General features: G+C 35.4%; 2 long non-coding RNA genes across 2 annotated transcripts; both read right to left on the bottom strand.

Moving 5' to 3' along the window:
* Nucleotides 1-27,691: 27,691 nt before the first annotated feature.
* LOC141378220 (uncharacterized) lies at nt 27,692-33,555 on the bottom strand. The gene is made up of 3 exons (XR_012392177.1): nt 33,465-33,555; nt 29,140-30,673; nt 27,692-29,086 (listed from the first exon to the last, which is right to left on the bottom strand). It is a non-coding gene; the product is annotated as an uncharacterized lncRNA (long non-coding RNA).
* Nucleotides 33,556-41,897: 8,342 nt separating this feature from the next.
* On the bottom strand, nt 41,898-51,963 carry LOC141378221 (uncharacterized). The gene is made up of 2 exons (XR_012392178.1): nt 51,745-51,963; nt 41,898-45,443 (listed from the first exon to the last, which is right to left on the bottom strand). It is a non-coding gene; the product is annotated as an uncharacterized lncRNA (long non-coding RNA).
* Between the last annotated feature and the right edge of the window lie 20,126 nt (nt 51,964-72,089).

Below are 72,089 nucleotides of genomic sequence, written 5' to 3'. Positions count from 1 at the left end.
AACACAGTTAATTCATTTAAGATCAAATTTAGTTAAAGCTTTTCACACTTTTTACTCTGTAGATTTTTAATTATTTTAATAAAATACAAAATTTTCTTTTTATATAGTTAGAACATGCTCAATTATAGAAGGGATATGTTTATGCACACCTAAATGGCTGTAATCACATAAATAAATTACACTGTGGCCACTAGATGGCAGTAGGAGATCACTAATAGCTTATTCACTGCTCTTTTGTCATTTTTATTAAGAAGAGCTAAAATAGCCATAACTCATGAAGGAATTAAAATATCTTCACCAAACTTGTTACACGTATGCAAGAGGTCAGTCTAAGGCCATAGCATAAAACTCGTAGACAATGGCCACATGATGGCGCTATACATTGTAAAATCACTGTATCTGAGTAACCATTTAACTGATTAACTTACAATTTGACATGTCGTGTCTTTGTCTAAGGTGCCATGACTCGATCTACACATTATATCATAGGGCTGCTTATACTAGTCACTTTGACATAAAAGCGGTCACTCGAAATGTTCATTAAAAATTTGTCAATATGTAAAAATCGAAGTTGCTTCTCTGGAGTGTTTAATTAAACATTTGTTAGCTCAATCTATAAACTTTAACACTCTAATCGTATATTTCCTACTTACAGGCGTCCTAACTGCTATATGACCTTACCCTGCTAAACTGCTTGACCCCCGTTAATTGCTGCTTGCAGCTATATTTATTATTATTATTATTATTATTCTGCCGAAGTCACTATTGCCCAGACCAAACCGTAAGGCCGAGAGAGCTGAAACTTGGCCAGATCGTAGTACCCCGGTACACTACATTCTCACAAAAGATCAGCCAAATCGGACCATAGGTGGCGCTATGGCGCCAAAAACCCACTTTTTGGACATTTTTGCCTGCTATACGTTCACCGTTTGTCGTAGACTCAAAAACTTTACATTTTTCCAATCCTTGGGTTAGCCCCAACAAAAGTGCACAGCTGAACTTTTTGCTCTACGACGCACCGTTTTCGCGCTACATCGCGATTTGTCCGAAACCTACTTTTGCGAACTAGTCCTAGGTTTTTCACTCAATCTAAACCAAACCCGCTCTCAAATGTTCTCTGGACACTGAATATCAATAATTATCAAAAAAAAGTTGACATTTTTATTCTCACTCGAAACAGTACACAACAATGTTTGACGCTAATTGAAGCTAAATGCTAATTTGAGCTATAACTTTTGAACGAAATGAGATATCATCACCAAACTTGCTACACACATGCATAAGCTCAATTTGAGGTGACACTGCAAAACCCGCAGACTTTGGCCACATGGTGGCGCTATAAAGCTAAAAAAACATAAACATTTCTCTAACCTTACAGCCGTTAGTCCAATCAGCTTGAAATTTGGCATGCAGTGTCTTTGACCAAGTTGTCATAACATACTATAAGGACATTGGGATATCTCAAAAAACATGGCCGCCATTGGACAATTAAAATTGAGCAGTCATTTAACAAGGTTAACGATGAGTGATCAAAACGAAACTCGCTGGGCATGTTCGATTCATGGTCCTAGAGGTCTGTAAGAATTTTGAAAGAAATCGGCCGCTAGGGGGCGATTTTACGTATTTTTAGTGTGTAATGGGTTGTGTATCACACAACCTTTTGCGCAACCACACAAAATACATATCATATGATAGGCCTGCTTATACCGAACAGTTTGACACTCAAACCACTGCTCTCACTCACACCGTTTGTTAAATATTCATCAATATAGGAAAAACCTACTTTTGCAAACTAGTCCCTGGTTTTTAGTTCAATCGCGATGAAACCAGTGTTGTTAGAATCTCTGGACTGTGTAGATCAATAATTATCAAAAAAAAGTGGAACTTTTTACTTTGGCTAGCTGTAACAGGCTAATTTACAAAAGGGGCGTGTCCACACGAACCTACATGCCTGTAAACCAATAAGGAAAGCCCAAAACAACACAGAAATTGGTGAGCACATGTGGCATATCAACGAGATGAAACTTGCAAAATTTTGTGAAGATCAAACCATAGGTGGCGCTATAATAGCAAAAATAGTCTTAAAAACATGCCAATTGCCTTAAAAATAAAGTAAATGTGCTTCATTTAAACACTATTACACAAATACACTTAATCTACATATCATATGATAGGTCTGCTCATACTGAACAGTTTGAGACTAAAACCACTGCTGTTACTCACACCATTCATTAAAAAAACATCAATATAAACAAAACCTACTTTTGCGAACTAGTCACAGGTTTTTAACTCGATCGCAACGAAACCAGTGTTGTATGAACCTCTGGACTGAGTAGATCAATAATTATCAAAAAAAAGTTGAACTTTCCATTTTAGATAGCTGTAACAGGCTCATTTATAAAAGGGGCGTGTCTACACGAACCTACATGCCTGTAAACCAATAAGGAAAACCCAAAACATCACAGAAATTGGTGAGCAGATGTGGCATATCAATGTGAATAAACATGCAAAATTTTGTGGAGATTGGGCAATAGGTGGCGCTATAATAGTGGAAATGGTTCTAAAAACATGCTAAAACGGTTTAAAAATGAAGTAAATGTGCTTCATTTACACACTTATCACTGAAATGATTTATAAGTTATTTTTTCTGTCCATCTTGGATGTTTAAAGGTCTCAAAAACACATATTTTCAATATTCTATCATTTTAGCCAATATAACACAGACTTTCAACTGTCACCTACCATTTCTAACCACTAGATGTCACAACAAGACCACTTATTTATTGTTCAAAACATTTGCATACCATTGTTGTTTTACATTTTTTGAGTTTAAAGTCAGGGAAATTGCATTTAGGATCATTCTGAATCATATTTTGACCTGATGTAAACACTGTTATGCATTAAACATCTAATTTGGTCCCAGTTAACCTCTTCATAATAATTCTAATAGGTAAAATTGGTTCTATAATTAAACACCTTGTTTTAAAACATGTGTAAAGAAAATCACAACTGTGGCTTCTAGATGGCAGTAACAGACCACTTGTTGTTTATTTTACTGCTGTATAGCAAAGAATGTAATGTAATGTTATCTAATGCATTCTGAATCCCAAACTGACATGGCATGAACACAGTTAATGCATTTAAGATTAAATTTAGTTAAAGCTTTTCACAAATTTTACTCTGTAGATTTATAATTATTTTAATATAATACAAATTTTTCTTTTTATACAGTTAGAACATGCTCAATTATAGAAGGGATATGTTTATGCAAACCTAAATGGCTGTAATCACATAAATAAATTACACTGTGGCCACTAGATGGCAGTAGGAGATCACTAATAGCTTATTCACTGCTCTTTTGTCATTTTTATTAAGAAGAGCTAAAATAGCCATAACTCATGAAGGAATTAAAATATCTTCACCAAACATGTTACACATATGCAAGAGGTCAGTCTAAGGTCATAGCATAAAACTCGTAGACAATGGCCACATGATGGCGCTATACATTGTAAAATCACTGTATCTGAGTAACCATTTATCTGATTAACTTAAAATTTGACATGTCGTGACTTTGTCTAAGGTGCCATGACTCGATCTACACAATATATCATAGGGCTGCTTATACTGGTCACTTTGACATAAAAGCGGTCACTCAATGTTCATTAAAAATTTGTCAATATGTAAAAATCGAAGTTGCTTCTCTGGAGTGTTTAATCAAACATTTGTTAGCTCAATCTATAAACTCTAACGCTCTAATCGTATATTTCGTTGTCGAATAAACTACTTACAGGCGTCCTAACTGCTATATGACCTTACCCTGCTAAACTGCTTGACCCCCGTTAATTGCTGCTTGCAGCTATATTTAGGGGGTCAAGCGCGAAGCGCTGAAACCCTATTGTATTTGTAAGGATTTTTATTATTATTATTCTGCCGAAGTCACTATTGCCCAGGCCAAACCGTAAGTCCGAGAGAGCTGAAACTTGGTCAGATGGGAGTACTCCAGTACACTACATTCTCACCGAAGATCAGCCAAATCGGCCCATAGGTGGCGCTATTGCGCCAAAACCCAATATTTTGGCCGCCATTTGTACACCGTTTGTCGTAGACTCAAAACAATTACATATTTGGAATCCTTGGGTCAGCACCAACAAAAGTGGAGTGACCCAGATTTTCTCTACGGTGGACCATTTTCCCGCTACATCGCGATTTGTCCGAAACCTACTTTTGCGAACTAGTCCTAGGTTTTTTGCCCAATCTGAACCAAACCGGCTCTGAAATGTTCTCTGGACACTGAATATCAATAATTATCAAAAAAAAGTTGAAATTTTTTTTCTCGCACGAAACAGTACACAACATTGTTCGATGCTAATTGAAGCTAATTGCTAATTGTAGCTATAACTTTTGAAAGGAATGAGATATCCTCACCAAACTTGGTACACATATGTGTAAGCTTAATTTGATGTGAAAGTGCAAAACCCGTGGACTTTGGCCACATGGTGGCGCTATAAAGTTTAAAAAACATAAAAATTACTCTAACCTTACAACCATTACTCCAATCAGCTTGAAATTTGGCATGCAGTGTCTTTGACCAAGTTGTCATAACATACTATAAGGACATTGGCATATCTCAAAAAACATGGCCGCCATTAGCCAATAAAAATTGAGCAGCCATTTAACAAGGTTAACGATGAGTGATCAAAACGAAACTCGCTGGGCATGTTCGACTCATGGTCCTTGAGGTCTGTAAGAATTTTGAAAGAAATCGGCCACTAGGGGGCGATTTTACGTATTTTTAGTGTGTAATGGGTTGTGTATCACACAACCTTTTGCGCAACCACACAAAATACATATCATATGATAGGCCTGCTCATACCTAACAGTTTGACACTCAAACCACTGCTGTCACTTACACCGTTCGTTAAATATTCATCAATATAGGAAAAACCTACTTTTGCGAACTTGTCCCTGGTTTTTCACTCAATCGCGACGAAACCAGTGTTGTTAGAATCTCTGGACTGTGTAGATCAATAATTATCAAAAAAAAGTGGAACTTTTCACTTTGGCTAGCTGTAACAGGCTCATTTACAAAAGGGGCGTGTCCACACGAACCTACATGCCTGTAAACCAATAAGGAAAACTCAAAACATCACAGAAATTGGTGAGCAGATGTGGCATATCAATGTAAACAAACATGCAAAATTTTGTGAAGATCAAACCATAGGTGGCGCTATAATAGCAAAAATAGTCTTTAAATAATGCTAAATCGTTTAAAAATAAAGTAAATGTGCTTCATTTAAACACTATTTCCCAAAAAACACTCAATCTACATATCATATGATAGGTCTGCTCATACTGAACAGTTTGACACTAAAACAACTGCTGTTACTCAAACTGTTCATTAAAAAACTATCAATATAAACAAAACCTACTTTTGCGAACTAGTCCCTGGTTTTTAACTCAATCGCAATGAAACCAGTGTTGTATGAACCTCTGGACTGAGTAGATCAATAATTATCAAAAAAAAGTTGAACTTTCCATTTTAGATAGCTGTAACAGGCTCATTTACAAAAGGGGTGTGTCTACAAGAACCTACATGCCTGTAAACCAATAAGGAAAACCCAAAACATCACAGAAATTGGTGAGCAGATGTGGCATATCAATGTGAATAAACTTGCAAAATTTTGTGGAGATTGGGCAATAGGTGGCGCTATAATAGTGGAAATGGTTCTAAAACATGCTAAAATGGCTTTAAAATGCAGTAAATGTTCTTCATTTACACACTTATCACTGAAATGATTTACAAGTTTTTTTTTTGTCCATCTTGGATGTTTAAAGGTCTCAAAAACACATATTTTCAATATTCTATCATTTTAGCCACTATAACACAGACTTTTAACTGTCACCTACCATTTCTAACCACTAGATGTCACAACAAGACCACTTATTTATTGTTCAAAACATTTGCATACCTTAGTTGTTTTACATTTTTTGAGTTTAAAGTCAGGGAAATTGCATTTAGGATCATTCTGAATCACATTTTGACCTGATGTATACACTGTTATGCATTAAACATCTAATTTGGTCCCAGTTAACCTCTTCATAATAATTCTAATAGGTAAAACTGGTTCCATATGTAAACACCTTGTTTTAAAACATATGTAAAGAAAATCACAACTGTGGCTTCTAGATGGCAGTAACAGACCACTTATTGTTTATTTTACTGCTCTGTAGCAAAGAATGTAATGTAATGTTATGTAATGCATTCTGAATCCCAAACTGACATGGCATGAACACAGTTAATGCATTTAAGATCAAATTTAGTTAAAGCTTTTCACACTTTTTACTCTGTAGATTTTTAATTATTTTAATAAAATACAAATTTTTCATTTTATACAGTTAGAACATGCTCAATTATAGAAGGGATATGTTTATGCACACCTAAATGGCTGTAATCACATAAATAAATTACACTGTGGCCACTAGATGGCAGTAGGAGATCACTAATAGCTTATTCACTGCTCTTTTGTCATTTTTATTAAGAAGAGCTAAAATAGCCATAACTCATGAAGAAATTAAAATATCTTCACCAAACTTGTTACACATATGCAAGAGGTCAGTCTAAGGTCATAGCATAAAACTCGTAGACAATGGCCACATGATGGCGCTATACATTGTAAAATCACTGTATCTGAGTAACCATTTATCTGATTAACTTAAAATTTAACATGCCGTGTCTTTGTCTAAGGTGCCATGACTCGATCTACACATTATGTCACAGGGCTGCTTATACTGGTCACTTTGACATAAAAGCGGTCACTCGAAATGTTCATTAAAAATTTGTCAATATGTAAAAACTGAAGTTGCTTCTCTGGAGTGTTTATTCAAACATTTGTTAGCTCAATCTATAAACTCTACCGCTCTATTCGTATATTTCATTGTCAAATAAACTACTTACAGGCGTCATAACTGCTATATAACCTTACCCTGCTAAACTGCTTGACCCCCGTTAATTGCCGCTTGCGGCTATATTTAGGGGGTCAAGCGCGAAGCGCTGAAACCCTATTGTTTTTGTTAAGATTTTTATTAGGGGGTCAAGCGCGAAGCGCTGAAACCCTATTGTTTTTGTTAAAATTTTTATTATTATTAGGGGGTCAAGCGCGTAGCGCTGAAACCCTATTGTATTTGTTAGGATTTTTATTATTATTATTATTCTGCCGAAGTCACTATTGCCCAGACCAAACCGTAAGGCCGAGAGAGCTGAAACTTGGCCAGATCGTAGTACCCCGGTACACTACGTTCTCACCAAAGATCAGCCAAATCGGACCATAGGTGGCGCTACAGCGCCAAAAACCAACATTTCTGACATTTTTGGCCGCTATACGTTCACCGTTTGTCGTAGACTCAAAAACTTTACATATTTTCAATCCTTGGGTTAGCCCCAACAAAAGTGCACAGCTGCACTTTTTGCTCTACGGCGCACCGTTTTCCCGCTACATCGCGATTTGTCCGAAACCTACTTTTGCGAACTAGTCCTAGGTTTTACACTCAATCTAAACCAAACCAGCTCTCAAATGTTCTCTAGACACTGAATATCAATAATTATCAAAAAAAAGTTGACATTTTTATTCTCACTCGAAACAGTACACAACAATGTTCGACGCTAATTGAAGCTAAATGCTAAATGGAGCTATAACTTTTGAACGGAATGAGATATCATCACCAAACTTGGTACACACATGTTAAAGCTCAATTTGAGGTGACCTTGCAAAAACAGTAGACTTTGCCCACACGGTGGCGCTATAAAGCTTAAAAACCATAAAATGACCCTAACCTTACAACCGTTAGTCCGATCAGCTTGAAATTTGGCATGCAGTGTCTTTGACCAGTTTGCCATGATATATTATAAGGACATTGGCACATCTCCAAAAACGTGGCCGCCATTGGCCAATTAAAATTGTGCAGCCATTTAGCAAGGTTAACGATCAGCGATCGGAACGAAACTCGCTGGGTACGTTCGACTTATGGACCTAGAGGTCTGTAAGAATTTTGAAAGAAATCGGCCACTAGGGGGCGATTTTACGCATTTTTAAGGTGTAATGGGTTGTGTATCACACAACCTTTTGTGCAACCACACAAAATGCATATCATATGATAGGCCTGCTCATACCGAACAGTTTGACACTAAAACCACTGCTGTCAGTCACACCGTTCGTTAAATATTCATCAATATAGGAAAAACCTACTTTTGCGAACTAGTCCCTGGTTTTTAGTTCAATCGCGACGAAACAAGTGTTGTTAGATTCTCTGGACTGTGTAGATCAATAATTATCAAAAAAAAGTTGAACTTTTCACTTTGGCTAGCTTTAACAGGCTCATTTACAAAAGGGGCGTGTCCACACAAACCTACATGCCTGTAAACCAATAAGGAAAACTCAAAATACCACAGAAATTTGTGAACACATGTGCCATATCAATGTGAACAAACATGCAAAATTTTGTGAAGATCAAACCATAGGTGGCGCTACAATAGCAAAAATAGTCTTTAAATAATGCTAAATCGCTTAAAAATAAAGTAAATTTGCTTCATTTACATACTATTTCACAAAAAACACTTAATCTACATATCATATGATAGGTCTGCTCATACTGAATAGTTTGACACTAAAACCACTGCTGTCACTCAAACTGTTCATTAAAAAACCATCAATATGTACAAAACGTACTTTTGCAAACTAGTCCCTGGTTTTTAGCTCAATCGCAACGAAACCAGTGTTGTTAGAATCTCTGGACTGAGTAGATCAATAATTATCAAAAAAATGTTGAACTTTTCACTTCTGATAGCTGTAACAGGCTCATTAACAAAAGGGGCGTGTCTACACGAACCTACATGCCTGTAAACCAATAAGGAAAACTCAAAACATCACAGAAATTGAGCACATGTGCCATATAAATGTGAAGAAACATGCAAAATTTTGTGGAGATCGGGCTATAGGTGGCGCTATAATAGTGGAAATGGTCCTAAAAATATGCTAAAATGGCTTAAAAATGAAGTAAATGTGCTTCATTTACACACTTATCACTGAAATGATTTATAAGTTTTTTTTTGTCCATCTTGGATGTTTAAAGGTCTCAAAAACATATATTTTTAATATTCTATCATTTTAGCCACTATAACACAGACTTTTAACTGTCACATACCATTTCTAACCACTAGATGTCACAACAAGACCACTTATTTATTGTTCATAACATTTGCATGCCTTTGTTGTTTTACATTTTTTTGAGTTTAAAGTCAGGGAAATTGCATTTAGGATAATTCTGAATCATATTTTGACCTGATGTAAACACTGTTATGCATTAAACATCTAATTTGGTCCCAGTTAACCTCTTCATAATAATTCTAATAGGTAAAACTGGTTCAATGATTAAACACCTTGTTTTAAAACATATGTAAAGAAAATCACAACTGTGGCTTCTAGCTGGCAGTAACAGACCACTTATTGTTTATTTTACTGCTCTATAGCAAAGAATGTAATGTAATGTTATGTAATGCATTCTAAATCCCAAACTGACATGGCATGAACACAGTTAATGCATTTAAGACCAAATTTAGTCAAAGCTTGTCACACTTTTTACTCTGTAGATTTTTAATTATTTTAATAAAATACAAAATTTTCTTTTTATACAGTTAGAACATGCTCAGTCATAGAAGGGATATGTTTATGCACACCTAAATGGCTGTAATCACATAAATAAATTACACTGTGGCCACTAGATGGCAGTAGAAGATCACTAATAGCTAATTCACTGCTCTTTTGTCATTTTTATTAAGAAGAGCTAAAATAGCCATAACTCATGAATGAATAAAAATATCTTCACCAAACTTGTTACACATATGCAAGAGGTCAGTCTAAGCACATAGGATGAAACACATAGACATTGGCCACATGCTGGCGCTATACATTATAAAATCACTGTATCTGAGTAACCATTTATCTGATTAACTTAAAATTTGACATGCCGTGACTTTGTCTAAGGTGCCATGACTCGATCTACACATTATATCATAGGGCTCCTTATACTGGTCACTTTGACATAAAAGCGGTCACTCGAAATGTTCATAAGAAATTTGTCAATATGTAAAAACTGATGTTTCATTTCTGGAGTTTTTAATCAAACATTTGTTAGCTCAATCTATAAACTCTAACACTCTAATCGTATATTTCATTGTCAAATAAACTACTTACAGGCGTCCTAACTGCTATATGACCTTACCCTGCTAAACTGCTTGACCCCCGTTAATTGCTGCTTGCAGCTATATTTATTATTAGGGGGTCAAGCGCGAAGCGCTGAAACCCTATTGTTTTTGTTAAGATTTTTATTATTATTATTATTATTATTATTATTATTATTATTCTGCCGAAGTCACTATTGCCCAGACCAAACCGTAAGGCCGAGAGAGCTGAAACTTGGCCAGATGGTAGTACCCCGGTACACTACGTTCTGGCCAAAGATCAGCCAAATCAGACCATAGGTGGCGCTATGGCGCCAAAAACCCACTTTTTGGACATTTTTGGCCGCTATACGTTCACCGTTTCTCGTAGACTCAAAAACTTTACATTTTTTGAATCCCTGGGTTAACCCGAACAAAAGTGTATAGCAGAAATTTTTGCTCTACGACGCTCCGTTTTCCCGCTACATTGCAATTTATCCGAAACCTACTTTTGCGAACTAGTCCTAGGTTTTTCACTTAATCTAAACCAAACCAGCTCTCAAATGTTCTCTAGACACTGAATATCAATAATTATCAAAAAAAAGTTGAAATTTTTATTCTCACTCGAAACAGTACACAACAATGTTCGATGCTAATTGAAGCTAAATGCTAAATGGAGCTATAACTTTTGATCGGAATGAGATATCATCACCAAACTTGGTACACACATGTATAAGCTCAATTTGATGTGACAGTGCGAAAACAGCGGACTTTGGCCACATGGTGGCGCTATAAAGCTTAAAAACCATAAAATGACCCTAACCTTACAACCGTTAGTCCGATCAGCTTGAAATTTGTCATGCAGTGTCTTTGACCAGTTTGCCATAACATATTATAAGGACAAAGGCACATCTCCAAAAACATGGCCGCCATTAGCCAATTAAAATTGTGCAGCCATTTAGCAAGGTTAACGATCAGCGATCGGAACGAAACTCCCTGGGCATGTTCGACTCATGGTCCTAGAGGTCTGTAAGAATTTTGAAAGAAATCGGCCACTAGGGGGCGATTTTACGCAGTTTTAAGGTGTATTGGGTTGTGTATCACACAACCTTTTGCAAAACCACACAAAATACATATCATATGATAGGCCTGCTCCTACCGAACAGTTTGACACTAAAACCACTGCTGTCACTTGCACCGTTTGTTAAATATTCATCAACATATGATAAACCTACTTTTGCGAACTAGTCCCTGGTTTTTCACTCAATTGCAACGAAACCAGTGTTGTTAGAATCTCTGGACTGTGTAGATCAATAATTATCAAAAAAAAGTTGAACTTTTCACTTTGACTAGCTGTAACAGGCTAATTTACAAAAGGGGCGTGTCCACACAAACCTACATGCCTGTAAACCAATAAGGAAAGCGCAAAACATCACAGAAATTGGTGAGCACATGTGGCATATCAACGAGATGAAACTTGCAAAATTTTGTGAAGATTAAGCCATAGGTGGCGCTATAATAGCAAAAATAGTCTTAAAAACATGCCAAATGGCTTAAAAATAAAGTAAATGTGCTTCATTTAAACACTATTTCACAAATACACTTATTCTACATATCATATGATAGGTCTGCTCATACTGAACAGTTTGACACTATAACAATTGCTGTCACTCACACCGATCTTTAAAAACCATCAATATAAACAAAACCTACTTTTGCGAACTAGTCTCTGGTTTTTCACTCAATCGCGACGAAACCAGTGTTGTTGGAATCTCTGGACTATGTAGATCAATAATTATCAAAAAAAAGTTTAACTTTTCACTTTGGCTAGCTGTAACAGGCTAATTTACAAAAGGGGCTTGTCCACACGAACCTACATGCCTGTAAACCAATAAGGAAAGCTCAAAACATCACAGAAATTGGAGAACACATGTGGCATATCAACGAGATGAAACTTGCAAAATTTTGTGAAGATCAAACCATAGGTGGCGCTATAATAGCAAAAATAGTCTTTAAAACATGCTAAATCGCTTAAAAATAAAGTAAATTTGCTTCATTTACACACCATTTCACAAAAAGCACTTAATCTACATATCATATGATAGGTCTGCTCATACTGAACAGTTTGAGACTAAAACCACTGCTGTCACTCAAACTGTTCATTAAAAAACCATCAATATAAACAAAACCTACTTTTGCGAACTAGTCCCTGGTTTTTAACTCAATCGCAACGAAACCAGTGTTGTATGAACCTCTGGACTGAGTAGATCAATAATTATCAAAAAAAAGTTGAACTTTCCATTTTAGATAGCTGTAACAGGCTCATTAACAAAAGGGGCGTGTCTACACGAACCTACATGCCTGTAAACTAATAAGGAAAACCGAAAACATCACAGAAATTGGTGAGCAGATGTGGCATATCAATGTGAATAAACATGCAAAATCTTGTGGAGATTGGGCAATAGGTGGCGCTATAATAGTGGAAATGGTTCTAAAAACATGCTAAAATGGCTTAAAAATGAAGTAAATGTGCTTCATTTACACACTTATCACTGAAATGATTTATAAGTTTTTTTTTGTCCATCTTGGATGTTTAAAGGTCTCAAAAACACATATTTTCAATATTCTATCATTTTAGCCACTATAACACAGACATTTAACTGTCACCTACCATTTCTAACCACTAGATGTCACAACAAGATCACTTATTTATTGTTCAAAACATTTGCATACCTTTGTTGTTTTACATTTTTTGAGTTTAAAGTCAGGGAAATTGCATTTAGGATCATTCTGAATCATATTTTGACCTGATGTAAACACTGTTATGCATTAAACATCTAATTTGGTCACAGTTAACCCCTGTGTAATAATTCTAATAGGCAAAACTGGTTCTATAATTAAACACCTAGTTTTAAAACATTTGTAAAGAAAATCACAACTGTGTCCACTAGATGGCAGTAACAGTCCACTTATAGTTTATAGTTTATTTTACTGCTCTGTAGCAAAGAATGTAATGTAATGTAATGCATTCTGAATCCCAAATTGACAAGAACTGAACACAATAATGCATTTAAGATTAAATTTTGTCAAAGCTTGTCACACCTTTTACTCTGTAGATTTTTAAATTCTTTTAATAAAACACAAAATTATTAGTTTATATAGTTATATAGTTTTGTCATTTTTGTTGGGAAGAGCTAAAATAGCCAAAACTCATGAATGGATTGAAATATACACCAAACTTGTTACACATATGCAAGAGGTTAATCAGAGGTCATAGCATGAAACTCGTAGACATTGGCCACATGGTGGCGCTATACATTGTAAAATCACTGTATCCGAGTAACCATTTATCTGATTACCTAGAAATTTGACATGTCGTGTCTTTGTCTAAGGTGCCATGACTCGATCTACACATTATATCTTAGGGCTGCTTATACTGAACGCTTTGACATAAAAACGGTCCCTCGAAATGTTCATTAAAAATTTGGCAATATGTAAAAATCGAAGTTGCTTCTCTGGAGTGTTTAATCAAACATTTGTTAGCTCAATCTATAAACTTTAACACTCTAATCGTATATTTCGTTGTCGAATAAACTACTTACAGGTGTCCTAACTGCTATATGACCTTACCCTGCTAAACTGCTTGACCCCCGTTAATTGCTGCTTGCAGCTATATTTATTATTATTATTATTCTGCCGAAGTCACTATTGCCCAGACCAAACCGTAAGGCCGAGAGAGCTGAAACTTGGCCAGATCGTAGTACCCCGGTACACTACGTTCTGGCCAAAGATCAGCCAAATCGGACCATAGGTGGCGCTATGGCGCCAAAAACCCAGTTTTTGGACATTTTTGCCCGCTATACGTTCACCGTTTGTCGTAGACTCAAAAACTTTACATTTTTCCAATCCTTGGGTTAGCCCCAACAAAAGTGCACAGCTGAACTTTTTGCTCTACGACGCACCGTTTTTGCGCTACATCGCGATTTGTCCGAAACCTACTTTTGCGAACTAGTCCTAGGTTTTTCACTCAATCTAAACCAATCTAGCTCTCAAATGTTCTCTGGACACTGAATATCAATAATTATCAAAAAAAAGTTGACATTTTTATTCTCACTCGAAACGGTGCACAACAATGTTCGATGCTAATTGAAGCTAAATGCTAATTGGAGCTATAACTTTTGAACGAAATGAGATATCATCACCAAACTTGGTACACACATGCATAAGCTCAATTTGAGGTGACACTGCAAAACCCGCAGACTTTGGCCACATGGTGGCGCTATAAAGCTAAAAAAACATAAAAAGTACTCTAACCTTACAGCCATTTGTCCAATCAGCTTGAAATTTGGCATGCAGTGTCTTTGACCAAGTTGTCATAACATACTATAAGGACATTGGCATATCTCAAAAAACATGGCCGCCATTGGCCAATTAAAATTGAGCAGCCATTTAACAAGGTTAACGATGAGTGATCGAAACGAAACTCGCTGGGCATGTTCGACTCATGGTCCTAGAGGTCTGTAAGAATTTTGAAAAAAATCGGCCACTAGGGGGCGATTTTACGTATTTTTAGTGTGTAATGGGTTGTGTATCACACAACCTTTTGCGCAACCACACAAAATACATATCATATGATAGGCCTGCTCATACCGAACAGTTTGACACTCAAATCACTGCTGTCACTTACACCGTTCGTTAAATATTCATCAATATAAACAAAACCTACTTTTGCGAACTAGTCCCTGGTTTTTCACTCAATCGCGACGAAACCAGTGTTGTTGGAATCTCTGGACTGTGTAGATCAATAATTATCAAAAAAAAGTTGAACTTTTCACTTTGGCTAGCTGTAACAGGCTAATTTACAAAAGGGGCGTGTCCACACGAACCTACATGCCTGTAAACCAATAAGGAAAGCCCAAAAGAACACAGAAATTGGTGAGCACATGTGGCATATCAACGAGATGAAACTTGCAAAATTTTGTAAAGATCAAACCATAGGTGGCGCTATAATAGCAAAAAGAGTCTTTAAATAATGCTAAATCGCTTAAAAATAAAGTAAATGTGCTTCATTTACACACTATTTCACAAAAAACACTCAATCTACATATCATATGATAGGTCTGCTCATACTAAACAGTTTGAGACTAAAACCACTGCTGTTACTCAAACCGTTCATTAAAAAACCATCAATATAAACAAAACCTACTTTTGCAAACTAGTCCCTGGTTTTTAACTCAATCGCAACGAAACCAGTGTTGTATGATCCTCTGGACTGAGTAGATCAATAATTATCAAAAAAAGGTTGAACTTTTCATTTTAGATAGCTGTAACAGGCTCATTAACAAAAGAGGCGTGTCTACAGGAACCTACATGCCTGTAAACCAATAAGGAAAACCGAAAACATCACAGAAATTGGTGAGCAGATGTGGCATATCAATGTCAATAAACATGCAAAATTTTGTGGAGATTGGGCAATAGGTGGCGCTATAATAGTGGAAATGGTTCTAAAAACATGCTAAAATGGCTTAAAAATGCAGTAAATGTGCTTCATTTACACACTTTTCACTGAAATGATTTACAAGTTATTTTTTTTTGTCCATCTTGGATGTTTAAAGGTCTCAAAAACACATTTTCAATATTCTATCATTTTAGCCACTATAACACAGACTTTTAACTGTCACCTACCATTTCTAACCACTAGATGTCACAACAAGACCACTTATTTATTGTTCAAAACATTTGCATACCTTTGTTGTTTTACATTTTTTTGAGTTTAAAGTCAGGGAAATTGCATTTAGGATCATTCTGAATCACATTTTGACCTGATGTATACACTGTTATGCATTAAACATCTAATTTGGTCCCAGTTAACCTCTTCATAATAATTCTAATAGGTAAAACTGGTTCTATGATTAAACACCTTGTTTTAAAAAATATGTAAAGAAAATCACAACTGTGGCTTCTAGATGGCAGTAACAGACCACTTATTGTTTATTTTACTGCTCTATAGCAAAGAATGTAATTCTGAATCCCAAACTGACATGGCATGAACACAGTTAATTCATTTAAGATCAAATTTAGTTAAAGATTTTCACACTTTTTACTCTGTAGATTTATAAATATTTTAATAAAATACAAAATTTTCATTTTATACTGTTAGAACATGCTCAATTATAGAAGGGATATGTTTATGCACACCTAAATGGCTGTAATCACATAAATAAATTACACCGTGGCCACTAGATGGAAGTAGGAGATCACTAATAGCTTATTCACTGCTCTTTTTTCATTTTTATTAAGAAGAGCTAAAATAGCCATAACTCATGAAGGAATTAAAATATCTTTACCAAACTTGTTACACATATGCAAGAGGTCAGTCTAAGGTCAAAGCATAAAACTCGTAGACATTGGCCACATGATGGCGCTATATATTGTAAAATCACTGTATCTGAGTAACCATTTATCTGATTAACTTAAAATTTGACATGTCGTATCTTTGTCTAAGGTGCCATGACTCGATCTACAAATTATATCATATGGCTGCTTATACTGAATACTTTGACATAATTATGGTCAATCAAAATGTTCATGCTCAATCTATAAACTCTAACATTCTGATCATATATTTAATTGTCGAATAAACTACTTACAGGCGTCCTAACTGCTATTTAAACTTACCCTGCTAAACTGCTTGACCCCCATTAATTGCTGCTTGCAGCTATATTTAGGGGGTCAAGCGCGAAGCGCTGAAACCCTATTGTTTTTGTTAAGATTTTTATTATTAGGGGGTCAAGCGCGTAGCGCTGAAACCCTATTGTATTTGTTAGGATTTTTATTATTATTATTATTCTGCCGAAGTCACTATTGCCCAGACCAAACCGTAAGGCCGAGAGAGCTGAAACTTGGCCAGATCGTAGTACCCCGGTACACTACATTCTCACCAAAGATCAGCCAAATCGGACCATAGGTGGCGCTACAGCGCCAAAAACCAACTTTTTGGACATTTTTGACCGCTATACGTTCACCGTTTGTCGTAGACTCAAAAACTTTACATTTTTTGAATCCTTGAGTTAGCCCTAACAAAAGTGCACAGCTGCACTTTTTGCTCTACGACGCACCGTTTTCCCGCTACATCGCGTTTTGTCCGAAACCTACTTTTGCGAACTAGTCCTAGGTTTTTCACTCAATCTAAACCAAACCAGCTCTCAAATATTCTCTGGACACTGAATATCAATAATTATCAAAAAAAAGTTGACATTTTTATTCTCACTCAAAACAGTACACAACAATGTTCGATGCTAATTGAAGCTAAATGCTAATTGGAGCTATAACTTTTGAACAGAATGAGATATCATCACCAAACTTGGTACACACATGTATAAGCTCAATTTGAGGTGACAGTGCAAAACCCGTAGACTTTGGCCACATGGTGGCGCTATGAAGCTTAAAAACCATAAAATGACCCTAACCTTACAACCGTTAGTCCGATCAGCTTGAAATTTGGCATGCAGTGTCTTTGACCAGTTTGCCATGAAATATTATAAGGACATTGGCACATCTCAAAAAACATGGCCGCCATTGGCCAATAAAAATTGAGCAGCCATTTAACAAGGTTAACGATCAGCAATCGGAACGAAACTCGCTGGGCATGTTCGACTCACGGTCCTAGAGGTCTGTAAGAATTTTGAAAGAAATCGGCCACTAGGGGGCGATTTTACGCATTTTTAAGGTGTAATGGGTTGTGTATCACACAACCTTTTGCGTAACCACACAAACTACATATCATATGATAGGCCTGCTTATACCAAACAGTTTGACACTCAAACCATTGCTGTCACTCACACCGTTCGTTAAATATTCATCAATATAAGAAAAACCTACTTTTGCGAACTAGTCCCTGGTTTTTCACTCATTCGCAACGAAACCAGTGTTGTTAGAATCTCTGGACTGTGTAGATCAATAATTATCAAAAAAAAGTGGAACTTTTCACTTTGGCTTGCTGTAACAGGCTAATTTACAAAAGGGGCGTGTCCACACGAACCTACATGCCTGTAAACCAATAAGGAAAACTCATAACATCACAGAAATTGGTGAGCACATGTGCCATATCAATGAGAAGAAACTTGCAAAATTTTGTGAAGATCAAACCATAGGTGGCGCTATAATAGCAAAAATAGTCTTAAAAACATGCCAAATGGCTTAAAAATAAAGTAAATGTGCTTCATTTAAACACTATTTCACAAAAACACTTAATCTACATATCAAATGATAGGTCTGCTCATACTGAACAGTTTGACACTAAAACCACTGCTGTCAGTCACACCGTTCGTTAAATATGCATCAATATAGGAAAAACCTACTTTTGCGAACTAGTCCCTGGTTTTTCGCTCAATCGCGACGAAACCAGTGTTGTTAGAATCTCTGGACTGTGTAGATCAATAATTATCAAAAAAAAGTTGAACTTTTCACTTTGGCTAGTTGTAACAGGCTAATTTACAAAAGAGGCGGGTCCACACGAACCTACATGCCTGTAAACCAATAAGGAAAGCCCAAAACAACACAGAAATTGGTGAGCACATGTGGCATGTCAACGAGATGAAACTTGCTAAATTTTGTGAAGATCAAACCATAGGTGGCGCTATAATAGCAAAAATAGTCTTTAAATAATGCTAAATCTCTTAAAAATAAAGTAAATTTGCTTCATTTACACACTATTTCAGAAAAAACACTTAATCTACATATCATATGATAGGTCTGCTCATACTGAACAGTTTGAGACTAAAACCACTGCTGTCACTCAAACTGTTCATTAAAAAACCATCAATATAAACAAAACCTACTTTTGCGAACTAGTCCCTGGTTTTTAACTCAATCGCAACGAAACCAGTGTTGTATGAACCTCTGGACTGAGTAGATCAATAATTATCAAAAAAAAGTTGAACTTTCCATTTTAGATAGCTGTAACTGGCTCATTTACAAAAGGGGCGTGTCTACATGAACCTACATGCCTGTAAACCAATAAGGAAAACCGAAAACATCACAGAAATTAGTGAGCAGATGTGGCATATCAATGTGAATAAACATGAAAAATTTTGTGGAGATCGGGCTATAGGTGGCGCTATTATAGTGGAAATGGTTCTAAAAACATGCTAAAATGGCTTAAAAATGAAGTAAATGTGCTTCATTTACACACTTATCACTGAAATGATTTACAAGTTTGTTTTTTTTGTCCATCTTGGATGTTGAAAGGTCTCAAAAACACATTTTCAATATTCTATCATTTTAGCTACTATAACAGACTTTCAACTGTCACCTACCATTTCTAACCACTAGATGTCACAACAAGACCATTTATTTATTGTTCAAAACATTTGCATACCTTTGTTGTTTTACATTTTTTGAGTTTAATGTCAGGGAAATTGCATTTAGGATCATTCTGAATCATATTTTGACCTGATGTAAACACTGTTATGCATTAAACATCTAATTTGGTCACAGTTAACCTCTTCAAAATAATTCTAATAGGCTAAACTGGTTCTATGATTAAACACATTGTTTTAAAACATATGTAAAGAAAATCACAACTGTGGCTTCTAGATGGCAGTAACAGACCACTTATTGTTTATTTTACTGCTCTATAGCAAAGAATGTAATGTAATGTAATGCATTCTGAATCCCAAACTGACATGGCATGAACACAGGTAATGCATTTAAGATCAAATTTAGTCAAAGCTTGTCACACTTTTTACTCTGTAGATTTTTAATTATTTTAATAAAATACAAAATTTTCATTTTATATAGTTAGAACATGCTCAATTATAGAAGGGATATGTTTATGCACACCTAAATGGCTGTAATCACATAAATAAATTACACTGTGGCCACTAGATGGCAGTAGGAGATCACTAATAGCTTATTCACTGCTCTTTTGTCATTTTTATTAAGAAGAGCTAAAATAGCCATAACTCATGAATGAATTAAAATATCTTCACCAAACTTGTTACACATATGCTTAAAATATTTCAGTCTAAGCTCATAGCATAAAACTCGTAGACAATGGCCACATGATGGCGCTATACATTGTAAAATCACTGTATCTGATTAACCATTTATCTGATTAACTTAAAATTTGACATGTCGTGTCTTTGTCTAAAGTGCCATGACTCGATGTACACATTATATCATAGGGCTGCTTATACTGGTCACTTTGACATAAAAGCGGTCACTCGAAATGTTCATTAAAAATTTGTTAATATGTAAAAATCGAAGTTGCTTCTCTGGAGTGTTTAAGCAAACATTTGTTAGCTCAATCTATAAACTTTAACACTCTAATCGTATATTTCGTTGTCGAATAAACTACTTACAGGCGTCCTAACTGCTATATGACCTTACCCTGCTAAACTGCTTGACCCCCGTTAATTGCTGCTTGCAGCTATATTTAGGGGTTCGAGCGCGAAGCGCTGAAACCCTATTGTTTTTGTAAGAATTTTTATTATTATTATTATTATTATTATTATTTTACTTCTGCCATAATCACTATTGCCCAGGCCATACCGTAAGGCCTATTGGCTTCAAACTTGGTCAGATGGTAGTACTCCTCACCGCTACTCAGATCCAAAGGCTCGTCAAAATCGGGCCATAGGTGGCGCTACAGCGCTAAAAACAAAAAAAATTTAGTAATTTGGCAGCCATTTCTAAACCGTTAGTCGTAGGCTCAAAAACTTTACACTTTTGGAATCGTTGGGTCATCCCGAACAAAAGTGGAGTGACTCAGATTTTCTCTACGACGCACCGTTTTTCCGCTACATCGCGATTTGTCCGAAACCTACTTTTGCGAACTAGTCCTAGGGTTTTCACCCAATCTGAACCAAACCAGTGTAGAAATGTTCTTTGGACACTGAATAGCAAAAGTTATTGAAAGAAAGTTGAAATGTTGATTTCACGCGAAACTGTACGCAAAAATGTAACATGCTAATGTAAGCTAAAAGCTAATTGTAGCTGTAACTTTTGAACGGATTGAGATATCTTCATCAAACTTGGTACACACATGTATAAGGTCAATTTGAGGTCACAGTGCAAAACCCGCAAACTTTGGCCTCATGGTGGCGCTATAAAGCCTATAAAACATAAAAATTACTCTAACCTCACAACCATTTGTCCAATCAGCTTGAAATTTGGCATGCAGTGTCTTTGTCTAACGTGTCATGACATACTATAAGGACATTGGCATATCTCAAAAAACATGGCCGCCATTAGCCAATTAAGATTAAACAACTAATAAACTAGGTTAACGATGAGTGATCGGAACGAAACTCGGTGGGCATGTTCGACTCATGGTCCTAGAGGTCTGTAAGAATTTTGAAAGAAATCCGCCACTAGGGGGCGATTTTGGGTTTTTTGAGAATGTAATTGATTGGTTATTACATAAAGTTTTGCACAGCCACACAAAATATATATCATATGATAGGCCTGCTCATACCGAACAGTTTGACACTAAAACCAATGATGTCACTCAATCTGTTTATTAAATATTAATTATTATATGAAAAACCTACTTTTGCGAACTAGTCCCTGGTTTTTCGCTCAATCACCACGAAACCAGTGTTGTATGAATCTCTGAACTGAGCAGATCAATAGTTATTGAAATGAGTTGAACTTTCCTCTTTTGGTAGCTGTAAATGGCTCATTTACAAAAGGGGTGTGTCTTATATTGACCTAAATGCATGTAAATGCATAAGGAAAACTCAAAACTTCGTGAAATCTGGTATGCACATCTGAGATGTGATTCTTAACAAGCATACACAATTTTGTGAAGATAGGTCAATAGGTGGCGCTGTAACAGTAGAAAAGGTCTCAAAAACACTGATTTCCATTGCTATTTGACCATAATTTGTATAATATGTGTTTATTGTAGACAGCTTTTCACAAATATACTTGATCTGACATATTATATGATAGGCCTGCACATTCTGATCACTTTGGTATGAAATCCACTGCTGTAACTCAAACCATCCATTTATTATTCACCATTATTTCAAACAATACTTTTAGGAACTCGTCCCTGCTTTTTTGCTCAAATTGAACAAAATCAATGTTGTACAAATGTCTGCACTGTCTAAATCAGTAATTATAAAAAACAATTGAACTTTTGTGCATAAATGAGCTTGATATATTTATCTAAAGAGCACAGAGTGTTCATATGCTTCCACAAAGGATCTAAACATGCATTACTAATATAAACCACTAGATGACAGCACAAGACCTCATAATGTTGGTTTAAAGTCACTAAATTTCCATTAAAGATCATTCTGAATCACATCTTGACATGGCATAAACTCTGTTATTGCATTTAAAAGCTGATTTAGTACCAGGTGACCACTTTATTTATGTAGGCTTTATATTTTTTCCATTTATTACATTACATCATGGATTTCTTTAGGGTCAGCCTTAAATGTTGGGTTGTCCTACATCTAAATTGCCTAAATGGCAGTTAGGTTGCCAAATGCTCGAACCCCGTTAATCGCCGCTTGCGGCTATATTTAGGGGGTCAAGCGCGAAGCGCTGAAACCCTATTGTATTTGTAAGGATTTTTATTATTATTATTCTGCCGAAGTCACTATTGCCCAGACCAAACCGTAAGTCCGAGAGAGCTGAAACTTGGTCAGATGGTAGTACTCCGGTACACTACATTCTCACCGAAGATCAGCCAAATCGGCCCATAGGTGGCGCTATTGCGCCAAAACCCAATATTTTGGCCGCCATTTGTACACCGTTTGTCGTAGACTCAAAAAAATTACATATTTGGAATCCTTGGATCAGCCCGAACAAAAGTGGAGTGACCCAGATTTTCTCTACGTTGGACCGTTTTCCCGCTACATCGCGATTTGTCCGAAACCTACTTTTGCGAACTAGTCCTAGGTTTTTTGCCCAATCTGAACCAAACCAGCTCTGAAATGTTCCCTGGACACTGAATATCAATAATTATCAAAAAAAAGTTGAAATTTTTATTCTCACACGAAACACTACACAACAATGTTCGATGCTAATTGAAGCTAAATGCTAAATGGAGCTATAACTTTTGAACGAAATGAGATATCATCACCAAACTTGGTACACATATGTGTAAGCTTAATTTGAGGTGACACTGCAAAACCCGCAGACTTTGGCCACATGGTGGCGCTATAAAGTTAAAAAAACATAAAAATTACTCTAACCTTACAGCCATTTGTCCAATCAGCTTGAAATTTGGCATGCAGTGTCTTTGACCAAGTTGTCATAACATACTGTAAGGATATTGGCATATCTCAAAAAACATGGCCGCCATTGGCTAATTAAAATTGAGCAGCCATTTAACAAGGTTAACGATGAGTGATCAAAACGAAACTCGCTGGGCATGTTCGACTCATAGTCCTAGAGGTCTGTAAGAATTTTGAAAGAAATCGGCCACTAGGGGGCGATTTTACGTATTTTTAGTGTGTAATGGGTTGTGTATCACACAACCTTTTGCGCAACCACACAAAATACATATCATATGATAGGCCGGCTTATACCGAACAGTTTGACACTCAAACCACTGCTGTCACTTACACCGTTCGTTAAATATTCATCAATATAGGAAAAACCTACTTTTGCGAACTAGTCCCTGGTTTTTAGTTCAATCGCGACGAAACCAGTGTTGTTAGAATCTCTGGCCTGTGTAGATCAATAATTATCAAAAAAAAGTTGAACTTTTCACTTTGGCTAGCTGTAACAGGCTAATTTACAAAAGGGGTGTGTCCACACGAACCTACATGCCTGTAAACCAATAAGGAAAACTCAAAACATCACAGAAATTGGTGAGCACATGTGGCATATCAATGTGAAGAAACATGCCAAATTTTGTGAGCATTAAACCATAGGTGGCGCTATAATAGCAAAAATAGTCTTTAAAACATGCCAAATGGCTTAAAAATAAAGTAAATGTGCTTCATTTAAACACTATTTCACAAATACACTTAATCTACATATCATATTATAGGTCTGCTCATCCTAAACAGTTTGAGACTAAAACCACTGCTGTTACTCAAACTGTTCATTAAAAACCATCAATATGAACAAAACCTACTTTTGCGAACTAGTCCCTGGTTTTTAACTCAATCGCAACGAAACCAGTGTTGTATGAACCTCTGGACTGAGCAGATCAATAATTATCAAAAAAAAGTTGAACTTTCCATTTTAGATAGCTGTAACTGGCTCATTTACAAAAGGGGCGTGTCTACACGAACCTACATGCCTGTAAACCAATAAGGAAAACTCAAAACATCACAGAAATTGGTGAGCAGATGTGGCATATCAATGTGAATAAACATGCAAAATTTTGTGGAGATCGGGCAATAGGTGGCGCTATAATAGTGGAAATGGTTCTAAAAACATACTAAAATGGCTTAAAAATGAAGTAAATGCGCTTCATTTACACACTTATCACTAAAATGATTCACAAGTTTTTTTTTTTTTTTTTTGTCCATCTTGGATGTTTAAAGGTCTCAAAAACACATTTTCAATATTCTATCATTTTAGCCACTATAACACAGACTTTTAACTGTCACCTACCATTTCTAACCACTAGATGTCACAACAAGACCACTTATTTATTGTTCATAACATTTGCATACCTTTGTTGTTTTACATTTTTTGAGTTTATGGTCAGGGAAATTGCATTTAGGATCATTCTGAATCACATTTTGACATGATGTAAACACTGTTATGCATTAAACATCTAATTTGGTGCCAGTTAACCTCTCCATAATAATTCTAATAGGTAAAACTGGTTCTATAATTAAACACCTTGTTTTAAAACATATGTAAAGAAAATCACAACTGTGGCTTCTAGATGGCAGTAACAGACCACTTATTGTTTATTTTACTGCTCTATAGCAAAGAATGTAATGTAATGTTGTGTAATGCATTCTGAATCCCAAACTGACATGGCATGAACACAGTTAATGCATTTAAGATCAAATTTAGTCAAAGCTTGTCACACTTTTTACTCTGTAGATTTTTAATTATTTTAATAAAATACAAAATTTTCTTTTTATACAGTTAGAACATGCTCAATCATAGAAGGGATATGTTTATGCACACCTAAATGGCTGTAATCACATAAATAAATTACACTGTGGCCACTAGATGGCACTAGGAGATCACTAATAGCTTATTCACTGCTCTTTTGTCATTTTTATTAAGAAGAGCTAAAATAGCCATAACTCATTAAGGAATTAAAATATCTTCACCAAACGTGTTACACATATGCAAGAGGTCAGTCTAAGCACATAGGATGAAACACATAGACATTGGCCACATGCTGGCGCTATACATTGTAAAATCTTTGTATCCGAGTAACCATTTATCGGATTAACTTAAAATTTGACATGCCGTGTCTTTGTCTAAGGTGCCATGACTCGATCTACACATTATATCATAGGGCTGCTTATACTGGTCACTTTGACATAAAAGCACTCGAAATGTTCATAAGAAATTTGTCAATATGTAAAAACTGATGTTGCATTTCTGGAGTGTTTAATCAAACGTTTGTTAGCTCAATCTATAAACTTTAACATTCTAATCGTATATTTCGTTGTCGAATAAACTACTTACAGGCGTCCTAACTGCTATATGACCTTACCCTGCTAAACTGCTTGACCCCCGTTAATTGCTGCTTGCAGCTATATTTATTATTATTATTATTATTCTGCCGAAGTCACTATTGCCCAGACCAAACCGTAAGGCCGAGAGAGCTGAAACTTGGCCAGATGGTAGTACTCCGGTACACTACATTCTCACCAAAGATCAACCAAATCAGACCATAGGTGGCGCTATGGCGCCAAAAACCAAGATTTTGGACATTTTGGACCGCTATACGTTCACCGTTTGTCGTAGACTCAAAAACTTTACATTTTTTCAATCCTTGGGTTAGCCCCAACAAAAGTGCACAGCTGAACTTTTTGCTCTACGACGCACCGTTTTCCCGCTACATCGCCATTTGTCCGAAACCTACTTTTGCGAACTAGTCCTAGGTTTTACACTCAATCTAAACCAAACCAGCTCTCAAATGTTCTCTGGACACTGAATATCAATAATTATCAAAAAAAAGTTGACATTTTTATTCTCACGCGAAACAGTGCACAACAATGTTCGATGCTAATTGAAGCTAAATGCTAATTGGAGCTATAACTTTTGAACGAAATGAGATATCATCACCAAACTTAATACACTCATGCATAAGTTCAATTTGAGGTGACACTGCAAAACCCGCAGACTTTGGCCACATGGTGGCGCTATAAAGCTAAAAAAACATAAAAATTACTCTAACCTTACAGCCATTCGTCCGATCAGCTTGAAATTTGGCATGCAGTGTCTTTAACCAAGTTGTCATAACATACTATAAGGACATTGGCATATCTCAAAAAACATGGCCGCCATTGGCCAATTAAAATTGAGCAGCCATTTAACAAGGTTAACGATGAGTGATCGAAACGAAACTCGCTGGGCATGTTCGACTCATGGTCCTAGAGGTCTGTAAGAATTTTGAAAAAAATCGGCCACTAGGGGGCGATTTTACGTATTTTTAGTGTGTAATGGGTTGTGTATCGCACAACCTTTTGCGCAACCACACAAAATACATATCATATGATAGGCCTGCTCATACCGAACAGTTTGACACTCAAACCACTGCTGTCACTTACACCGTTCGTTAAATATTCATCAATATAAACAAAACCTACTTTTGCGAACTAGTCCCTGGTTTTTCACTCAATCGCGACGAAACCAGTGTTGTTAGAATCTCTGGACTGTGTAGATCAATAATTATCAAAAAAAAGTTGAACTTTTCACTTTGGCTAGTTGTAACAGGCTAATTTACAAAAGGGGCGTGTCCACACGAACCTACATGCCTGTAAACCAATAAGGAAAGCTCAAAACATCACAGAAATTGGTGAGCACATGTGGCATGTCAACGAGATGAAACTTGCTAAATTTTGTGAAGATCAAACCATAGGTGGCGCTATAATAGCAAAAATAGTCTTTAAATAATGCTAAATCGTTTAAAAATAAAGTAAATTTGCTTCATTTACACACTATTTCAGAAAAAACACTTAATCTACATACCATATGATAGGTCTGCTCATACTGAACAGTTTGAGACTAAGACCACTGCTGTCACTCAAAATGTTCATTAAAAAACCATCAATATAAACAAAACCTACTTTTGCGAACTAGTCCCTGGTTTTTAACTCAATCGCAACGAAACCAGTGTTGTATGAACCTCTGGACTGAGTAGATCAATAATTATCAAAAAAAAGTTGAACTTTCCATTTTAGATAGCTGTAACTGGCTCATTAACAAAAGGGGCGTGTCTACATGAACCTACATGCCTGTAAACCAATAAGGAAAACCGAAAACATCACAGAAATTAGTGAGCAGATGTGGCATATCAATGTGAATAAACATGAAAAATTTTGTGGAGATCGGGCTATAGGTGGCGCTATTATAGTGGAAATGGTTCTAAAAACATGCTAAAATGGCTTAAAAATGAAGTAAATGTGCTTCATTTACACACTTATCACTGAAATGATTTATAAGTTTGTTTTTTTTGTCCATCTTGGATGTTTAAAGGTCTCAAAAACACATTTTCAATATTCTATCATTTTAGCCACTATAACACAGACTTTTAACTGTCACCCACCATTTCTAACCACTAGATGTCACAACAAGACCACTTATTTATTGTTCAAAACATTTGCATACCTTTGTTGTTTTACATTTTTTGAGTTTAATGTCAGGGAAATTGCATTTAGGATCATTCTGAATCATATTTTGACCTGATGTAAACACTGTTATGCATTAAACATCTAATTTGGTCCCAGTTAACCTCTTCATAATAATTCTAATAGGTAAAACTGGTTCTATGATTAAACACATTGTTTTAAAACATATGTAAAGAAAATCACAACTGTGGCTTCTAGATGGCAGTAACAGACCACTTATTGTTTATTTTACTGCTCTATAGCAAAGAATGTAATGTAATGTAATGCATTCTGAATCCCAAACTGACATGGCATGAACACAGTTAATGCATTTAAGATCAAATTTAGTCAAAGCTTGTCACACTTTTTACTCTGTAGATTTTTAATTATTTTAATAAAATACAAAATTTTAATTTTATATAGTTAGAACATGCTCAATTATAGAAGGGATATGTTTATGCACACCTAAATGGCTGTAATCACATAAATAAATTACACTGTGGCCACTAGATGGCAGTAGGAGATCACTAATAGCTTATTCAGTGCTCTTTTGTCATTTTTATTAAGAAGAGCTAAAATAGCCATAACTCATGAATGAATTAAAATATCTTCACCAAACTTGTTACACATATGCTTAAAATATTTCAGTTTAAGCTCATAGCATAAAACTCGTAGACAATGGCCACATGATGGCGCTATACATTGTAAAATCACTGTATCTGAGTAACCATTTATCTGATTAACTTAAAATTTGACATGTCGTGTCTTTGTCTAAGGTGCCATGACTCGATCTACACATTATATCATAGGGCTGCTTATACTGGTCACTTTGACATAAAAGCGGTCACTCGAAATGTTCATTAAAAATTTGTTATAATGTAAAAATCGAAGTTGCTTCTCTGGAGTGTTTAATCAAACATTTGTTAGCTCAATCTATAAACTTTAACACTCTAATCGTATATTTCGTTGTCGAATAAACTACTTACAGGCGTCCTAACTGCTATATGACCTTACCCTGCTAAACTGCTTGACCCCCGTTAATTGCTGCTTGCAGCTATATTTATTAGGGGGTCAAGCGCGAAGCGCTGAAACCCTATTGTTTTTGTTAAGATTTTTATTAGGGGGTCAAGCGCGAAGCGCTGAAACCCTATTGTATTTGTAAGGATTTTTATTATTATTATTCTGCCGAAGTCACTATTGCCCAGGCCAAACCGTAAGTCCGAGAGAGCTGAAACTTGGTCAGATGGTAGTACTCCGGTACACTACATTCTCACCGAAGATCAGCCAAATCGGCCCATAGGTGGCGCTATTGCGCCAAAACCCAATATTTTGGCCGCCATTTGTACACCGTTTGTCGTAGACTCAAAAAAATTACATATTTGGAATCCTTGGGTCAGCCCGAACAAAAGTGGAGTGACCCAGATTTTCTCTACGGTGGACCGTTTTCCCGCTACATCGCGATTTGTCCGAAACCTACTTTTGCGAACTAGTCCTAGGTTTTTTGCCCAATCTGAACCAAACCAGCTCTGAAATGTTCTCTGGACACTAAATATCAATAATTATCAAAAAAAAGTTGAAATTTTTATTCTCGCACGAAACAGTACACAACAATGTTCGATGCTAATTGAAGCTAATTGCTAATTGTAGCTATAACTTTTGAAAGGAATGAGATATCATCACCAAACTTGGTACACATATGTGTAAGCTTAATTTGATGTAACAGTGCAAAACCTGTGGACTTTGGCCACATGGTGGCGCTATAAAGTTTAAAAAACATAAAAATTACTCTAACCTTACAACCATTACTCCAATCAGCTTGAAATTTGGCATGTAGTGTCTTTGACCAAGTTGTCATAACATACTATAAGGACATTGGCATATCTCAAAAAACATGGCCGCCATTAGCCAATAAAAATTGAGCAGCCATTTAACAAGGTTAACGATGAGTGATCGAAACGAAACTCGCTGGGCATGTTCGACTCACGGTCCTTGAGGTCTGTAAGAATTTTGAAAGAAATCGGCCACTAGGGGGCGATTTTACGTTTTTTTAGTGTGTAATGGGTTGTGTATCACACAACATTTTGCGCAACCACACAAAATACATATCATATGATAGGCCTGCTCATACCGAACAGTTTGACACTCAAACCACTGCTGTCATTTACACCGTTCGTTAAATATTCATCAATATAGGAAAAACCTACTTTTGCGAACTAGTCCCTGGTTTTTAGCTCAGTCGCGACGAAACCAGTGTTGTTAGAATCTCTGGACTGTGTAGATCAATAATTATCAAAAAAAAGTTGAACTTTTCACTTTGGCTAGCTGTAACAGGCTAATTTACAAAAGGGGCGTATCCACACGAACCTACATGCCTGTAAACCAATGAGGAAAACTCAAAACATCACAGAAATTGGTGAGCACATGTGCCATATCAATGTGAAGAAACTTGCAAAATTTTGTGAAGATCAAACCATAGGTGGCGCTATAATAGCAAAAATAGTCTTTAAATAATGCTAAATCGCTTAAAAATAAAGTAAATTTGCTTCATTTACACACTATTTCACTAAAAACACTCAATCTATATATCATATGATAGGTCTGCTCATACTGAACAGTTTGAGACTAAAACCACTGCTGTTACTCAAACTGTTCATTAAAAAACCATCAATATAAACAAAACCTACTTTTGCGAACTAGTCCCTGGTTTTTAACTCAATCACAACGAAACCAGTGTTGTATGATCCTCTGGACTGAGTAGATCAATAATTATCAAAAAAAAGTTGAACTTTCCATTTTAGATAGCTGTAACAGGCTCATTAACAAAAGGGGCGTGTCTACAAGAACCTACATGCCTGTAAACCAATAAGGAAAACCCAAAACATCACATAAATTGGTGAGCAGATGTGGCATATCAATGTGAATAAACATGCAAAATCTTGTGGAGATTGGGCTATAGGTGGCGCTATAATAGTGGAAATGGTTCTAAAAACATGCTAAAATGGCTTAAAAATGAAGTAAATGTGCTTCATTTACACACTTATCACTGAAATGATTTATAAGTTTTTTTTTTTTTTGTCCATCTTGGATGTTTAAAGGTCTCAAAACACATATTTTCAATATTCTATCATTTTAGCCACTATAACACAGACTTTTAACTGTCACCTACCATTTCTAACCACTAGATGTCACAACAAGACCACTTATTTATTGTTCATAACATTTGCATACCTTTGTTGTTTTACATTTTTTGAGTTTAAAGTCAGGAAAATTGCATTTAGGATCATTCTTAATCACATTTTGACCTGATGTAAACACTGTTATGCATTAAACATCTAATTTGGTCCCAGTTAACCTCTTCATAATAATTCTAATAAGTAAAACTGGTTCTATGATTAAACACCTTGTTTTAAAACATATGTAAAGAAAATCACAACTGTGGCTTCTAGATGGCAGTAACAGAGCACTTGATGTTTATTTTACTGCTCTATAGCAAAGAATGTAATGTAATGTTATGTAATGCATTCTGAATCCCAAACTGACATGGCATGAACACAGTTAATCCATTTAAGATCAAATTTAGTCAAAGCTTGTCACACTTTTTACTCTGTAGATTTATAATTATTTTAATAAAATACAAAATTTTCATTTTATACAGTTAGAACATGCTCAATTATAGAAGGGATATGTTTATGCACACCTAAATGGCTGTAATCACATAAATAAATTACACTGTGGCCACTAGATGGCAGTAGGAGATCACTAATAGCTTATTCACTGCTCTTTTGTCATTTTTATTAGGAAGAGCTAAAATAGCCATAACTCATGAAGGAATAAAAATATCTTCACCAAACTGGTTACACATATGCAAGAGGTCAGTCTAAGGTCATAGCATAAAACTCGTAGACAATCGCCACATGATGGCGCTATACATTGTAAAATCACTGTATCTGAGTAACCATTTATCTGATTAACTTAAAATTTGACATGTCGTGTCTTTGTCTAAGGTGCCATGACTCGATCTACACATTATATCATAGGGCTGCTTATACTGGTCACTTTGACATAAAAGCGGTCACTCTAAATGTTCATTAAAAATTTGTCAATATGTAAAAATCGAAGTTGCTTCTCTGGAGTGTTTAATCAAACACTTGTTAGCTCAATCTATAAACTTTAACACTCTAATCGTATATTTCGTTGTCGAATAAACTACTTACAGGCATCCTACCTGCTATATGACCTTACCCTGCTAAACTGCTTGACCCCCGTTAATTGCTGCTTGCAGCTATATTTATTATTATTAGGGGGTCAAGCGCGAAGCGCTGAAACCCTATTGTTTTTGTTAAGATTTTTATTATTATTATTATTATTAGGGGGTCAAGCGCGAAGCGCTGAAACCCTATTGTTTTTGTTAAGATTTTTATTATTATTATTATTATTATTATTCTGCCGAAGTCACTATTGCCCAGACCAAACCGTAAGGCCGAGAGAGCTGAAACTTGGCCAGATTGTAGTACCCCGGTACACTACGTTCTGGCCAAAGATCAGCCAAATCAGACCATAGGTGGCGCTATGGCGCCAAAAAAACACTTTTTGGACATTTTTAGCCGCTATTCGTTCACCGTTTGTCGTAGACTCAAAAACTTTACATTTTTTGAATCCTTGGCTTAACCTGAACAAAAGTGTATAGCAGAAATTTTTGCTCTACGACGCACCGTTTTCCCGCTACATCGCGATTTATCCGAAACCTACTTTTGCGAACTAGTCCTAGGTTTTACACTCAATCTAAACCAAACCAGCTCTCAAATGTTCTCTGGACACCGAATATCAATAATTATCAAAAAAAAGTTGACATTTTTATTCTCACTCGAAACAGTGCACAACAATGTTCGATGCTAATTGAAGCTAAATGCTAATTGGAGCTATAACTTTTGAACGGAATGAGATATCATCACCAAACTTGGTACACACATGTATAAGCTCAATTTGAGGTGACAGTGCAAAAACAACGGACTTTGGCCACATGGTGGCGCTATAAAGCTTAAAAACCATAAAATGACCCTAACCTTACAACCGTTAGTTCGATCAGCTTGAAATTTGGCATGCAATGTCTTTGACCAGTTTGCCATGACATATTATAAGGACAATGGCACATCTCAAAAAACATGGCCGCCATTAGCCAATTAAAATTGTGCAGCCATTTAGCAAGGTTAACAATCAGCGATCGGAACGAAACTCGCTGGGTATGTTCGACTTATGGACCTAAAGGTCTGTAAGAATTTTGAAAGAAATCGGCCACTAGGGGGCGATTTTATGCAATTTTAAGGTGTAATGGGTTGTGTATCACACAACCTTTTGCAAAACCACACAAAATACATATCATATGATAGGCCTGCTCCTACCGAACAGTTTGACACTAAAACCACTGCTGTCAGTCACACCGTTTATTAAATATTCATCAACATATGATTAACCTACTTTTGCGAACTAGTCCCTGGTTTTTCACTCAATCGCAACGAAACAAGTGTTGTTAGAATCTCTGGACTGTGTAGATCAATAATTATCAAAAAAAAGTTGAACTTTTCTCTTTGGCTAGCTGTAACAGGCTAATTTACAAAAGGGGCGTGTCCACACGAACCTACATGCCTGTAAACCAATAAGAAAAACTCACAACATCACAGAAATTGGTGAACACATGGTGCATATCAATGAAAAGAAACTTGCAAAATTTTGTGAAGATCAAACCATAGGTGGCGCTATAATAGCGAAAATAGTCTTAAAAACATGCCAAATGGCTTAAAAATAAAGTAAATGTGCTTCATTTAAACACTATTTCACAAATACACTTAATCTACATATCAAATGATAGGTCTGCTCATACTGAACAGTTTGAGACTAAAACCACTGCTGTCACTCACACTGTTCATTAAAAAAAACATAAATATAAACAAAACCTACTTTTGCGAACTAGTCCCTGGTTTTTAACTCAATCGCAACGAAACCAGTGTTAAATGAACCTCTGGACTAAGTAGATCAATAATTATCAAAAAAAAGTTGAACTTTCCATTTTAGATAGCTGTAACAGGCTCATTTACAAAAGGGGCGTGTCTACACGAACCTACATGCCTGTTAACCAATAAGAAAAACCCGAAACATCACAGAAATTGATGAGCACATGTGGCATATCAATGTGAATAAACATGCAAAATTTTGTGGTGATCGGGCAATAGGTGGCGCTATAATAGTAGAAATGGTTCTAAAAACATCATAAAATGGCTTAAAAATGCAGTAAATGTGCTTCATTTACACACTTATCACTGAAATGATTTACAAGTTAATTTTTTTGCCCATCTTGGATGTTTAAATGTCTCAAAAACACATATTTTCAATATTCTATCATTTTAGCCACTATAACACAGACTTTTAACTGTCACCTACCATTTCTAACCACTAGATATCACAACAAGACCACTTATTTATTGTTCATAACATTTTCATATCTTTGTTGTTTTACATTTTTTGAGTTTAAAGTCAGGGAAATTGCATTTAGGATCATTCTGAATCACATTTTAACCTGATGTAAACACTGTTATGCATTAAACATCTAATTTGGTCCCAGTTAACCTCTTCATAATAATTCTAATAGGTAAAACTGGTTCTATAATTAAACACCTTGTTTTAAAACATGTGTAAAGAAAATCACAACTGTGGCTTCTAGATGACAGTAACAGACCACTTGATGTTTATTTTACTGCTCTATAGCAAAGAATGTAATGTAATGTTATGTAATGCATTCTGAATCCCAAACTGACATGGCATGAACACAGTTAATGCATTTAAGATCAAATTTAGTCAAAACTTGTCAAACTTTACTCTGTAGATTTTTAATTATTTTAATAAAATACAAATTTTTCATTTTATATAGTTAGAACATGCTCAATTATAGAAGGGATATATTTATGCACACCTAAATGGCTGTAATCACATAAATAAATTACACTGTGGTCACTAGATGGCAGTAGGAGATCATTAATAGCTTATTCACTGCTCTTTTGTCATTTTTATTAAGAAGAGCTAAAATAGCCATAACTCATGAACGAATTAAAATATCTTCACCAAACTTGTTACACATATGCAAGAGGTCAGTCTAAGGTCATAGCATAAAACTCGTAGACAATGGCCACATGATGGCGCTATACATTGTAAAATCACTGAATCTGAGTAACCATTTATCTGATTAACTTAAAATTTGACATGTCGTGTCTTTGTCTAAGGTGCCATGACTCGATCTACACAATATATCATAGGGCTGCTTATACTGGTCACTTTGACATAAAAGCGGTCACTCGAAATGTTTATTAAAGATTTGTCAATATGTAAAAATCGAAGTTGCTTCTCTGCAGTGTTTAATCAAACATTTGTTAGCTCAATCTATAAACTTTAACACTCTAATCGTATATTTCGTTGTCGAATAAACTACTTACAGGCGTCCTAACTGCTATATGACCTTACCCTGCTAAACTGCTTGACCCCCGTTAATTGCTGCTTGCAGCTATATTTATTATTATTATTATTATTATTATTATTCTGCCGAAGTCACTATTGCCCAGACCAAACCGTAAGGCCGAGAGAGCTGAAACTTGGCCAGATCGTAGTACCCCGGTACACTACATTCTCACAAAAGATCAGCCAAATCGGACCATAGGTGGCGCTATGGCGCCAAAAACCCACTTTTTGGACATTTTTGGCCGCTATTCGTTCACCGTTTGTCGTAGACTCAAAAACTTTACATTTTTCCAATCCTTGGGTTAGCCTCAACAAAAGTGCACAGCTGAACTTTTTGCTCTACGACGCACCGTTTTCCCGCTACATCGCCATTTGTCCGAAACCTACTTTTGCGAACTAGTCCTAGGTTTTACGCTCAATCTAAACCAAACCAGCTCTCAAATGTTCTCTGGACACTGAATATCAATAATTATCAAAAAAAAGTTGACATTTTTATTCTCACGCGAAACAGTGCACAACAATGTTCGATGCTAATTGAAGCTAAATGCTAATTGGAGCTATAACTTTTGAACGAAATGAGATATCATCACCAAACTTGGTACACACATGCATAAGTTCAATTTGAGGTGACACTGCAAAACCCGCAGACTTTGGCCACATGGTGGCGCTATAAAGCTAAAAAAACATAAAAATTACTCTAACCTTACAGCCACTAGTCCAATCAGCTTGAAATTTGGCATGCAGTGTCTTTGACCAAGTTGTCATAACATACTATAAGGACATTGGCATATCTCAAAAAACATGGCCGCCATTGGCCATTTAAAATTGAGCAGCCATTAAACTATGTTAACGATGAGTGATCGGAACGAAACTCACTGGGCATGTTTGACTCACGGTCCTAGAGGTCTGTAAGAATTTTGAAAGAAATCGGCCACTAGGGGGCGATTTTACGTATTTTTAGTGTGTAATTGGTTGTGTATCACACAACCTTTTGCGCAACCACACAAAATACATATCATATGATAGGCCTGCTCATACCGAACAGTTTGACACTCAAACCACTGCTGTCACTTACACCGTTCGTTAAATATTTATCAATATAGGAAAAACCAACTTTTGCGAACTAGTCCCTGGTTTTTAGTTCAATCGCGACGAAACCAGTGTTGTTGGAATCTCTGGACTGTGTAGATCAATAATTATCAAAAAAATGTTGAACTTTTCACTTTGGCTAGCTGTAACAGGCTAATTTACAAAAGGGGCGTGTCCACACGAACCTACATGCCTGTAAACCAATAAGGAAAACTCAAAACACCACAGAAATTGGTGAGCACATGTGGCATATCAACGAGATGGAACTTGCAAAATTTTGTAAAGATCAAACCATAGGTGGCGCTATAATAGCAAAAATAGTCTTTAAATATTGCTAAATCTCTTAAAAATAAAGTAAATGTGCTTCATTTACACACTTTTTCACAAAAAACACTCAATCTACATATCATATGATAGGCCTGCTCATACTGAACAGTTTGAGACTAAAACCACTGCTGTTACTCAAACTGTTCATTAAAAAACCATCAATATAAACAAAACCTACTTTTGCGAACTAGTCCCTGGTTTTTAAGTCAATCGCAACGAAACCAGTGTTGTATGAACCTCTGGACTGAGTAGATCAATAATTATCAAAAAAAAGTTGAACTTTCCATTTTAGATAGCTGTAACAGGCTCATTAACAAAAGGGGCGTGTCTACACGAACCTACATGCCTGTAAACCAATAAGGAAAACTGAAAGCATCACAGAAATTGATGAGCACATGTGGCATATCAATGCGAATAAACATGCAAAATTTTGTGGAGATTGGGCAATAGGTGGCGCTATAATAGTGAAAATGGTTCTAAAAACATGCTAAAATGGCTTAAAAATGAAGTAAATGTGCTTCATTTACACACTTATCACTGAAATGATTTATAAGTAATTTTTTTTTTGTCCATCTTGGATGTTTAAAGGTCTCAAAAACACATTTTCAATATTCTATCATTTTAGCCACTATAACACAGACTTTTAACTGTCACCTACCATTTCTAACCACTAGATGTCACAACAAGACCACTTATTTATTGTTCAAAACATTTGCATACCTTTGTTTTTTTTTTTTTTTTTTTACATTTTTTGAGTTTAAAGTCAGGGAAATTGCATTTAGGATCATTCTGAATCATATTTTGACCTGATGTAAACACTGTTATGCATTAAACATCTAATTTGGTCCCAGTTAACCTCTTCATAATAATTCCAATAGGTAAAACTGGTTCTATAATTAAACACCTTGTTTTAAAACATGTAAAGAAAATCACAACTGTGGCTTCTAGATGGCAGTAACAGACCACTTATTGTTTATTTTACTGCTCTATAGCAAAGAATGTAATGTAATGTTATGTAATGCATTCTGAATCCCAAACTGACATGGCATGAACACAGTTTTACATTTAAGATCAAATTTAGTTAAAGCTTTTCACACTTTTTACTCTGTAGATTTTTAATTATTTTAATAAAATACAAATTTTTCATTTTATATAGTTAGAACATGCTCAATTATAGAAGGGATATGTTTATGCACACCTAAATGGCTGTAATCACATAAATAAATTACACCGTGGCCACTAGATGGCAGTAGGAGATCACTAATAGCTTATTCACTGCTCTTTTGTCATTTTTATTAAGAAGAGCTAAAATAGCCATAACTCATGAAGGAATTAAAATATCTTCACCAAACTTGTTACACATATGCAAGAGGTCAGTCTAAGGTCATAGCATAAAACACGTAGACATTGGCCACATGATGGCGCTATACATTGTAAAATCACTGTATCTGAGTAACCATTTATCTGATTAACTTAAAATTTGACATGTCGTGTCTTTGTCTAAGGTGTCATGACTCGATCTACACATTATATCATAGGGCTGCTTATACTGGTCACTTTGACACAAAAGCGGTCACTCGAAATGTTCATAAAAAATTTGTCAATATGTAAAAACTGAAATTGCTTTTCTGGAATGTTTTATCAAACATTTGTTAGCTCAATCTATAAACTCTAACGCTCCAATCGTATATTTCGTTGTCGAATAAACTACTTACAGGCGTCCTAACTGCTATATGACCTTACCCTGCTAAACTGCTTGACCCCCGTTAATTGCTGCTTGCAGCTATATTTATTATTATTAGGGGGTCAAGCGCGAAGCGCTGAAACCCTATTGTTTTTGTTAAGATTTTTATTATTATTATTATTATTATTATTATTATTATTATTATTCTGCCGAAGTCACTATTGCCCAGACCAAACCGTAAGTCCGAGAGAGCTGAAACTTGGCCAGATGGTAGTACCCCGGTACACTACGTTCTGGCCAAAGATCAGCCAAATCAGACCATAGGTGGCGCTATGGCGCCAAAAAAACACTTTTTGGACATTTTTGGCCGCTATACGTTCACCGTTTGTCGTAGACTCAAAAACTTAACATTTTTTGAATCCTTGGGTTAACCTGAACAAAAGTGTATAACAGAAATTTTTGCTCTACGACGCACCGTTTTCCCGCTACATCGCCATTTGTCCGAAACCTACTTTTGCGAACTAGTCCTAGGTTTTACACTCAATCTAAACCAAACCAGCTCTCAAATGTTCTCTGGACAGTGAATATCAATAATTATCAAAAAAAAGTTGACATTTTTATTCTCACTCGAAACAGTACACAACAATGTTCGATGCTAATTGAAGCTAAATGCTAATTGGAGCTATAACTTTTGAACGAAATGAGATATCATCACCAAACTTGGTACACACATGTATAAGCTCAATTTGAGGTGACACTGCAAAAGCCGCAGTCTTTGGCCACATGGTGGCGCTATAAAGTTAAAAAAACATAAAAATTACTCTAACCTTACAGCCATTAGTCCGATCAGCTTGAAATTTGGCATGCAGTGTCTTTGACCAAGTTGTCATAACATACTATAAGGACATTGGCATATCTCAAAAAACATGGCCGCCATTGGCCAATTAAAATTGAGCAGCCATTTAACAAGGTTAACGATGAGTGATCGAAACGAAACTCGCTGGGCATGTTCGACTCATGGTCCTAGAGGTCTGTAAGAATTTTGAAAGAAATCGGCCACTAGGGGGCGATTTTACGTATTTTTTGTGTGTAATGGGTTGTGTATCACACAACCTTTTGCGCAACCACACAAAATACATATCATATGATAGGCCTGCTCATACCGAACAGTTTGACACTCAAACCACTGCTGTCACTTACACCGTTCGATAAATATTCATCAATATAGGAAAAACCTACTTTTGCGAACTAGTCCCTGGTTTTTAGCTCAATCGCAACGAAACCAGTGTTGTGGGAATCTCTGGACTGTGTAGATCAATAATTATCAAAAAAAAGTTGAACTTTTCACTTTGGCTAGCTGTAACAGGCTAATTTACAAAAGAGGCTTGTCCACACGAACCTACATGCCTGTAGACCAATAAAGAAAACTCAAAACACCACAGAAATTGGTCAGCACATGTACCATATAAATGTGAACAAACATCCAAAATTTTGTGAAGATCAAAATATAGGTGGCGCTATAATAGCAAAAATAGTCATAAAAACATGCTAAATCGCTTAAAAATAAAGTAAATTTGTTTCATTTACACACTTTTTCACAAAAACACTTAATTTACATATCATATGATAGGCCTGCTCATACCAAACAGTTTGACACTCAAATCACTGCTGTCACTTACACCGTTCGTTAAATATTCATCAATATAGGAAAAACCTACTTTTGCAAACTAGTCCCTGGTTTTTCACTCAATCGCGACGAAACCAGTGTTGTTGGAATCTCTGGACTGTGTAGATCAATAATTATCAAAAAAAAGTTGAACTTTTCACTTTGGCTAGCTGTAACAAGCTAATTTACAAAAGGGGCGTGTCCACACGAACCTACATGCCTGTAAACCAATAAGGAAAGCCCAAAACATCACATAAATTGGTGAGCAGATGTGGCATATCAATGTGAATAAACATGCAAAATCTTTTGGAGATTGGGCAATAGGTGGCGCTATAATAGTGGAAATGGTTCTAAAAACATGCTAAAATGGCTTAAAAATGAAGTAAATGTGCTTCATTTACACACTTATCACTTAAATGATTTATAAGTTATTTTTTTTGTCCATCTTGGATGTTTAAAGGTCTCAAAAACACATATTTTCAATATTCTATCATTTTAGCCACTATAACACAGACTTTTAACTGTCACCTACCATTTCTAACCACTAGATGTCACAACAAGACCACATTTGCATACCTTTGTTGTTTTACATTTTTTCAGTTTAAAGTCAGGGAAATTGCATTTAGGATCATTCTGAATCATATTTTGAACTGATATAAACACTGCTATGCATTAAACATCTAATTTGGTCACAGTTAACCTCTGTGTAATAATTCTAATAGGCAAAACTGGTTATGTAAATAAACACCTTGTTTTAAAACATTTGTAAAGAAAATCACAACTGTGGCTTCTAGATGGCAGTAACAGACCACTTATAGTTTATTTTACTGCTCTATGGCAAAGAATGTGTTGCAATGTTATGTAATGCATTCTGAATCCCAAACTGACATGGCCTGAACACAGTTAATGCATTTAAGATCAAATTTAGTCAAAGCTTGTCACACTTTTTACTCTCTAGATTTTTAATTATTTTAATAAAATACAATTTTTTCATTTTATATAGTTAGAACATGCTCAATCATAGAAGGGATATGTTTATGCACACCTAAATGGCTGTAATCACATAAATAAATTACACTGTGGCCACTAGATGGCAGTAGGAGATCACTAATAGCTTATTCACTGCTCTTTTGTCATTTTTATTAAGAAGAGCTAAAATAGCCATAACTCATGAAGGAATAAAAATATCTTCACCAAACTTGTTACACATATGCAAGAGGTCAGTCTAAGGTCATAGCATGAAACTCGTAGACAATGGCCACATGATGGCGCTATACATTGTAAAATCACTGTATCCGAGTAACCATTTATCTGATTAACTTAAAATTTGACATGTCGTATCTTTGTCTAAGGTGCCATGACTCGATCTACACATTATATCATAGGGCTGCTTATACTGGTCACTTTGACATAAAAGCGGTCACTCGAAATGTTCATAAAAAATTTGTCAATATGTAAAAATCGAAGTTGCTTCTCTGGAGTGTTTAATCAAACATTTGTTAGCTCAGTCTATAAACTTTAACACTCTAATCGTATGTTTCGTTGTCGAATAAACTACTTACAGGCGTCCTAACTGCTATATGACCTTACCCTGCTAAACTGCTTGACCCCCGTTAATTGCTGCTCGCAGCTATATTTATTATTATTATTCTGCCGAAGTCACTATTGCCCAGACCAAACCGTAAGGCCGAGAGAGCTGAAACTTGGCCAGATGGTAGTACCCCGGTACACTACGTTCTGGCCAAAGATCAGCCAAATCAGACCATAGGTGGCGCTATGGCGCCAAAAAAACACTTTTTGGACATTTTTGGCCGCTTAACGTTCACCGTTTGTCGTAGACTCAAAAACTTTACATTTTTTGAATCCTTGGGTTAACTTGAACAAAAGTGTATAGCAGAAATTTTTGCTCTACGATGCACCGTTTTCCCGCTACATCGCGATTTATCCGAAACCTACTTTTACGAACTTGTCCTAGGTTTTTCACTCAATCTAAACCAAACCAGCTCTCAAATGTTCTCTGGACACTGAATATCAATAATTATCAAAAAAAAGTTGACATTTTTATTCTCACTCGAAACAGTACACAACAATGTTCAATGCTAATTGAAGCTAAATGCTAATTGGAGCTATAACTTTTGAACGGAATGAGATATCATCACCAAACTTGGTACACACATGTATAAGCTCAATTTGAGGTGACAGTGCAAAAACAGCGGACTTTGACCACATGGTGGCGCTATAAAGCTTAAAAACCATAAAATGACCCTAACCTTACAACCGTTTGTCCGATCAGCTTGAAATTTGGCATGCAGTGTCTTTGACCAGTTTGCCATGACATATTATAAGGACAATGACACATCTCAAAAAACATGGCCGCCATTAGCCAATTAAAATTGTGCAGCCATTTAGCAAGGTTAACAAGCAGCGATCGGAACGAAACTCGCTGGGTATGTTCGACTTATGGACCTAGAGGTCTGTAAGAATTTTGAAAGAAATCGGCCACTAGGGGGCGATTTTACGCAATTTTAAGGTGTAATGGGTTGTGTATCACACAACCTTTTGCAAAACCACACAAAATACATATTATATGATAGGCCTGCTTATACCGAACAGTTTGACACTAAAACCACTGCTGTCAGTCACACCGTTCGTAAAATATGCATCAATATAGGAAAAACCTACTTTTGCGAACTAGTCCCTGGTTTTTCACTCAATCGCAACGAAACCAGTGTTGTTGGAATCTCTGGACTGTGTAGATCAATAATTATCAAAAAAAAGTTGAACTTTTCTCCTTGGCTAGCTGTAACAGGCTAATTTACAAAAGAGGCGTGTCCACACGAACCTACATGCCTGTAAACCAATAAGGAAAACTCATAACATCACAGAAATTGGTGAGCACATGTGCCATATCAATGAAAAGAAACTTGCAAAATTTTGTGAAGATCAAACCATAGGTGGCGCTATAATAGCAAAAATAGTCTTAAAAGCATGCCAAATGGCTTAAAAATAAAGTAAATGTGCTTCATTTAAACACTATTTCACAAAAACACTTAATCTACATATCATATGATAGGTCTGCTCATACTGAACAGTTTGACACTAAACCCACTGATCTCACTCACACCGATCATTAAAAAAACCATCAATATGTACAAACCTACTTTTGCGAACTAGTCCCTGGTTTTTAGTTCAATCGCAACGAAACCAGTGTTGTATGAACCTCTGGACTAAGTAGATCAATAATTATCAAAAAAAAGTTGAACTTTCCATTTTAGATAGCTGTAACAGGCTCATTTACAAAAATGGGCGTGTCTACACGAACCTACATGCCTGTAAACCAATAAGAAAAACCCAAAACATCACAGAAATTGATGAGCTCATGTGGCATATCAATGCAAATAAACATGCAAAATTTTGTGGTGATCAGGCAATAGGTGGCGCTATAATAGTAGAAATGGTTCTAAAAACATCATAAAATGGCTTAAAAAGGCAGTAAATGTGCTTCATTTACACACCTATCACTGAAATGATTTGCAAGTTTTTTTTTTTTTGCCCATCTTGGATGTTTAAAGGTCTCAAAAACACATATTTTCAGTATTCTATCATTTTAGCCACTATAACACAGACTTTTAACTGTCACCTACCATTTCTAACCACTAGATGTCACAACAAGACCACTTATTTATTGTTCATAATATTTGCATACCTTTGTTGTTCTACATTTTTTTGAGTTTAAAGTCAGGGAAATTGCATTTAGGATCATTCTGAATCACATTTTGACCTGATATAAACACTGCTATGCATTAAACATCTAATTTGGTCACAGTTAACCTCTGTGTAATAATTCTAATAGGCAAAACTGGTTCTATAATTAAACACCTTGTTTTAAAACATGTGTAAAGAAAATCACAACTGTGGCAACTAGATGGCAGTAACAGACCACTTATTGTTTATTTTACTGCTCTATAGCAAAGAATGTGATGTAATGTTATGTTATGTAATGCATTCTGAATCCCAAATTGACATGAACTGAACACAGTTAATGCATTTAAGATTAAATTTTGTCAAAGCTTGTCACACCTTTTACTCTGTAGATTTTTAAATTCTTTTATTAAAACACAAAATTATTAGTTTATATAGTTTTGTCATTTTTGTTGGGAAAAGCTAAAATAGCCATAACTCATGAATGGATTGAAATATCTACACCAAACTTGTCACACATATGCAAGAGGTTAATCAGAGGTCATAGCATGAAATTCGCAGACATTAGCCACATGATGGCGTTATACATTGTAAAATCACTGTATCTGAGTAACCATTTATCTGATTAACTTAAAATTTGACATGTCGTGTCTTTGTCTAAGGTGTCATGACTCGATCTACACATTATATCATAGGGCTGCTTATACTGGTCACTTTGACATAAAAGCGGTCACTCGAAATGTTCATTAAAAATTTGTCAATATGTAAAAATCGAAGTTGCTTCTCTGGAGTGTTTAATCAAACATTTGTTAGCTCAATCTATAAACTTTAACACTCTAATCGTATATTTCGTTGTCGAATAAACTACTTACAGGCATCCTAACTGCTATATGACCTTACCCTGCTAAACTGCTTGACCCCCGTTAATTGCTGCTTGCAGCTATATTTATTATTATTATTATTATTCTGCCGAAGTCACTATTGCCCAGACCAAACCGTAAGGCCGAGAGAGCTGAAACTTGGCCAGATGGTAGTACTCCGGTACACTACATTCTCACCAAAGATCAACCAAATCAGACCATAGGTGGCGCTATGGCGCCAAAAACCAAGATTTTGGACATTTTGGACCGCTATACGTTCACCGTTTGTCGTAGACTCAAAAACTTTACATTTTTTCAATCCTTGGGTTAGCCCCAACAAAAGTGCACAGCTGAACTTTTTGCTCTACGACGCACCGTTTTCCCGCTACATCGCCATTTGTCCGAAACCTACTTTTGCGAACTAGTCCTAGGTTTTACACTCAATCTAAACCAAACCAGCTCTCAAATGTTCTCTGGACACTGAATATCAATAATTATCAAAAAAAAGTTGACATTTTTATTCTCACGCGAAACAGTGCACAACAATGTTCGATGCTAATTGAAGCTAAATGCTAATTGGAGCTATAACTTTTGAACGAAATGAGATATCATCACCAAACTTAATACACTCATGCATAAGTTCAATTTGAGGTGACACTGCAAAACCCGCAGACTTTGGCCACATGGTGGCGCTATAAAGCTAAAAAAACATAAAAATTACTCTAACCTTACAGCCATTAGTCCAATCAGCTTGAAATTTGGCATGCAGTGTCTTTGACCAAGTTGGCATAACATACTATAAGGACATTGGCATATCTCAAAAAACATGGCCGCCATTGGCCAATTAAAATTGAGCAGCCATTTAACAAGGTTAACGATGAGTGATCGAAACGAAACTCGCTGGGCATGTTCGACTCATGGTCCTAGAGGTCTGTAAGAATTTTGAAAAAAATCGGCCACTAGGGGGCGATTTTACGTATTTTTAGTGTGTAATGGGTTGTGTATCGCACAACCTTTTGCGCAACCACACAAAATACATATCATATGATAGGCCTGCTCATACCGAACAGTTTGACACTCAAACCACTGCTGTCACTTACACCGTTCGTTAAATATTCATCAATATAAACAAAACCTACTTTTGCGAACTAGTCCCTGGTTTTTCACTCAATCGCGACGAAACCAGTGTTGTTAGAATCTCTGGACTGTGTAGATCAATAATTATCAAAAAAAAGTTGAACTTTTCACTTTGGCTAGTTGTAACAGGCTAATTTACAAAAGGGGCGTGTCCACACGAACCTACATGCCTGTAAACCAATAAGGAAAGCTCAAAACATCACAGAAATTGGTGAGCACATGTGGCATGTCAACGAGATGAAACTTGCTAAATTTTGTGAAGATCAAACCATAGGTGGCGCTATAATAGCAAAAATAGTCTTTAAATAATGCTAAATCGTTTAAAAATAAAGTAAATTTGCTTCATTTACACACTATTTCAGAAAAAACACTTAATCTACATACCATATGATAGGTCTGCTCATACTGAACAGTTTGAGACTAAGACCACTGCTGTCACTCAAAATGTTCATTAAAAAACCATCAATATAAACAAAACCTACTTTTGCGAACTAGTCCCTGGTTTTTAACTCAATCGCAACGAAACCAGTGTTGTATGAACCTCTGGACTGAGTAGATCAATAATTATCAAAAAAAAGTTGAACTTTCCATTTTAGATAGCTGTAACTGGCTCATTAACAAAAGGGGCGTGTCTACATGAACCTACATGCCTGTAAACCAATAAGGAAAACCGAAAACATCACAGAAATTAGTGAGCAGATGTGGCATATCAATGTGAATAAACATGAAAAATTTTGTGGAGATCGGGCTATAGGTGGCGCTATTATAGTGGAAATGGTTCTAAAAACATGCTAAAATGGCTTAAAAATGAAGTAAATGTGCTTCATTTACACACTTATCACTGAAATGATTTATAAGTTTGTTTTTTTTGTCCATCTTGGATGTTTAAAGGTCTCAAAAACACATTTTCAATATTCTATCATTTTAGCTACTATAACAGACTTTCAACTGTCACCTACCATTTCTAACCACTAGATGTCACAACAAGACCACTTATTTATTGTTCAAAACATTTGCATACCTTTGTTGTTTTACATTTTTTGAGTTTAATGTCAGGGAAATTGCATTTAGGATCATTCTGAATCATATTTTGACCTGATGTAAACACTGTTATGCATTAAACATCTAATTTGGTCCCAGTTAACCTCTTCATAATAATTCTAATAGGTAAAACTGGTTCTATGATTAAACACATTGTTTTAAAACATATGTAAAGAAAATCACAACTGTGGCTTCTAGATGGCAGTAACAGACCACTTATTGTTTATTTTACTGCTCTATAGCAAAGAATGTAATGTAATGTAATGCATTCTGAATCCCAAACTGACATGGCATGAACACAGTTAATGCATTTAAGATCAAATTTAGTCAAAGCTTGTCACACTTTTTACTCTGTAGATTTTTAATTATTTTAATAAAATACAAAATTTTAATTTTATATAGTTAGAACATGCTCAATTATAGAAGGGATATGTTTATGCACACCTAAATGGCTGTAATCACATAAATAAATTACACTGTGGCCACTAGATGGCAGTAGGAGATCACTAATAGCTTATTCAGTGCTCTTTTGTCATTTTTATTAAGAAGAGCTAAAATAGCCATAACTCATGAATGAATTAAAATATCTTCACCAAACTTGTTACACATATGCTTAAAATATTTCAGTTTAAGCTCATAGCATAAAACTCGTAGACAATGGCCACATGATGGCGCTATACATTGTAAAATCACTGTATCTGAGTAACCATTTATCTGATTAACTTAAAATTTGACATGTCGTGTCTTTGTCTAAGGTGCCATGACTCGATCTACACATTATATCATAGGGCTGCTTATACTGGTCACTTTGACATAAAAGCGGTCACTCGAAATGTTCATTAAAAATTTGTTATAATGTAAAAATCGAAGTTGCTTCTCTGGAGTGTTTAATCAAACATTTGTTAGCTCAATCTATAAACTTTAACACTCTAATCGTATATTTCGTTGTCGAATAAACTACTTACAGGCGTCCTAACTGCTATATGACCTTACCCTGCTAAACTGCTTGACCCCCGTTAATTGCTGCTTGCAGCTATATTTAGGGGGTCAAGCGCGAAGCGCTGAAACCCTATTGTATTTGTAAGGATTTTTATTATTATTATTCTGCCGAAGTCACTATTGCCCAGGCCAAACCGTAAGTCCGAGAGAGCTGAAACTTGGTCAGATGGTAGTACTCCGGTACACTACATTCTCACCGAAGATCAGCCAAATCGGCCCATAGGTGGCGCTATTGCGCCAAAACCCAATATTTTGGCCGCCATTTGTACACCGTTTGTCGTAGACTCAAAAAAATTACATATTTGGAATCCTTGGGTCAGCACCAACAAAAGTGGAGTAACCCAGATTTTCTCTACGGTGGACCGTTTTCCCGCTACATCGCGATTTGTCCGAAACCTACTTTTGCGAACTAGTCCTAGGTTTTTTGCCCAATCTGAACCAAACCAGCTCTGAAATGTTCTCTGGACACTGAATATCAATAATTATCAAAAAAAAGTTGAAATTTTTATTCTCGCACGAAACAGTACACAACAATGTTCGATGCTAATTGAAGCTAATTGCTAATTGTAGCTATAACTTTTGAAAGGAATGAGATATCATCACCAAACTTGGTACACACCTGCATACGTTCAATTTGAGGTGACACTGCAAAACCCGCAGACTTTGGCCACATGGTGGCGCTATAAAGCTAAAAAAACATAAAAATTACTCTAACCTTACAGCCATTAGTCCAATCAGCTTGAAATTTGGCATGCAGTGTCTTTGACCAAGTTGTCATAACATACTATAAGAACATTGGCATATCTCAAAAAACATGGCCGCCATTGGCCAATAAAAATTGAGCAGCTATTTAACAAGATTAACGATGAGTGATCGAAACGAAACTCGCTGGGCATGTTTGACTCATGGTCCTAGAGGTCTGTAAGAATTTTGAAAGAAATCGGCCACTAGGGGGCGATTTTACGTATTTTTAGTATGTAATGGGTTGTGTATCACACAACCTTTTGCGCAACCACACAAAATACATATCATATGATAGGCCTGCTCATACCAAACAGTTTGACACTCAAACCACTGCTGTCACTTACACCGTTCGTTAAATGTTCATCAATATAAACAAAACCTACTTTTGCGAACTAGTCCCTGGTTTTTCACTCAATTGCGACGAAACCAGTGTTGTTAGAATCTCTGGACTGTGTAGATCAATAATTATCAAAAAAAAGTTGAACTTTTCACTTTGGCTAGCTGTAACAGGCTAATTTACAAAAGGGGCGTGTCCACACGAACCTACATGCCTGTAAACCAATAAGGAAAGCCCAAAACACCACAGAAATTCGTGAGCACATGTGGCATATCAACGAGATGAAACTTGCAAAAATTTTGTGAAGATCAAACCATAGGTGGCGCTATAATAGCAAAAATAGTCTTTAAATAATGCTAAATCGCTTAAAAATAAAGTAAATTTGCTTCATTTACATACTATTTCACAAAAAACACTTAATCTACATATCATATGATAGGTCTGCTCATACTGAACAGTTTGACACTAAAACCACTGCTGTTACTCAAACTGTTCATTAAAAAACCATCAATATAAACAAAACCTACTTTTGCGAACTAGTCCCTGGTTTTTAACTCAATCGCTACGAAACCAGTGTTGTATGTTCCTCTGGACTGAGTAGATCAATAATTATCAAAAAAAAGTTGAACTTTCCATTTTAGATAGCTGTAACTGGCTCATTAACAAAAGGGGCGTGTCTACACGAACCTACATGCCTGTAAACCAATAAGGAAAACCCAAAACATCACAGAAATTGGTGAGCAGATGTGGCATATCAATGTGAATAAACAAGCAAAATCTTGTGGAGATTGGGCAATAGGTGGCGCTATAATAGTGGAAATGGTTCTAAAAACATGCTAAAATGGCTTAAAAATGAAGTAAATGTGCTTCATTTACACACTTATCACTGAAATGATTTATTATTATTATTATTTTTTTTTTGTCCATCTTGGATATTTAAAGGTCTCAAACACATTTTCAATATTCTATCATTTTAGCCACTATAACACTGACTTTTAACTGTCACCTACCATTTCTAACCACTAGATGTCACTACAAGACCACTTATTTATTGTTCAAAACATTTGCATACCTTTGTTGTTTTACATTTTTTGAGTTTAAAGTCAGGGAAATTGCATTTAGGATCATTCTGAATCATATTTTGAGCTGATGTAAACACTGTTATGCATTAAACATCTAATTTGGTCCCAGTTAATCTCTTCATAATAATTCTAATAGGTAAAACTGGTTCTATGATTAAACACCTTGTTTTAAAACATGTAAAGAAAATCACAACTGTGGCTTCTAGATGGCAGTAACAGACCACTTATTGTTTATTTTACTGCTAAATAGCAAAGAATGTAATGTAATGTTATGTAATGCATTCTGAATCCCAAACTGACATGGCATGAACACAGTTAATGCATTTAAGATCAAATTTAGTTAAAGCTTTTCACACTTTTTACTCTGTAGATTTTTAATTATTTTAATAAAATACAAATTTTTTATTTTATATAGTTAGAACATGCTCAATTATAGAAGGGATACGTTTATGCACACCTAAATGGCTGTAATCACATAAATAAATTACACTGTGGCCACTAGATGGCAGTAGGAGATCACTAATAGCTTATTCACTGCTCTTTTGTCATTTTTATTAAGAAGAGCTAAAATAGCCATAACTCATGAAGGAATTAAAATATCTTCACCAAACTTGTTACACATATGCAAGAGGTCAGTCTAAGGTCATAGCATAAAACTCGTAGACAATGGCCACATGATGGCGCTATACATTGTAAAATCACTGTATCTGAGTAACCATTTATCTGATTAACTTAAAATTTGACATGCCGTGTCTTTGTCTAAGGTGCCATGACTCGATCTACACATTATATCATAGGGCTGCTTATACTGGTTACTTTGACATAAAAGCGGTCACTTGAAATGTTCATTATAAATTTGTCAATATGTAAAAACTGAAGTTGCTTCTCTAGAGTGTTTAATCAAACATTTCTTAGCTCAATCTATAAACTCTAACCCTCTGATCGTATATTTCGTTGTCGAATAAACTACTTACAGGCGTCATAACTGCTATATGACCTTACCCTGCTAAACTGCTTGACCCCCGTTAATTGCTGCTTGCAGCTATATTTATTATTATTATTATTATTATTCTGCCGAAGTCACTATTGCCCAGACCAAACCGTAAGGCCGAGAGAGCTGAAACTTGGCCAGATGGTAGTACCCCGGTACACTACGTTCTGGCCAAAGATCAGCCAAATCAGACCATAGGTGGCGCTATGGCGCCAAAAAAACACTTTTCGGACATTTTTGGCCGCTATTCGTTCACCGTTTGTCGTAGACTCAAAAACTTTACATTTTTTGAATCCTTGGGTTAACCTGAACAAAAGTGTATACCAGAAATTTTTGCTCTACGACGCACCGTTTTCCCGCTACATCGCGATTTGTCCGAAACCTACTTTTGCGAACTAGTCCTAGGTTTTACACTCAATCTAAACCAAACCAGCTCTCAAATGTTCTCTGGACACTGAATATCAATAATTATCAAAAAAAAGTTGACATTTTTATTCTCACTCGAAACAGTACACAACAATGTTCGATGCTAATTGAAGCTAAATGCTAATTGGAGCTATAACTTTTGAACGAAATGAGATATCTTTACCAAACTTGCTACACACATGCATAAGCTCAATTTGAGGTGACACTGCAAAACCCGCAGACTTTGGCCACATGGTGGCGCTATAAAGCTAAAAAAACATAAAAATTACTCTAACCTTACAGCCATTCGTCCGATCAGCTTGAAATTTGGCATGCAGTGTCTTTAACCAAGTTGTCATAACATACTATAAGGACATTGGCATATCTCAAAAAACATGGCCGCCATTGGCCAATTAAAATTGACCAGCCATTTAACAAGGTTAACGATGAGTGATCGAAACGAAACTCGCTGGGCATGTTCGACTCATGGTCCTAGAGGTCTGTAAGAATTTTGAAAGAAATCGGCCACTAGGGGGCGATTTTACGTATTTTTGGTGTGTAATGGGTTGTGTATCACACAACCTTTTGCGCAACCACACAAAATACATATCATATGATAGGCCTGCTCATACCGAACAGTTTGACACTCAAACCACTGCTGTCACTTACACCGTTCGTTAAATATTTATCAATATAGGAAAAACCTACTTTTGCGAACTAGTCCCTGGTTTTTCACTCAATCGCGACGAAACCAGTGTTGTTGGAATCTCTGGACTTTGTAGATCAATAATTATCAAAAAAAAGTTGAACTTTTCACTTTGGCTAGCTGTAACAGGCTAATTTACAAAAGGGGCTTGTCCACACGAACCTACATGCCTGTAAACCAATAAGGAAAGCTCAAAACATCACAGAAATTGGTGAGCACATGTGGCATATCAACGAGATGAAACTTGCAAAATTTTGTGAAGATCAAACCATAGGTGGCGCTATAATAGCAAAAATAGTCTTTAAATAATGCTAAATCGCTTAAAAATAAAGTAAATTTGCTTCATTTACATACTATTTCACAAAATACATATCAAATGATAGGTCTGCTCATACTGAACAGTTTGACACTAAAACCACTGCTGTCACTCACACCGTTCATTAAAAAACCATCAATATAAACAAAACCTACTTTTGCAAACTAGTCCCTGGTTTTTAACTCAATCGCAACGAAACCAGTGTTGTATGAACCTCTGGACTGAGTAGATCAATAATTATCAAAAGAAAGTTGAACTTTCCATTTTAGATAGCTGTAACAGGCTCATTAACAAAAGGGGCGTGTCTACACGAACCTACATGCCTGTAAACCAATAAGAAAAACCCAAAACATCACAGAAATTGGTGAGCAGATGTCTCATATCAATGTGAATAAACATGCAAAATCTTGTGGAGATTGGGCAATAGGTGGCGCTATAATAGTGGAAATGGTTCTAAAAACATGCTAAAATGGCTTAAAAATGAAGTAAATGTGCTTCATTTACACACTTATCACTGAAATGATTTATAAGTTTTTTTTTTTTTTTTTGTCCATCTTGGATGTTTAAAGGTCTCAAAAACACATAATTTCAATATTCTATCATTTTAGCCACTATAACACAGACTTTTAACTGTCACCTACCATTTCTAACCACTAGATGTCACAACAAGTCCACTTATTTATTGTTCAAAACATTTGCATACCTTTGTTTTTTGAGTTTAAAGTCAGGGAAATTGCATTTAGGATCATTCTGAATCACATTTTGACCTGATGTAAACACTGTTATGCATTAAACATCTAATTTGGTCCCAGTTAACCTCTGTGTAATAATTTTATAGGTAAAACTGGTTCTATGAATAAACACATTGTTTTAAAACATATGTAAAGAAAATCACAACTGTGGCTTCTAGATGGCAGTAACAGAGCACTTGATGTTTATTTTACTGCTCTATAACAAAGAATGTAATGTAATGTAATGTAATGCATTCTGAATCCCAAACTGACATGGCATGAACACAATTAATCCATTTAAGATCAAATTTAGTTAAAGCCTTTCACACTTTTTACTCTGTAGATTTTTAATTATTTTAATAAAATACAAATTTTTCATTTTTTTACAGTTAGAACATGCTCAATAATAGAAGGGATATGTTTATGCACACCTAAATGGCTGTAATCACATAAATAAATTATACCGTGGCCACTAGATGGCAGTAGGAGATCACTAATAGCTTATTCACTGCTCTTTTGTCATTTTTATTAAGAAGAGCTAAAATAGCCATAACTCATGAATGAATTAAAATATCTTCACCAAACATGTTACACATATGCAAGAGGTCAGTCTAAGGTCATAGCATAAAACTCGTAGACATTGGCCACATGATGGCGCTATACATTGTAAAATCACTGTATCTGAGTAACCATTTATCTGATCAACTTAAAATTTGACATGCCGTGTCTTTGTCTAAGGTGCCATGACTCGATCTACACATGTTATCATAGGGCTGCTTATACTGGTCACTTTGACATAAAAGCGGTCACTCGAAATGTTCATTAAAAATTTGTCAATATGTAAAAATCGAAGTTGCTTCTCTGGAGTGTTTAATCAAATATTTGTTAGCTCAATCTATAAACTCTAACACTGTAATCGTATATTTCGTTGTCGAATAAACTACTTACAGGCGTCCTAACTGCTATATGACCTTACCCTGCTAAACTGCTTGACCCCCGTTAATTGCTGCTCGCAGCTATATTTAGGGGGTCAAGCGCGAAGCGCTGAAACCCTATTGTTTTTGTTAAGATTTTTATTATTATTATTATTATTATTATTATTATTCTGCCGAAGTCACTATTGCCCAGACCAAACCGTAAGGCCGAGAGAGCTGAAACTTGGCCAGATGGTAGTACCCCGGTACACTACGTTCTGGCCAAAGATCAGCCAAATCAGACCATAGGTGGCGCTATTGCGCCAAAAACCCACTTTTTGGACATTTTTGGCCGCTACTCGTTCACCAATTGTCGTAGACTCACAAACTTTACATTTTTTGAATCCTTGGGTTAACCCGAACAAAAGTGTATAGCAGAAATTTTTGCTCTACGACGCACCGTTTTCGCGCTACATTGCGATTTGTCCGAAACCTACTTTTGCGAACTAGTCCTAGGTTTTACACTCAATCTAAACCAAACCAGCTCTCAAATGACCTCTGGACACTGAATATCAATAATTATCAAAAAAAAGTTGACATTTTTATTCTCACGCGAAACAGTACTCAACAATGTTCGATGCTATTTGAAGCTAAATGCTAATTGGAGCTATAACTTTTGAACGAAATGAGATATCATCACCAAACTTGGGACACACATGTATACGCTCAATTTGAGGTGACACTGCAAAACCCGCAGACTTTGGCCACATGGTGGCGCTATAAAGCTAAAAAAACATAAAAATTACTCTAACCTTACAGCCGTTAGTCCAATCAGCTTGAAATTTGGCATGCAGTGTCTTTGACCAAGTTGTCATAACATACTATAAGGACATTGGGATATCTCAAAAAACATGGCCGCCATTGGCCAATTAAAATTGAGCAGCCATTTAACAAGGTTAACGATGAGTGATCAAAACGAAACTCGCTGGGCATGTTCGACTCATGGTTCTAGAGGTCTGTAAGAATTTTGAAAGAAATCGGCCACTAGGGGGCGATTTTACGTATTTATAGTGTGTAATGGGTTGTGTATCACACAACCTTTTGCGCAACCACACAAAATACATATCATATGATAGGCCTGCTCATACGAAACAGTTTGACACTCAAACCACTGCTGTCACTTACACCGTTCGTAAAATATTCATCAATATAGGTCAAACCTACTTTTGCAAACTAGTCCCTGGTTTTTAATTCAATCGCGACGAAACCAGTGTTGTTAGAATCTCTGGACTGTGTAGATCAATGATTATCAAAAAAAAGTTGAACTTTTCACTTTGGCTAGCTGTAACAGGCTAATTTACAAAAGGGGCGTGGCCACACGAACCTACATGCCTGTAAACCAATAAGGAAAGCCCAAAACATCACAGAAATTGGTGAGCACATGTGCCATATCAATGTGAAGAAACATGCAAAATTTTGTGAAGATCAAACCATAGGTGGCGCTATAATAGCAAAAATAGTCTTAAAAAATGCTAAATCGCTTAAAAATAAAGTAAATTTGCTTCATTTACATACTATTTCACAAAAAACCACTTAATCTACATATCATATGATAGGTCTGCTCATACTGAACAGTTTGACACTAAAACCACTGCTGTCACTCAAACCGTTCATTAGAAAACCATCAATATAAACAAAACCTACTTTTGCGAACTAGTCCCTGGTTTTTAACTCAATCGCAATGAAACCAGTGTTGTATGAATCTCTGGACTGAGTAGATCAATAATTATCAAAAAAACGTTGAACTTTCCATTTTAGATAGCTGTAACAGGCTCATTAACAAAAGGGGCGTGTCTACACGAACCTACATGCCTGTAAACTAATAAGGAAAACCCAAAACATCACAGAAATTGGTAAGCAGATGTGGCATATCAATGTGAATAAACTTGCAAAATTTTGTGGAGATTGGGCAATAGGTGGCGCTATAATAGTGGAAATGGTTCTAAAAACATGCTAAAATGGCTTAAAAATGAAGTAAATGTGCTTCATTTACACACTTTTCACTGAAATGATTTACAAGTTATTTTTTCTGTCCATCTTGGATGTTTAAAGGTCTCAAAAACACATTTTCAATATTCTATCATTTTAGCCACTATAACACAGACTTTTAACTGTCACCTACCATTTCTAACCACTAGATGTCACAACAAGACCACTTATTTATTGTTCAAAACATTTGCATACCTTTGTTGTTTTACATTTTTTGAGTTTAAAGTCAGGGAAATTGCATTTACGATCATTCTGAATCATAATTTGACCTGATGTAAACACTGTTATGCATTAAACATCTAATTTGGTCCCAGTTAACCTCTTCATAATAACTCTAATAGGTAAAACTGGTTCTATAATTAAACACCTTGTTTTAAAGCATATGTAAAGAAAATCACAACTGTGGCTTCTAGATGGCAGTAACAGACCACATATTGTTTATTTTACTGCTCTATAGCAAAGAATGTAATGTAATGTTATGTAATGCATTCTGAATCCCAAACTGACATGGCATGAACAGTTAATCCATTTGAGATCAAATTTAGTTAAAGCTTTTTACACTTTTTACTCTGTAGATTTATAATTATTTTAATAAAATACAAATTTTTCATTTTATACAGTTAGAACATGCTCAATTATAGAAGGGATATGTTTATGCACACCTAAATGGCTGTAATCACATAAATAAATTACACTGTGGCCACTAGATGGCAGTAGGAGATCACTAATAGCTTATTCACTGCTCTTTTGTCATTTTTATTAAGAAGAGCTAAAATAGCTATAACTCATGAAGGAATTAAAATATCTTCACCAAACTTGTTACACATATGCAAGAGGTCAGTCTAAGGTCATAGCAGGAAACTCATAGACATTGGCCACATGGTGGCGCTATACATTGTAAAATCACTGTATCCGAGTAACCATTTATCTGATTAACTAGAAATTTGACATGCCATGTCTTTGTCTAAAGTGCCATGACTCGATCTACACATTATATCATAGGGCTGCTTATACTGGTCACTTTGACATAAAAGCGGTCACTCAAAATGTTCATTAAAAAATTGTCAATATGTAAAAATCGAAGTTGCTTCTCTGGAGTGTTTCATCAAACATTTGTTAGCTCAACCTATAAACTTTAACACTCTAATCGTATATTTCGTTGTCGAATAAACTACTTACAGGCGTCCTAACTGCTATATGACCTTACCCTGCTAAACTGCTTGACCCCCGTTAATTGCTGCTTGCAGCTATATTTATTATTATTATTATTATTATTCTGCCGAAGTCACTATTGCCCAGACCAAACCGTAAGGCCGAGAGAGCTGAAACTTGGCCAGATGGTAGTACCCCGGTACACTACGTTCTGGCCAAAGATCAGCGAAATCAGACCATAGGTGGCGCTATTGCGCCAAAAACCCACTTTTTGGACATTTTTGGCCGCTACTCGTTCACCGTTTGTCGTAGACTCATAAACTTTACATTTTTTGAATCCTTGGGTTAACCCGAACAAAAGTGTATACCAGAAATTTTTGCTCTACGACGCACCGTTTTCGCGCTACATTGCGATTTGTCCGAAACCTACTTTTGCGAACTAGTCCTAGGTTTTACACTCAATCTAAACCAAGCCAGCTCTCAAATGTTCTCTGGACACTGAATATCAATAATTATCAAAAAAAAGTTGACATTTTTATTCTCACGCGAAACAGTACACAACAATGTTTGACGCTAATTGAAGCTAAATGCTAATTGGAGCTATAACTTTTGAACGAAATGAGATATCATCACCAAACTTGGTACACACGTATAAGCTCAATTTGAGTTGACACTGCAAAATCCGCAGACTTTGGCCACATGGTGGCGCTATAAAGCTAAAAAAAACATAAAAATTACTCTAACCTTACAACCATTTGTCCGATCAGCTTGAAATTTGGCATGCAGTGTCTTTGACCAAGTTGTCATAACATACTATAAGGACATTGGCATATCTCAAAAAACATGGCCGCCATTGGCCAATTAAAATTGAGCAGCCATTTAACAAGGTTAACGATGAGTGATCGAAATGAAACTCGCTGGGCATGTTCGACTCATGGTCCTAGAGGTCTGTAAGAATTTTGAAAGAAATCGGCCACTAGGGGGCGATTTTACGTATTTATAGTGTGTAATGGGTTGTGTATCACACAACCTTTTGCGCAACCACACAAAATACATATCATATGATAGGCCTGCTCATACCAAACAGTTTGACACTTAAACCACTGCTGTCACTTACACCGTTCGTTAAATATTCATCAATATAGGAAAAACCTACTTTTGCGAACTAGTCCCTGGTTTTTAATTCAATCGCAACGAAACCAGTGTTGTTAGAATCTCTGGACTGTGTAGATCAATAATTATCAAAAAAAAGTGGAACTTTTCACTTTGGCTAGCTGTAACAGGCTAATTTACAAAAGGGGCGTGTCCACACGAACCTACATGCCTGTAAACCAATAAGGAAAGCTCAAAACATCACAGAAATTGGTGAGCACATGTGGCATATCAACGAGATGAAACTTGCAAAATTTTGTGAAGATCAAACCATAGGTGGCGCTATAATAGCAAAAATAGTCTTTAAATAATGCTAAATCGCTTAAAAATAAAATAAATTTGCTTCAGTTACATACTATTTCACAAAAAACACTTAATCTACATATCATATGATAGGTCTGCTCATACTGAATAGTTTGACACTAAAACCACTGCTGTCACTCAAACTGTTCATTAAAAAACCATCAATATGTACAAAACCTACTTTTGCGAACTAGTCCCTGGTTTTTAGCTCAATCGCAACGAAACCAGTGTTGTTAGAATCTCTGTACTGAGTAGATCAATAATTATCAAAAAAATGTTGAACTTTTCACTTCTGATAGCTGTAACAGGCTCATTAACAAAAGGGGCGTGTCTACACGAACCTACATGCCTGTAAACCAATAAGGAAAACTCAAAACATCACAGAAATTGGTGAGCACATGTGCCATATAAATGTGAAGAAACATGCAAAATTTTGTGGAGATTGGGCTATAGGTGGCGCTATAATAGTGGAAATGGTCCTAAAAATATGCTAAAATGGCTTAAAATGCAGTAAATGTGCTTCATTTACACACTTATCACTGAAATGATTTACAAGTTAATTTTTTTGTCCATCTTGGATGTTTAAAGGTCTCAAAAACATATATTTTTAATATTCTATCATTTTAGCCACTATAACACAGACTTTTAACTGTCACATACCATTTCTAACCACTAGATGTCACCACAAGACCACTTATTTATTGTTCATAACATTTGCATACCTTTGTTGTTTTACATTTTTGAAGTTTTTAAAGTGAGAGAAATTGCATTTAGGATAATTCTGAATCACATTTTGACATGATGTAAACACTGTTATGCATTAAACATCTAATTTGGTCACAGTTAACCTCTTCATAATAATTATAATAGGCAAAACTGGTTCTATAATTAAACACCTTGTTTTAAAACATGTGTAAAGAAAATCACAACTTTTGCAACTAGATGGAAGTAACAGACCACTTATAGTTTATAGTTTATTTTACTGCTCTGTAGCAAAGAATGTGATGTAATGTAATGCATTCTGAATCCCAAATTGACATGGCATGAACACAGTTCATGCATTTAAGATCAAATTTTGTCAAAGCTTGTCACACTTTTTACTCTGTAGATTTTTTATTCTTTTAATAAAACACAAATTTTTAAGTTTATATAGTTATATAGTTTTGTCATTTTCATTAAAAAGAGCTAAAATAGCCATAACTCATGAATGGATTGAAATATCTACACCAAACTTGTCACACTTATGCAAGAGGTTAATCAGAGGTCAGATCATGAAACCTGTAGACATTGGCCACATGCTGGCGCTATACATTGTAAAATCACTGTATCCGAGTAACCATTTATCTGATTAACTTAAAATTTGACATGCCGTGTCTTTGTCTAAGGTGCCATGACTCGATCTACACATTATATCATAGGGCTGCTTATACTGGTCACTTTGACATAAAAGCGGTCACTCAAAATGTTCATAAAAAATTTGCCAATATGTAAAAATCGAAGTTGCTTTTCTGGAGTGTTTAATCAAACATTTGTTAGCTCAATCTATAAACTCTAACACTGTAATCATATATTTCATTGTCAAATAAACTACTTACAGGCGTCCTAACTGCTATATGACCTTACCCTGCTAAACCGCTTGACCCCCGTTAATTGCTGCTTGCAGCTATATTTATTATTATTATTATTATTCTGCCGAAGTCACTATTGCCCAGACCAAACCGTAAGGCCGAGAGAGCTGAAACTTGGCCAGATGGTAGTACTCCGGTACACTACATTCTGGCCAAAGATCAGCCAAATCAGACCATAGGTGGCGCTATGGCGCCAAAAAAACACTTTTCAGACATTTTTGGCCGCTATTCGTTCACCGTTTGTCGTAGACTCAAAAACTTTACATTTTTTGAATCCTTGGGTTAACCTGAACAAAAGTGTATACCAGAAATTTTTGCTCTACGACGCACCGTTTTCCCGCTACATCGCGATTTGTCCGAAACCTACTTTTGCGAACTAGTCCTAGGTTTTACACTCAATCTAAACCAAACCAGCTCTCAAATGTTCTCTGGACACTGAATATCAATAATTATCAAAAAAAAGTTGACATTTTTATTCTCACTCGAAACAGTACACAACAATGTTTGACGCTAATTGAAGCTAAATGCTAATTGGAGCTATAACTTTTGAACGAAATGAGATATCATCACCAAACTTGCTACACACATGCATAAGCTAAATTTGAGGTGACACTGCAAAACCCGCAGACTTTGGCCACATGGTGGCGCTATAAAGCTAAAAAAACATAAAAATTACTCTAACCTTACAGCCATTCGTCCGATCCGCTTGAAATTTGGCATGCAGTGTCTTTAACCAAGTTGTCATAACATACTATAAGGACATTGGCATATCTCAAAAAACATGGCCGCCATTGGCCAAATAAAATTGAGCAGCCATTTAACAAGGTTAACGATGAGTGATCGAAACGAAACTCGCTGGGCATGTTCGACTCATGGTCCTAGAGGTCTGTAGGAATTTTAAAAGAAATCGGCCACTAGGGGGCGATTTTACGTATTTATAGTGTGTAATGGGTTGTGTATCACACAACCTTTTGCGCAACCACACAAAATACATATCATATGATAGGCCTGCTCATACCGAACAGTTTGACACTCAAACCACTGCTGTCACTCACACCGTTCGTTAAATATTCATCAATATAGGAAAAACCTACTTTTGCGAACTAGTCCCTGGTTTTTCACTCAATCGCGACGAAACCAGTGTTGTTGGAATCTCTGGACTTTGTAGATCAATAATTATCAAAAAAAAGTTGAACTTTTCACTTTGGCTAGCTGTAACAGGCTAATTTACAAAAGGGGCTTGTCCACACGAACCTACATGCCTGTAAACCAATAAGGAAAGCTCAAAACATCACAGAAATTGGTGAGCACATGTGGCATATCAACGAGATGAAACTTGCAAAATTTTGTGAAGATCAAACCATAGGTGGCGCTATAATAGCAAAAATAGTCTTTAAATAATGCTAAATCGCTTAAAAATAAAGTAGATTTGCTTCATTTACATACTATTTCACAAAAAACGCTTAATCTACATATCATATGATAGATCTGCTCATACTGAACAGTTTGACACTAAAACCACTGCTGTCACTCACACCGTTCATTAAAAAACCATCAATATAAACAAAACCTACTTTTGCAAACTAGTCCCTGGTTTTTAACTCAATCTCAACGAAACCAGTGTTGTATGAACCTCTGGACTGAGTAGATCAATAATTATCAAAAGAAAGTTGAACTTTCCATTTTAGATAGCTGTAACTGGCTCAATAACAAAAGGGGCGTGTCTACACGAACCTACATGCCTGTAAACCAATAAGGAAAACCCAAAACATCACAGAAATTGGTGAGCAGATGTCTCATATCAATGTGAATAAACATGCAAAATCTTGTGGAGATTGGGCAATAGGTGGCGCTATAATAATGGAAATGGTTCTAAAAACATGCTAAAATGGCTTAAAAATGAAGTAAATGTGCTTCATTTACACACTTATCACTGAAATGATTTATAAGTTTTTTTTTGTGTCCATCTTGGATGTTTAAAGGTCTCAAAAACACATAATTTCAATATTCTATCATTTTAGCCACTATAACACAGACTTTTAACTGTCACCTACCATTTCTAACCACTAGTTGTCACAACAAGTCCACTTATTTATTGTTCAAAACATTTGCATACCTTTGTTTTTTGAGTTTAAAGTCAGGGAAATTGCATTTAGGATCATTCTGAATCACATTTTGACCTGATGTAAACACTGTTATGCATTAAACATCTAATTTGGTCCCAGTTAACCTATTCATAATAATTGTAATAGGTAAAACTGGTTCTATGATTAAACACATTGTTTTAAAACATATGTAAAGAAAATCACAACTGTGGCTTCTACATGGCAGTAACAGACCACTTATTGTTTATTTTACTGCTCTATAGCAAAGAATGTAATGTAATGTAATGCATTCTGAATCCCAAACTGACATGGCATGAACACAATTAATCCATTTAAGATCAAATTTAGTTAAAACTTTTCACACTATTTACTCTTTAGATTTTTAATTATTTTAATAAAATACAAATTTTTCATTTTTTACAGTTAGAACATGCTCAATTATAGAAGGGATATGTTTATGCACACCTAAATGGCTGTAATCACATAAATAAATTACACTGTGGCCACTAGATGGCAGTAGGAGATCACTAATAGCTTATTCACTGCTCTTTTGTCATTTTTATTAAGAAGAGCTAAAATAGCCATAACCCATGAAGGAATTAAAATATTTTCACCAAACTTGTTACACATATGCAAGAGGTCAGTCTAAGGTCATAGCATAAAACTTGTAGACATTGGCCACATGATGGCGCTATACATTGTAAAATCACTGTATCTGTGTAACCATTTATCTGATTAACTTAAAATTTGACATGCCGTGTCTTTGTCTAAGGTGCCATGACTCGATCTACACATGTTATCATAGGGCTGCTTATACTGGTCACTTTGACATAAAAGCGGTCACTCGAAATGTTCATTAAAAATTTGTCAATATGTAAAAATCGAATTTGCTTCTCTGGAGTGTTTAATCAAACATTTGTTAGCTCAATCTATAAACTTTAACACTCTAATCGTATATTTCGTTGTCGAATAAACTACTTACAGGTGTCCTAACTGCTATATGACCTTACCCTGCTAAACTGCTTGACCCCCGTTAATTGCTGCTTGCAGCTATATTTATTATTATTATTTTATCAGTAGTAATAGTAACTTTTTTGTAAACAAACATTTCTTTTTTTAAAGCTTCTTGCTATTAAAACACCGGTGGCTGAAAAACTGCAGCCAATCATTTATTCCTCGTGCTCACACTCAAGCAAATGTAAAGTAAAATTAAAAAATGGTCCTGCCATGTGTTACTTCTTTTCTTAGCTAAGAAGCTGGGAATATCAGTATGAAACGCTAGTGTTCTCATTTGTTGAGAGATGTTTGCACAAGAGTGTAAATATGTGCTGCACAAGCTTTCCATGCTAATACAAAATAATAACAATTAAAAAATGGCAGTGGTGAGTAAAAAGCACCTGAGGGGTAAAGCATTCTTCAACTTGTTACAGATTTCTTTTTTTCTCCATATTTGCATTATTGATTATGTGATCATGATCTGTTTATGGATGCCTATTGTGCACTTACTCTAGTATAGTAGCACATTCTGATCCTGGATCAACAAACAAGCATACATTGATTAAATTAGATCATGCTCAATCTTTTCTGTTTTCCTGGCTTTCTTTATTCTACTTTTAATCAACAGCCCTTAGATGAAGGAAATTAACAATGCAGGGTCATTTAAGATAAAAAAAAAAAAACCAATAATAATTGAACGTTTACAAAACTTGTGCACTTAAAAAAAAAAAAAAAAAACAGAATTAACAATAACAACCAAAATTGGCAAGTACATTTATGTTCATATTATGTATAATCGTCATCGTAAAGTGTTTCTCTATGAAATATTGTGTACACATAAATGCAGATAAAAATATATACTGAGTTATCACACTATAACAACAACGAAAAAAAACATACTATTTGTAACAAACTTTAGGGATGTTTCCTATACAAAAATGGATTTAGAATGTAACCAATCTGTACAAAAAAAAAACATTTAAACCACAGATGACTGGATTTTGCATTATTGTAACAATACTGTACTCTCTCTTGACATTATGCTCTCAAAAAAAAGCAAACCTTACCTGAATCCTAAAGATTTATACAGATATGCTTCTAATAAACGAACATCTATCACTACGACATGTACTGAACCTGTCTGCACTGACTGAATACATTTAAATGTAGCTAGAGTGTCAGTGATGGAATGAAAACTCTTCAGTCACCACTGCGCTTGCTCTCCTGTCTCTGGATCCACACCTCTGTCCAAACCTGATAGGACAAATCCAACAGAAGTCTTGAGAATGTATTAATTACAATGTGTGTCTATTAATACATCCTGAACCTGATCCTGAAACATCAACTTTATGATTTCGTTAATGTTGATCCTGGACCATCAGTCAACTTTATAAATAGACTATTGTTGATCCTGGACCATCAACTTTAACCAATGACAAATGTTGATCCTGGACCATCAACTTTATAAATTGACAAATGTTGATCCTGGACCATCAACTTTTAAATTGACTAATGTTGATCCTGGACCATCAACTTTATTAATTCACTGCTGTTGATCCTGGACCATCAACTTTAAATTGACTAATGTTGATCCTGGACCATCAACTTTAAAAAATGACAATTGTTGATCCTGGACCATAAACTTTATAAATTGATTAATGTTGATCCTGGACCATCAACTTTATAAATTGACTAATGTTGATCCTGGACCATCAACTTTATAAATGGACTAATGTTGATCCTGGACCATCAACTTTATAAATTGACTAATGTTGATCCTGGACCATCAACTTTATAAATTGACTAATGTTGATCCTGGACCATCAACTTTTAAATTGACTAATGTTGATCCTGGACAATAAACTTTATAAATGGACTAATGTTGATCCTGGACCATCAACTTTATAAATTGACTAATGTTGATCCTGGACCATCAACTTTTTAAATTGACTAATGTTGATCCTGGACCATCAACTTTTTAAATTGACTAATGTTGATCCTGGACCATCAACTTTATAAATTGACTAATGTTGATCCTGGACCATCAACTTTATAAATTGACTAATGTTGATCCTGGACCATCAACTTTTAAATTGACTAATGTTGATCCTGGATCAACTGCTTTAAAAATGGACTAATGTTGATCCTGGATCAACTGCTTTAAAAATGGACTAATGTTGATCCTGGACCATCAACTTTATAAATTGACTAATGTTGATCCTGGACCATCAACTTTTAAATTGACTAATGTTGATCCTGGACCATCAACTTTATGAATTGACTAATGTCGATCCTGGACTAATAACTTTACAAATTGACAAATCTTGATCCTGGACCATCAACTTTATGAATTGACTAATGTCGATCCTGGACTAATAACTTTACAAATTGACAAATCTTGATCCTGGACCATCAACTTTAAAAAATGACAAGTGTTGATCCTGGGCCATCATCTTTTTAAATTGACCAAAAGTGATCCTGGACCATCAACTTTCTAAATTTACTAATGTTGATCATGGACCACCAACTTTTAAATTGACTAATGCTGATCCTGGACCATCAACTTTTAAATTGACTAGTGTTGATCCTGGACCATCAACTTTCTAAACTGACTAATGTTGATCCTGGACGATCAACTTTTTAAATTGACCAAAGTTGATCCTGGACCATTAACTTTCTAAACTGTTGATCCTGGATCATCAACTTTATAAATGGACTAATGTTGATCCTGGACCATAAACTTTATAAATGGACTAATCTTGATCCTGGATCATTAACTTTTTAAATTGACTAATGTTGATCCTGGACCACTAACTGTATAAATTGACTAATGTTGATCCTGGACCACTAACTGTATAAATTGACTAATGTTGATCCTGGACCATAAACTTTATAAATTGACTAATGTTGATCCTGGACCATCAACTTTTAAATTGACTAATGTTGATCCTGGACCATCAACTTTATAAATTGACTAATGTTGATCCTGGACCATCAACTTTATAAATTGACTAATGTTGATCCTGGACCATCAACTTTATAAATTGACTAATGTTGATTCTGGACCATCAACTTTATAAATTGACTAATGTTGATCCTGGACCATCAACTTTATGAATTGACTAATGTTGATCCTGGACCATCAACTTTATAAATTGACTAATGTTGATCCTGGACCATCAACTTTATGAATTGACTAATGTTGATCCTGGACCATCAACTTTTTAAATTGACTAATGTTGATCCTGGACCATCAACTTTTTAAATTGACTAATGTTGATCCTGGACCATCAACTTTATAAATTGACTAATGTTGATCCTGGACCATCAACTTTATAAATTGACTAATGTTGATCCTGGACCATCAACTTTTAAATTGACTAATGTTGATCCTGGATCAACTGCTTTAAAAATTGACTAATGTTGATCCTGGACCACCAACTTTTAAATTGACTAATGTTGATCCTGGACCATCAACTTTTAAATTGACTAATGTTGATCCTGGACCATCAACGTTATAAATTGACTAATGTTGATCCTGGACAATAAACTTTATAAATTAACTAATGTTGATCCTGGACCATCAACTTTTAAATTGACTAATGTTGATCCTGGACCATCAACTTTATAAATGGACTAATGTTGATCCTGGACCATCAACTTTATAAATTGACTAATGTTGATCCTGGACCATCAACTTTATAAATTGACTAATGTTGATCCTGGACCATCAACTTTTTAAATTGACTAATGTTGATCCTGGACCATCAACTTTATAAATTGACTAATGTTGATCCTGGACCATCAACTTTATAAATTGACTAATGTTGATCCTGGACCATCAAATTTTTAAATGGACTAATGTTGATCCTGGACCATCAACTTTATAAATTGACTAATGTTGATCCTGGACCATCAACTTTATAAATTGACTAATGTTGATCTTGGACCATCAACTTTATAAATTGACTAATGTTGATCCTGGACCATCAACTTTATAAATTGACTAATGTTGATCTTGGACCATCAACTTTGAAATTGACTAATGTTGATCCTGGACCATCAAATTTGAAATTGACTAATGTTGATCCTGGACCACCATTTTTATAAATTGGACAAAGTTGATCCTGGACCATCAACTTTATAAATTGACTAATGTTGATCCTGGACCATCAACTTTATAAATTGACTAATGTTGATCCTGGACCATCAATTTATAAATTGACTAATGTTGATCCTGGACCATCAACTTTTAAATGGACTAATGTTGATCCTGGACCATTAACTTTATAAATTGACTAATGTTGATCCTGGACCATTAACTTTTAAATTGACTAGTGTTGATCCTGGACCATCAACTTTTAAATTGACTAATGTTGATCCTGGACCATCAACCTTTAAATTGACTAATGTTAATCCTGGCCCATCAACTTTTAAATTGACTAATGTTGATCCTGGACCATCAACTTTATAAATTGACTAATGTTGATCCTAGACCATCATTTTATAAATTGACTAATCTTGATCCTGGATCATTAACTTTTTAAATTGACTAATGTTGATCCTGGACCACCATTTTTATAAATTGGCCAAAGTTGATCCTGGACCATCAACTTTATAAATTGACTAATGTTGATCCTGGACCATCAAATTTGAACTTGACTAATGTTGATCCTGGACCATCAACTTTATAAATGAACTAATGTTGATCCTGGACCACCAACTTTTAAGTTGACTAATATTGATCCTGGACCATCAACTTTATAAATTGACTAATGTTGATCCTGGACCACCATTTTTATAAATTGGCCAAAGTTGATCCTGGACCATCAACTTTATAAATTGACTAATGTTGATCCTGGACCATCAAATTTGAACTTGACTAATGTTGATCCTGGACCATCAACTTTATAAATGAACTAATGTTGATCCTGGACCATCAACTTTATAAATTGACTAATGTTGATCCTGGACCATCAAATTTGAACTTGACTAATGTTGATCCTGGACCATCAACTTTATAAATGAACTAATGTTGATCCTGGACCATCAACTTTATAAATGGACTAATGTTGATCCTGGACCATCAACTTTATAAATTGACTAATGTTGATCCTGGACCATCAACTTTATAAATTGACTAATGTTGATCCTGGACCACCATTTTTAAAAATTGGCCAAAGTTGATCCTGGACCATCAACTTTATAAATTGACTAATGTTGATCCTGGACCATCAACTTTATAAATTGACTAATGTTGATCCTGGACCATCAACTTTATAAATGGACTAATGTTGATCCTGGACCATCAACTTTTAAATTGACTAATGTTGATCCTGGACCATCAACTTTATAAATGGACTAATGTTGATCCTGGACCATCAACTTTATAAATTGACTAATGTTGATCCTGGACCATCAACTTTATGAATTGACTAATGTTGATTCTGGACCATCAACTTTATAAATTGACTAATGTTGATCCTGGACCATCAACTTTATGAATTGACTAATGTTGATCCTGGACCATCAACTTTATAAATTGACTAATGTTGATCCTGGACCATCAACGTTATAAATTGACTAATGTTGATCCTGGACCATCAACTTTATAAATTGACTAATGTTGATCCTGGACCATCAACTTTATAAATTGACTAATGTTGATCCTGGACCATCAACTTTATAAATGGACTAATGTTGATCCTGGACAATCAACTTTATAAATGGACTAATGTTGATCCTGGACCATCAATTTTATAAATTGACTAATGTTGATCCTGGACCATCAACGTTATAAATTGACTAATGTTGATCCTGGACAATAAACTTTATAAATTGACTAATGTTGATCCTGGACCATCAACTTTTAAATTGACTAATGTTGATCCTGGACCATCAACTTTATAAATTGACTAATGTTGATCCTGGACCATCAACTTTATAAATTGACTAATGTTGATCCTGGACCATCAACTTTATGAATTGACTAATGTTGATCCTGGACCATCAACTTTTTAAATTGACTAATGTTGATCCTGGACCATCAACTTTATAAATTGACTAATGTTGATCCTGGACAATAAACTTTATAAATTGACTAATGTTGATCCTGGACAATAAACTTTATAAATTGACTAATGTTGATCCTGGACCATCAACTTTTAAATTGACTAATGTTGATCCTGGACCATTAACATTATAAATTGACTAATGTTGATCCTGGACCATCAACTTTGAAATTAACTAATGTTGATCCTGGACCATCAACTTTTAAATTGACTAATGTTGATCCTGGACCATTAACTTTATAAATTGACTAATGTTGATCCTGGACCATCAAATTTTTAATTTGACCAAAGTTGATCCTGGACCATCAACTTTATAAATTGACTAATGTTGATCCAGGACCATCAACTTTATAAATTGACTAATGTTGATCCAGGACCATCAACTTTAAAAAATGACAAGTGTTGATCCTGGGCCATCATCTTTTTAAATTGACCAAAAGTGATCCTGGACCATCAACTTTATTAATTCACTGCTGTTGATCCTGGACCATCAACTTTCTAAATTTACTAATGTTGATCATGGACCACCAACTTTTAAATTGACTAATGCTGATCCTGGACCATCAACTTTTAAATTGACTAGTGTTGATCCTGGACCATCAACTTTCTAAACTGACTAATGTTGATCCTGGACGATCAACTTTTTAAATTGACCAAAGTTGATCCTGGACCATTAACTTTCTAAACTGTTGATCCTGGATCATCAACTTTATAAATGGACTAATGTTGATCCTGGACCATAAACTTTATAAATGGACTAATCTTGATCCTGGATCATTAACTTTTTAAATTGACTAATGTTGATCCTGGATCAACTGCTTTAAAAATTGACTAATGTTGATCCTGGACCATCAACTTTTAAAATGACTAATGTTGATCCTGGACCATCAACTTTATAAATTGACTAATGTTGATCCTGGACCATCAACTTTATAAATTGACTAATGTTGATCCTGGACCATCAACTTTATAAATTGACTAATGTTGATCCTGGACCATCAAATTTTTAATTTGACCAAAGTTGATCCTGGACCATCAACTTTATAAATTGACTAATGTTGATCCTGGACCATCAACTTTATAAATTGACTAATGTTGATCCTGGACCATCAACTTTATAAATTGACTAATGTTGATCCTGGACCATCAACTTTATAAATTGACTAATGTTGATCCTGGACCATCAACTTTATAAATTGACTAATGTTGATCCTGGACCATCAACTTTATAAATTGACTAATGTTGATTCTGGACCATCAACTTTATAAATTGACTAATGTTGATCCTGGACCATCAACTTTATGAATTGACTAATGTTGATCCTGGACCATCAACTTTTTAAATTGACTAATGTTGATCCTGTACCATCAACTTTATGAATTGACTAATGTTGACCCTGGACCATCAACTTTTTAAATTGACTAATGTTGATCCTGGACCATCAACTTTATAAATTGACTAATGTTGATCCTGGACCATCAACTTTTAAATTGACTAATGTTGATCCTGGATCAACTGCTTTAAAAATTGACTAATGTTGATCCTGGACCACCAACTTTTAAATTGACTAATGTTGATCCTGGACCATCAACTTTTAAATTGACTAATGTTGATCCTGGACCATCAACTTTATAAATTGACTAATGTTGATCCTGGACCATCAACGTTATAAATTGACTAATGTTGATCCTGGACAATAAACTTTATAAATTAACTAATGTTGATCCTGGACCATCAACTTTTAAATTGACTAATGTTGATCCTGGACCATCAACTTTATAAATGGACTAATGTTGATCCTGGACCATCAACTTTATAAATTGACTAATGTTGATCCTGGACCATCAACTTTATAAATTGACTAATGTTGATCCTGGACCATCAACTTTTTAAATTGACTAATGTTGATCCTGGACCATCAACTTTATAAATTGACTAATGTTGATCCTGGACCATAAAGTTTGAAATTGACTAATGTTGATCCTGGACCATCAAATTTTTAAATGGACTAATGTTGATCCTGGACCATCAACTTTATAAATTGACTAATGTTGATCCTGGACCATCAACCTTATAAATTGACTAATGTTGATCCTGGACCATCAACTTTATGAATTGACTAATGTTGATCCTGGACCATAAACTTTTTAAATTGACTAATTTTGATCCTGGACCATCAACTTTATAAATTGACTAATGTTGATCCTGGACCATCAACTTTATGAATTGACTAATGCTGATCCTGGACCATAAACTTTTTAAATTGACTAATGTTGATCTTGGACCATCAACTTTGAAATTGACTAATGTTGATCCTGGACCATCAAATTTGAAATTGACTAATGTTGATCCTGGACCACCATTTTTATAAATTGGCCAAAGTTGATCCTGGACCATCAACTTTA

The sequence above is a fragment of the Danio rerio genome, chromosome 16 (genome assembly GCF_049306965.1).
Source record: "Danio rerio strain Tuebingen ecotype United States chromosome 16, GRCz12tu, whole genome shotgun sequence".
In the NCBI taxonomy this organism is placed as follows: domain Eukaryota; kingdom Metazoa; phylum Chordata; class Actinopteri; order Cypriniformes; family Danionidae; genus Danio; species Danio rerio.
The sequence above is the reverse complement of the archived record's forward strand: the minus strand, read 5'-3'. Positions and strand labels throughout refer to the sequence as shown.